At 34.9% G+C, this 72,089-nt stretch overlaps 4 protein-coding genes across 5 annotated transcripts in view; all 4 read left to right on the top strand.

Moving 5' to 3' along the window:
* Positions 1–25,132: 25,132 nt before the first annotated feature.
* Positions 25,133–31,225, top strand: LOC128550161 (putative defense protein 1). 2 transcript variants are annotated; one of them, XM_053528617.1, is made up of 5 exons: positions 25,133–25,334; positions 28,164–28,368; positions 29,134–29,261; positions 29,958–30,049; positions 30,795–31,225. In XM_053528617.1, exons 2-5 carry the CDS (start codon positions 28,179–28,181, stop codon positions 31,096–31,098), a joined length of 714 nt encoding a protein of 237 aa, XP_053384592.1. In that variant the 5' UTR covers positions 25,133–25,334; positions 28,164–28,178; the 3' UTR covers positions 31,099–31,225. The 2 variants fall into 2 exon arrangements, with proteins under 2 accessions (XP_053384592.1, XP_053384593.1); XM_053528618.1 differs by lacking the exon at positions 25,133–25,334 and adding an exon at positions 26,389–26,498.
* A 5,138-nt stretch (positions 31,226–36,363) lies between these two features.
* On the top strand, positions 36,364–38,079 carry LOC123535858 (uncharacterized). The gene has a single exon (XM_045318613.2). The coding sequence runs from the start codon at positions 36,364–36,366 to the stop codon at positions 38,077–38,079; it is 1,716 nt and encodes a 571-aa protein (XP_045174548.2).
* A 15,703-nt stretch (positions 38,080–53,782) lies between these two features.
* Positions 53,783–55,276, top strand: LOC123535871 (uncharacterized). The gene has a single exon (XM_045318625.2). It carries the CDS (start codon positions 53,783–53,785, stop codon positions 55,274–55,276), a length of 1,494 nt encoding a protein of 497 aa, XP_045174560.2.
* A 12,647-nt stretch (positions 55,277–67,923) lies between these two features.
* LOC128549936 (T-cell-specific guanine nucleotide triphosphate-binding protein 2-like) overlaps positions 67,924–72,089 on the top strand; it is a 9,805-nt gene continuing 5,639 nt past the window's right edge. The window contains exon 1 of the mRNA XM_053527726.1: positions 67,924–68,017. Coding sequence (XP_053383701.1) covers positions 67,924–68,017 — 94 coding nt within the window. The remainder of the gene's footprint in view (positions 68,018–72,089) is intronic.

The following is a 72,089-nucleotide window of genomic DNA, read 5'->3' as shown; positions in this document are numbered from 1 at the left end:
CACATAAGGTCTAGACCAAAGGCGATCACAGGTATAATAAATATAACAAACAATTTGATTGGTTGACTAACTCGTGGGAACGAGATAGCTATGTCGTTCCCACTAGTTAGTAAGTCGTTCCCTCGATAAAGCTAGCATGCATTACTCTTTTTTTTTATTGCACTATTCTTTTTTATTAAACTACTTTTTATTGCGCTACTTCTTTTTTTCAAGGCAATACTTTTTTTAAATTGCTCTTCTCTTTTTTATGTCGTTCCCGCGTCTTAGTAACTCGTTACCACGACATACTAAGTCGTTCCCTCGAGATAGTATCTCGTGGGAAAGACATAAAAAAGAGAGGTGCCATTGAAAAAAAAGAGTAGTGCATGTCACCTCGGTGCCACCGTAGAAAGCTGCATTATATAATTCTGATACAAATATCAAAAAGAAATCTAAAATTCCCCTTATGGAAAAGGAGAACAAAAATTCTAGTTTTCAGGGGAGATAACTCATGAAAAACCAAAATTATCAGGGGAAGTAATATAAAGGAAATTTTGGACTTCTGTCACTATATAACTTGTCAATATGCACCTTATTTCTATCGTTTGACATTTATAAAGCTTACATTATCAAGTTGTATGTACGCTTTTGGTGAAATTTAGGCCTATTACACCATTATCTTTAAATACAACTTAGATAAATTATTGGTGCGCTGAAATCCTAATGAAAAATATTGTGCGCAAATGTTGTAACTAAAACTCAAGACAATATCAAGTGTGCATTATTCTGGTGGAACTTAATTTTAAAAACAACTTATTTCAGGAGTATCACAGGGAATGAAATAATAACAGATTAGACATGAGATAGACACAATTAAGATCATTCAAATATGTATTTTGACAAAAAGTCTGTTCAGCTCTTTAAATGTATTTCATGTTTCAAGGAAAACCTTAAAAAAGTAACATATTTTAGAAATACTTCTGTGCACAGTTTTGATACAATTGTACTTTTTTAGCAATATAAACTACCCAAATTAGGAAACCAAGGCCAAGAAAACTATAAAAATGTTTCTTGGAAGGGTCATACGCAAAAATATCAGACACCGCTAAAACCATCAAAATTTCATACAATATCTGACAAAATTCAGCAACGAATGGAAAATTTTCATTTTTATGAAGAGAATTGCAATAATGACTGAGTTAAGTCCTAAGAACAGCAAGTAACTATTAGTAAGTTGTGTGTACCCTATACAAGGGTCTATCTCTGATTCATTCCAAGAATTATAGTAAGGTAAAAACTACAAAATGCCTAAAAGCACTGAAAAGGAACAATGAAAAACAACAAATCTTTGCAAAACAGCAGCTGTATTAATTTTGTTTAAGCTAAGTAACAAAATTTCTAGTAAAACTAGCTTTTAAAGTTACTTTAAAACACAATTTTAACACTATTTTAGAAAAAAGAAACATGTTATGTCAAGTTATTTAAACATAGCACTGATTAGCAACATTTATTATTACATTTCAAAACGTTTTTTCAGCTTGCATCAAATTGACCTAAAACTAAGTTAAAAGTATTTGCTTTTGTTATAAATACAATAACTTATCAGTCAGTAAATCTGGGACTGCAGATCATGTGACTATGTATTCACAAAATAAGATTACCTTTTGGAAGGATGCTCGTGAGGGAGGAACAGATAAAATGATGATGCATGCCTGGAATTGTATTTTTTCACACAAAATTATCAGATCAGCATATTTTGCCCAAGGGACTTGGATGTACTCAGATCGAAGTTGGTGAAGATGCAGAGTGAGGGGGTTTGTTATTTCTCTAAGCCGCAACCTTTGGAACAAGTTAACCTGATACGACACTCCAGCATAGCCTTTCTGATACTCAAACTGATCTGGGAGTGATAGCTTAAGTTTTAACTTCTTGACTGAATTCCAGTACACCATTTCATTATTGGAATAAACTTCAAAATTTTTAATGTGTACAGACATTTCTTTAAAATCATAAAATACCTCTAAGGACATTTGGTTGACAATGATCTAGCCATTCTGATAGAGGCTGCCCATTCTGGAGAGGAGTAAATTGGCTTTCTGCCAGCCGTGTCCCTTTTAATAGATGAATGTATTGAATCTCCCTCATTGAAAGTGTGTCCCTTTTATAGGTATTTATGACGTATGGAATTAATTTGTAAAGTGTTAATTGCAAACCATTGCATGGTAACATAAAATCTGTTTTCATTCTGTGATGTGCAGTTATCATTGAACAGAATAAAAGCCTCCTTTTGGGACATAGTTTTCAGAAAAGAAAACGCACAGGATGCTATTTCGCAGCCACCTCAGCTTGCAATAGATTCATGCCAAACATAGCAATAGCCATCTTTTATGGCTAGATCATATATTGTAAAATTATAAGTGTTGAGTCTTCTTTTATAATGCATGCATTCATCAAAGGCTTTGGGTATGAGCAATATTTCTTGCAAGTCAAAAACAGCAACAGCAAGGCTGTCTTCATTTGCAGCACTTTGCTTATCAATTTCCATTTCTTTTTTAGCAAGCTCTTTATTACTCAAGTGTCTCTCAATTTCCGCCTTTAGTTTGACTTTTACATGCTCAGGTGCATTTTTGTACGTGTTTCAGAGATCACATTGGTCCTTAAGAGGCTTGTGGAAGGCTAGATTGAACTCATTATTAAAAATATATCTGTAATAGGGCTCTTTAACTTGAAAAGTAACAGCATTGAAACATTTTTTTCAAAAGCCTTATGCATTATAGAAACACTTAGTACAGAAGGCAGATACTTTTTCTTGCTGTTTTTTTGCTACAGTAATGACTTTCCACAGTTTCATAAGAGTTAATGTGATCTCGTACTGCCTGTTTGCGTGATTCACTGATCTTATTTGGCCTGTTTAGATGTTTACCTCTACTGTCTTTTGAAATACCTGCAAGTTCAGCTTTTTTATAGGCTGTTCTAACAATCGCATCTGAAACCCTAATGGTATCGAGAATAATTTTTTTTACAAACCTTTTTTGCCACCGTCAAGTTTCGGCAAGAACCGCTCATATGTTGCATTAGGCGTACTTACCTTCTTTGTTTTAATCTTCTTTTCTTTTCTGATTGTGTTTAGTTGTATGAAATACCTTTTACTTTGTATACTGTCTAAATGGTAATAAGCATGAAACAGAGTTTGTCTATCTTCAAATGAGAAGTTGTCATGGCATCTGTAACGGCATTTCAAACCACACCCTTGTCCCATAATTGTAGCAGGCCTTACTTTACCTGTTTTATCAATATAACTTTTACCTTCATTTCTTCTTCACATTCTGACATTTCGTTTCCAACTGCTTGAATCTCTCTTCCGTTTACGAAATGTTAATCGGCCTGTATTACCTTCATCTGAACAAGACAGACCACAGCTAGCTTGTACATGTTCTTGTATTGTTCTCTTGTTCTATATTACATGTAATTTCATTTTCAGTTCTAGGTAGCTGCTGAGTATTTAAATTACTGTTTTCACATTGATTTACAGAACTTACCCTTTGAGATTCTATATATTCATCTACAATTTTGCTAGGCTGAACTGCAGAACGTAATGCAGCTAGTGGTATCTAATCTTCAGTGTCATAATTGGTATTACAGATTGGGGTACTAGCATTATATCTAGATTTTAATCAACTTAATGGAGTATTGTCACCTTACCCTGACTCATCAGTGTCACTGACATTTTTCAAATCAGTAAAGTAATCATAGTTTTCATCAACATTACTATCATTATCATCATTATCATCATCATCATCATTCTTCTGATCACCAGCATTATTAGCTCCTTCATCATCACCCATCATTTTCATTGTCAGACATATTATCAAACTCATTGACGTCAATAGACTGAAAGAACAGTGAGCTTTCATTCAATGTCTCCAGTACTTTATCAACATAATTAGAATCAAATGATTCTGGGTCTGAGTTTTCTGAGATATCTACAGTTACATCAGACATCTCTGAAATGTCTGTGTTTTCTGAAAGCCTATTCTGTGCAAAGAGCAATTTCCTCTTTGCAATATTTTCATCTTCAGAGTCAAACCCAGAAAACTCTGACCCAGAGTTTTGTAATCTAAATTCCATTAAGTTTAAAGATGCAAACTCAAATTGTGCATTTTTACAGTCTAGTGAAGAAGATAAAAGTCTCAGGTAGAAACTAAGTGTTGCTAGATTTTTATGTGTTGTCATACATGCAAAACTATCAGGATGTAACATGCCACTGTCAGAACGACTGTGTGGGTCAAAGAAGTAATACTTTTCTTTTTCTTTTATAATGGCACTCGAGTAATAACGGCTTGACGATCCCATGGTAAGTATGTATCCAGAGGGCTCATTGTCACATGATAACCTACTAAAGCCATCTTCTAGTGTCAGAAATACAGGACCAGACACTTTTTGTGTTAAAGTCCCTTGAACAGGTTCAGAAACCCGAATTGAGATACCATCAATTTCTTTAGGTATATCATCAATACATGAGGATTATCCTTTGATATTTTTGGAAACAGTTTGTCACCACCATCTAGAATTGTATCCATTGTTGATCAGTTCCATTTAGATGGAGCAATTTGCCTTGATTAAAGAAGGCACTGAACTGCATCCGCCATACATTGTTTACCATTTCTAGTGTACCGTGGGTGACCCTGGTGGTATGATGCCAACATTATTGATCTGGAATCAAATTGTTTCCTTAATACGGATTGCAGTAAAGCAACATGAGCCATGTCATGAAAAAAACAACATAGTGCAATTGCGACAACCATGAATCCAGATGCACAGTCTGATCAGGATCTATACTGTTTGCTACAGTTTCTCTAACTTCTGTAGATTTTGAAAGTGTACAGGATGGATCCTGATCAGACTGCACAGGCTGGTTTGGATCCATGCATGCAGGGCACAACTGCAAATGCACTTTGTTGGTTTTCTCATGGTGTGGCTCATATATTTTGATGTATAATTGAAATATAAAAAGGGCTGTTTTTAAAAATGCAGTATATATTTTTGTACTTTGTGTGTTATATCAGTTCTAGATTTTAACAATGTATGCCTTTTCAAAAATGTATTAAAAGTGTACTTTTTTCCAGTTACAGAGTGGTTAAGAAAATCTAGAAGTACAAAATTAAACAAATAAATACATGTGAAAGTAAACAGTACTGATTACATTTGTGGAAATATTATCTGTAGATGATTTGAATTAAATCAGGATACCTGGTGTTTATTTGGCTTTGAATAGACTGTCTCACAGTAGCATTTTAATTCTTCTTGGAGCAAGACAGTCTGTAAAATGATATTTATGATATAATTATATTACATATTACTCAATTAAATCAAAAGCAAAGGAACAGACTTTAACTCAAATCTGAATTCGGATTGGTTTCCAACTATATTTAAGTTATTTATAAGTACTAAATAATTTAATAATATCAAGATTGAGTAATATAAGGCATCTTTAAAAAAAATCTGTTTCAAAATTAACAATATAGATCTAGATCTAACACTAAGTATAGGTATCTACCCTCTTTTAGTTGTTGATCAAACTTTTAAACTTATTAAATAATAAGATTATAAATATAATTATACTGATTAAAAAATTTTTAAAAAATGAATTTAAAGTAAACTTACCACTCTTTTTCTTGCTTGATAAAAAATGTCTTGTCTGGACTTATAAGGATATAAGTAAAATATATCTGGACTTATAAGGTCAAGTTATGACATCATAAATCATACTGTAGCGATGATGTCATAAGTAGTCATGACTGTTTTATCTACACTCATGCCCACTATTTTATTGATTTTTTTTTTTTGCTTTACCTACTTACAACAGTCATGCACAGAACTGTTGGGAAGTACCAGTGTGCACAATTTTTGTAAGTTGAGATACACTATTCATGCACAATGAAAAGAACATAAGCTGAGATACAACTTTGGTGCATTTTCTGAATTTTGCTAGTTACATTGAGAATATATTTATGATATTTTGTCATATACTGAAGTGAACATGTCTAAAATAATACATTTAATTAAAAAATGATTTTCACAAAAAATCATAGCTAGCTCTACAACATTCATGCACCAAGCCCACGAAGTGTAAAATCGAAAAAGGATACACACATTCTGAACATACGTGGGGTGATTGAAAAGTTTTGCTACCCACCTTCTATTTCTTTAATTAGCAGTCAAGTCAACAAATTAAGCATTTCATTCCCTCAAAGTAATCTCCTTTTACCTTCACACAAAGTTTCAAGCGTTTAATCCAATTTTGAAAACATTTTTGGTAGTCCTCATTAGGTATACCCTTAAGGCACTGATAAATTGCTGCCCCTAGGCCGTTTCGAGAGTCATAGCGTCTACCAGCAAGTACAGATTTCAGTCTCTGGAACAAAAAATAATCGCACGGGGTCTGGTCCGGGGAATAAGTAGGATAGTCCAATACTCACACCTTCCTTTCTGCCAGGAAATCCTTCACAAGTTGGGCAATATAAAACCTTGCGCACCGTTGCTATTCTCTTGGCAATAACGGGTCTCTTTGAATGTTTTGTTGCCCATTCACGATTTGAACACTTTCGTCGAGGTTCAAAATAATGTTTTGTCACCCGAAACCAATTCAGAGAATTCGTTACCTTTACATTTTGAGTACAACTTCAGTAGTGACTTGGCCTTTTTAACGCGCTCGCGTTTCTGCTGTAGCGTCAGTAAATGAGGGATCCAACGAGCAGAAATCTTTGTAACTTTCTTTAAAACTGAATAGACTCGTTCCGATGATATTCCCGTAAGACGAGCTAGTTCTCGCAAAGTTAATCTAGCATCTTTCTCTAATAGTTGTTTTATGTTTTTGACGTATTTGTCGGTGGTCACAGACTTTAGCCGCCCACTCGTTGGTAAATCTTGCAACTGCTCCCGACCCGAATTAAAATGGGATATCCACATGGTAACAGTGCTGTAAGACACTTCATGGTGTCCATATATGTCACAAATTTCAGCAAAAAGATCCCGTGCACTTAAACCCAAATGACTCCTTGCTTTAATGTAGGTCCGAATTTCTGGCCATTTACTACTTCTAAATCCAGCCATTTTTAACAGTGTCACCGAGTAGGGATTTTCAATTCGCTCGTTCTCGTAACATGTACAATACATGAGTGAAATTTTACACATCAATAGATAAATGTTTGAATTTCAAATACACGCAAAGTTGGTGCATCTATTGCACGTGGATTTCGAGAATTTACGGCAGTTGCAAAATATTTCAATCACCCCTCTTATAGAGTTTGATCTATATTTGAGCCAGATTCCATACTTTTCCGTCAAACTTCTACATTCCGGTCCTAAGTTGTGGATCGACCTTAAGGACATGTTTTTGCATACTGAAAATTGTCCTGAAATCATATGCTAAATATATACTTTTATCTAGTTGTATGTTTTTTTTTACCTTTTGACCTTTAATCTGCATGATAATTTTAGGCAATTTATGTTAAAACGCTACTCATAAAATCTGACATATAGTAGTCAGAAAAATAATTAAAATTTATATGAAAATATAGGCATGATATTGTGTTTTTAAAAACATTGTAGTCATCATTACTTTTGTGGCGGTCATCTTGGACGCCATCTTGGATTTTTCAGATCGCCACCATTTATACCGGCAGCCTGATAAACTTCTGACCTTTACGAACATTTTGGTATAGATATCTTGCCTTGTTAAAAATTGGGTCCGTTTTCAACTTTTTGAATGGCCTAATTGTCGCCCTACCATGTGCAAAAATCAATCCATAGCATGTCGCAAAAGATGAAGGCATTATAAACTTTATCTTAAAACATGTTTGTACTTAAATTTAAAATAAAAATAGCATTATCATGTACAAACCACGTAAACTGATTAAGATGGCCTATTTTTAACATTTTTAAGCCAATGTTTAAATGTTTTTATTGCTAGCAGGGGGTCGAGCGTATTTGGGTAAGTTGAAGTTTTAAGCGAGAGCTAAAGGTTAGTTGACTCAAAATGGCGGATATAAGCACGTAAACAAGATACAAGGTCAGTATTTTTTTCAGGAATTATATTATTTGAACATTAGTGCGGTTATTTAAACTGTGCTTCGAGTGGACAAATGTTTCAGCTGTGTAAAGCCGTTTCTACGATGATTAACTATGTGGTATATAAAAAGTTATTGAGTGTAAATTTACAACTTTTGCTTTCTCTGCAAGGAAATGTCTATCAAAAACCCATCGATTTTAATCTATTTTCGTCAGGTAATCTTAGCTATTTATATTCTACATCATGTATTACTTAACTAGAAGCGTGTGACCTTAATTTATTAGTCATAGATGCATTATGAAGCCGCATCGCCAAAAAAATGTGGTGTACGAATGCAAAAACGTTTGTTAAACTTAATGTACGCTCAAAATGGTTAGTTTTACATTAATTGTGTACATGTATTTGGCACTACTGAAAGTAGTTTTTGTATTGAGAATATATATTTGTGGAGATTCATGTATAATACCTTGGTGACCTTGACTTCGGGTATAGTGGGCCCAGCCCCTGCACATACCTTGTTTGCATACTAAGCAATGTTAATATTAAGTTACAGTAAGAAATAAGCAATAGGAACAAAGACAAACAAAAGGTTGTCGAGAAACTTTAATCAAGAAAGCTCACGCCGACGCCGGGGCGAGTGGAATAGCACTCCTTTTTCTGAATAGTGGAGCTAAAAAGGGAGAAAATAGCAGTAATGTTACTATAACTAATTTACTGTAGCTCATTTTTTCACGGCGCATAAGTTAATGAGTAAATTTTCAATAATTAAATCATATGTAATAAAAGTATAAGAATGAATACTAGAAACTGCAAAAAGAAAACAACTAAATCTACTCACTAATCATTTATGAAAACGGTGATATAAGTAAAATTAATAAATTTCACCAAACGTTCACCAAATAAATAGCTATCTTCTACTATAAATTCGACAATTAAGATATAAAGTTCACATGTTTAAAATCCCCCATCAAATACATTAAAAAAATAATTAATAGCAGAAAAGTCTTCGAACACTATTTTCACACGATTGTTGCTTATAACCCGGGCGTAATAATTTCACAAGGTCGCAGCCCGATTTAAAATATTTTGAACTGCGTATAACCGCACGAGTGCTAAATATCACGTCGACGTGACATCAACGTAATTATTTGTGATTACTTAAGCATTGCTGGTAATAATGAAACTTTATCACATGTTTGACGCAAGAGTATAAAAAAGCCATTACATAACAAAAGCTTATAGAACATAAAATGCCCTACCCGCCTTGATGCATTCAATTAACTGCACGATGAATAGAAATTATTTGGTCACTGTGTAATGGATATTTGACAAACTGACCTACGCTCATTTATTAGTCATAAGTCACCTCTATAACAAACTTAATCTTAAACCAAATCATTCTCTAGTTTTTTGCAAAATATAATACTGTTTTTGGTCACTGTGTAATGGATATTTGACAAACTGACCTACGCTCATTTATTAGTCATAAGTCACCTCCATATCAAACTTAATCTTAAACCAAATCATTCTCTAGTTATTATTCAAAATATAATACTGTTTTTGGTGAATGTGACCTCGACATGTGACCCACAGACCTATAAATCAGCAGGTGTCATCTGCCGGTAGAGTTCAACCTCTCTTTTAAATTTTGTCATCCTAGGCCCAAGCGTTCTCAAGTTATCGTCCGGAAACGGTTTAATATGAACTAAAAATCAATAGGGTCATTTGCTGGCCATGTTCAACCTCCCTATTAAATGTCCTGACCCTATATCTAAGCGTTTAAAGTTATCATCCGGAAAATGTTTAACTGTTCCGGGTCACTGTGACATTGACCGTTGACCTGTTGTTCTCAAAATTATTTAGTATCATCTGCTGGTCATGTACAGCATACCTATCAACTTTCATGGTCGTAGACCCAAGCGTCCTCGAGTTATCGCCAGGAAACCGTTTTTAACAGTTCTAGGTCACCGTGACATTGACCTTTGACCTACTAACCTCAAAATAAATAGGGATCATTTCTTGGTCATGACCAACCTACCTCTTAACTTTCAAGATCTATGCCCGAGCGTTCTTGAGTTATCATGCAGAAACCGTTTAACTGTTTCGAGCCACTGTGACATTTATCTTTGATCTACTAAAAGAGTCATCTGCTGGCCAAGAGTCATGACCAATCTTTCTATCAACTTTCATGATCCTATGCTCAGGCGTTCTTAAAGAGTCATCCAGAAACCGATTTGTGTACATACGTACCGACATATTGACCGACCGACCGGTAGACATCTGCAAAACAATACACTCCGCCTTTTTCGAGGCTAGGGGTGGGGGGACGAAAATTGATAATACACTTATGCAATAAACTTTTCACTTCGACGTTGTTAAAAGTATATGACACGTAATGGTCAAATTATCTTGTTTTAAATACCAAAGAAAGAAAAAAATCGGCAGGGAAAACTAGCATGTGACGAAAAAAATATTAAACTTGTGACTTTCCGCGTTGCATTTTTAAAATTTGTCGAATAAAACTGAGAAAATGCTCAACAGAATCTCGCATTTTATTCAACTCGGTTTAAAAAAATCAATACGAAAAGACACTCAATATTAAATGTAATGCAGAAATGGTATTTGCTAAAAAATGTCACTTTTTTAGTGTGAGTGCACACTTATCCTTCGTTCAGCATGGATCAGAGGTGGAGGACGAATACGTTCAGACACTATGTCTTTTTATCACATACATATTTTATTTCAGCTTGTTCTTGAGAAGCACGGGAGCTAGATATAAAATTTAGTTTCCATTATATAAATTCTGCTTCAGTTTTTAAAACGTTAATCGATATTTCCAGATATGTGTTGATATGAAACTTATTTGCTAGTTATTCATACAGATTTGCGTACAGTTATGTCAATTAACCAAACAACGTACTTACACTTTGTGAATGCTTTTTCATGATATAATCCACAAGTATGTTTCACTTTTTTGTAATTCATTTACCATATAGCTTGTTGGCAACATTTCTTTACTAAATTACAATCTCTATGTGTCATTTAACGGTAATATTTCATGATTTCAGATGGCGTGTCCACGTGTTGCAAACACAACAACTGATGCATTCAACAACTTTTTTAACACGCTTGATCGCGTGTTGTTATAACTTATAACATACTCTCCAATGTAGTCTTCACACGATGCACGGATGACTTTATTCTTTAAATTTGCAGACTTGACATAAAATAGGTAAAATGTGTACTAACCTACTTTCACTTTCGCCTGTATCTGTCATTTTGAGTCAACTAACCTTTAGCTCTCGCTTAAAACGTCAGCTTACCCAAATACGTTCGACCTCCTGGCTAGGAGCATAAACTTTTACTAAAGATAAACTATTTCATACGTTTTGCATGTTCGTCTTATGTAAATCAACGAGCTTGAGTAAATGATAATTTGTGGTGGGATTAGCGCAATTTTTCAACAGTATTTCAATGCATGGATCCGATCTTTCAATCAAACAAATAATATTGGCCAATACGATAAAGCGTTATCCACCGATCCACAGACTTTGTTGCTTAGGCGCCACTGTGTCTCACAAGCTTACCGTAAATAAGTACCTACAGACTGTAAAGTTCTAAATAACAAGAGATCACAGAGTAATCTTGGCGCCAACCATTGAGCTATTTTTGAATGTTCAAAATTTAAAGACTAGCTCAAGGTCAAAATCAAGGTCAAAGTTCATTTCGGTACACAAAATTGTGCATGTGGTCCATGTTTAGAAGTTGTAGCTTGAGAAATGTGAAAGTAGGTCACTAGATCAATTTCAAGGTCAAAGTGCATTTCGGTAAACAAAACTATGCATGTGCTTCAAATTTGAAGGCTGTAGATTGAGAAATGTGAAAGTAGGTACTTGGTAAAAATCAAGGTCAAATTTCAATTTAGAGCACAAAACTAAAAATTTGAAGACTGTAGCCTGAGAAATCTAAAAGTAGGTCACTAGGTCAATCTCAAGGTCAACGTTCATTTCGGTACACAAAATTATGCATGTGGTCCAAATTTGAAGGCTGTAGCTTGAGAAATGTGAAAGCAGGTCACTAGGTCAATGTCAAGGTCAAAGTTTAATTCGGTACACAAACCTATGGCTGTAGCTACACAAATTTGAATTTGAATGGACAAGAAGATTTTTAAAGTTTTTCCCTATATAAGTCTATATAAACCATGTGATCCCTGGGGATATTTGACCCTAGGGGAATAATTTGAACAAACTTGGTAGAGAACCACTAGATGATGCTAAATTACAAATATCAAAGCCCTAGGCTTTGCGGTATGTAAACCATGTGACCCACAGGGCGGGTCCATATTTGACCCTAGGGAAATAATTTGAACAATCTTAGTAGAAGACCACTAGATGAAGCTACATACCAACTATCAAATCCCTAGGCCCTGTGGTTTTGGAAAAGAAGATTTTCAAAGTTTTTCCCTATATAAATCTATGTAAATTATAAAAAAAAAACAAAGGGCCATAACCCACTCAAAAATTGTTGAACCAGTCTGATTTTTCAGGGGGACACAACTAGGGTACCAATACATCATTCTGACAAAGTTTAATCAAAATCCCCCAGTAGTTTCTGAGGAGATGCGATAACGAGAAATTGTCAACGGACGGAAGGAAGGACAGACGTAAGGACGACGGACAACGGACGCAGAGTGATTTGAGTAGCCAACCATCTGATGATGGTGGGCTAAAAACAGCATTCTCTTACGTTCTCGACACGGCCATGTGTGAAAAAAGAGATGTTTTACATATAAAATGTAAACATGACGTATAAACAGAAGTGACCACATGTAATAAATAATTGCGAAACCCATGTAGCATGTGCATTTATCATATCAAGTGAATCATTTCAAGAAATTACAGTTATTTTTTAATTGGTTCTCAGACAGGTGTCACAGGCTTTTCATTTGATGTTGCACTGGAGAAAACGAAATTCTTTAAGGCAAATAAAACATATACATGTAAACGGCGAACTCTAAATTTCGGCCACATTCTACATATTTTGTATAAGAATTTTAATGCTAAATATTCGTGAACTGAATTTTTGCTTTTCTCCTAAGAATGTCAGAAGTAATGTCGAATGCATTATCATTATTAGTTTCATCCACACTCAACAGATTTTATGTAAGAATTTAAATACTAGATAATCCGTGAATGGATTTTTTGTTTTTCTTCTTAAGAATATCAGAAGTAATTTTGAATGCGTTATTCATGTTTCTAGCCTTATTTAATGTTGCAGATGGTGCGTGAACCAACTGAAACGAAGAAAGATTGTTATGAAAATGATATTGGTTGGGTTACCACAATTAGAAAAAAAAATAGTTTAGCCCGTAACAAGAGGAGCTATATAACAATAACGCCTCATTAACATAAGTTGATGTTCTGGCTCTGATACATAAATTATCAATTTTTATAGATATAAATATGTATTTTTTCATGGGTACAGCATACATTTGGAAGAAAGTGTTTCTACATATTTTTTCCAACTTGTTATGTATATATTTCGGAATAATGTCTGTGAGTGCGTGTGTGCGTGTGCATGAGTGTTTTAATATCGCAATGGGCAGAAAATTCCGTAACGATGTATAGGCATGTATTTCTTAACTTTCTTGTTTTCAAAATATAAATCTCAATGAATATAGAATTAACATGCTTTAAATGATCGTATGGCTTCTTTATTTAATAACGAATACCATTGTGTACTATACAGCTTGTAAGAATTACATCAGTTTGTAGCATTGACTGATCAAATAATGAAATAATTTAATTAATGACATGAATAAATGTGTCGCATATTGAAAAACGTTAATAGTCTATCAATATATTCAAAAAAGAGGCCTAGAAATTGCCTTTGATGGCATTTTTTGTTAATGCCCGACAGCCATGTTCATTTCTAACTTTAAAAAAACTGGAAACTTTTCAGGGGGATGCCGCCTTCTAAGGGTCATAGCAAGGTCACAGCACAAGGTCAAAGGTCAATAAGTGCATATTTTGTTAAACATCTTTAGATTTTCGCCATTTTTGCTACGTTTTAATACAAACTTGTAATTCTTCTGTGATAATCATGAATCTGGGAAGTAAAATAAATTACTTCAGATAGATTTATTGCATTTGAGACTTGCAAAATTCGAAAAGACTAAAGCTATTTCTATAGAATGAGCTTAACTTTTCGTACGCTCTGATATTTTGTTCATTTATGGAAGTTAATGTTTCTAATGTTTCTGAAGTTTCCGTTTTCAGGCTAACAATTTCCAAAAAGGATGTTTGGTTACCTGTATAATTGTCTGTATGAACAGTACAGGTAGAAAGAAAATGCGCGTATTTTATAAAGACTAGTACAGTCAAACTTCCTTTGCTCAAATTCGGATTATCCAATAACTTCTTTTGGCTCGAACTCAGCGTCAGGTCTATATGAGGTATGTATAATGTAAAATTCACGTTGGCTTGTACTACTGATATCTCTTACACATTTTGCTTGTCCCGTCAAGCTATAACGAAGTTTGACTGTATTAAGTGTTGACAGGTATAAAGATTCCTTCGAAGCATAGAACTCAAGGACGTAAAAGTAACAAACTCAATTTGATTAAGTCTGTTTGTGAGATAATATGAAATGTGCAAAGTCTCTCACGCATTATCTAAAATGGTCTATGCTGTCAATCAAAACTCTATTCCAGTGGTTAACGCATGTGCTGTAGCAATGTGTGGGCGTTTAGTAATAATACTTATGTATAAAAATCAAGCGATATCAAAATGTAAATATAACCGCAAATGTTATGTGTGTGTTTGTGTGCGTGTGTGTGTGTGTGTGTGTGTGGGGGGGGGGGGGGGGGGGGGGGTTGTGTTTTTTTCATTTCACTGGTATGAAAATTGTACTTTTGACATTTTCGAATCAGCTAAAAAATACATCTTTACACATTAACATTAGGTTATTATAAGAACTGATAATTGCTCTTCAAGTGTTTTCAATAACTTCAAAAGGGCTTGATAATTGTCAGTGAATTTGATAGTATTTCGAATGTTATTAGCATGATCTTCATGACTGTGAATATAGGGACAAAACATGTTTGTTTTCCTGTTACAACACCTTAAGATTTCCGAGTGATTGGTTGGTGATAGAGCCGAGTAGAGCAAACTTACAAATGTACCATGAAGGAATTGACAGCCTTAAACGGGTAAAAATAGATATATTGTCAATTAAATTCAGCACGAAAAGCTAAAATGAATTACCCTTATATAGAAATAACTCCTTACCCCTATATGAAAAAATGGATAAACCCCAAAACACATAGCAAGCTATAGAAATCCATCGTTTTGAATTTCAAATCTCTTCTTCATGCTCTTCTCATCCTGCAGGAAGTTATTTTACGCATTGTGTATCTCTTGATAACTATTAAACCACCATATTTCATCATTTTGATTAGCTGAACCATCTTCTGTCAGTAATCATGAAAATATCGGAAGTATTGTGCAAGTTAGTATTATGATAAAGACACGTGCAAGGTTTAATAAATTTATATGAAATACTTTTTGAACTAGTCACATCACAAGTTGAAAATGTGCATTTTTGACTATTTCAGGGGCCATAACTCTGAAAATAGGATGCGGACCCAATGAAAAATAGGAGGTGCGCATGTTCATATCATGATTAAGACTCATGCAAGGTTTCATGAATCTATATCAAATACTGTTTGAGCTAGACATGTCACAAGGTGAAAATGTGCATTTTTGACTATTTCAGGGGCCATAACTATAAAAATAGGTGGCGGAGCCAGATGAAAAATAGGAGGTGTGCAAGTTCATATCATGATAAAGACTCATGCAAGGTTTCATCAATTTATATCAAATACTTTTCGAGCTAGGCGCGTCACCAACTTCGGACGGACAGACAAGACCAAATCTATATGCCCCCACCACTCATGGGGTGGCACAAAATGGTATTAGTGATGGGACATCGGTTGGAAAACTCCAACCGATTATCGGTTGGAATCCGTTAGCAAACCGATGCGATGTATCGGAAAAATAATCGGTTGAATGTTATTTATTTTCTTACTTGTTTATTCAGATAGTCATGTCTTTAAAGTAACTGTTTTACTTAAAATTCATATGCTCTTTTGAAAAATAAAGAACTACCATTAATCAGATGTTTTAAAGCTGGTTCATGGTAAACAGAAACTTGTTTAGTAATGACTAATTAGTTGCAGACAGGGAAACAATAATAAATTGCAATCTGGTTTACATACATGTATCATAGACTCATAGCTGTCATTTGAGACAGTTGACTGGTATATCTGTACCTGTAACATATCTAGCATACAGCAAGGAAGTACAGATATTTCAGTCTTTCTCTGGCTGACAAAAATAGTGATTGTAGAAAATCATTAAATGAATTCAGTTATTTTTCGGTAATATTAATATTTTCATACAATGGTTACCATAGCCTGACACTACTGAGTAGCACCATGTTCCAACTACTTGTTGCTATGGCATATAACAATGTCATGAAGCTAGGTAAAAAATGATCAGATAAAAATCAGAGTTTAATCTGTTTCCATATGTACACTGGTCAGCGATACTGGGTAAACGGAATTTTGGCAGAAAAAAGTCATGACAACTCGATGACAACTGCAACTGCATAAAAAACACCAAACTTCTTTCCACTGAAATTACGTCATGGACACGGAAATTTGACGGCATTAGTGTCCAGTTTCAACAGATAAATTCCCTCGGGCAAACCGTTGTAAAATACGAAAATTTATCAAAGTTTCGCTAATTTTTTTGGCCCCACTTTTATTGACGCAATGGACGCCGCCATGTTAACAGCTGATCCTAACTGTAAGATGTTAAATCCATTTTCATTGGATAACTGAAACGAAATACTAACGTTTGATTGTCGGCATACTTCTGTTTTATCCGTAATGCATGCAGGTAGTCCATATTTCGGATATTTCTAAGGTAAACATAAATTCTCAAGCACCGTATTTCCCTTCGGAAACCTTAGTTCATACCCATGTAGATTCGTACCCGCTATCGACTCTGAGAAAACATAATCGATTATCAGAATCGGTTGGACTTTTCTAGCCGTCAATCGATTATATCCGCTAATCGGCCCATCACTAAATGGTATGATAATATTATTATCAGTAATCTGTTGCAGTGTTGTTTTGATATCTAATTAATATCTAAATATTGATTTAACATCTTAAACATCGATGCCAAAATATAGAAACAAAAAAACCATCAAGCGGATAAGGATACTAATCAGCACAACCATCATCAAATATAAGAAAAATAATCGGCACAATTATCTCCATGCCGACAGACAAAAGTTCCCAGAAATATAAAGGACAATAAGTCACACACCCTGCCTATAATACTCGCAAGAGGCGGGAGGCAGTAAACACAGATAGATAGATATTTCACACTGGTCTGTCCAACTCATTTGTCTAGAACTCCTACCCCAATCAATGTATCTCCAAGCTGTAAAACTTGGTGCAGGGCAGGTAGGCTTGGTACACAGGTAATCACTATTGGACTAAAACAAACATAAAGGGCATGCTCAAGAATTTGACTTGAGACAAGCCAACTGGAATTCCAACTATATTATTCATTGTCACACTACACAAACGTAAGTGTTCAAATGATTGCAGATTTTTGTATGATGAATATTTGCTAGAACATCGGACAGAGCTAGCCACGATGATTTATTTTCCTCTATGACAAGAGAACAAAGCGAAAATTATCATTCACCGAGTCACAAAATTATTCGACGTTACTAAGATTTTACGCATAATGCCATAATCTAAAGCATTGAAATAGAGTAATTTTCTCGGCGAATTCCAAATTACCTTGTATAAGACTAAAATTTTCTCAGGAAAGCAACATTTTTCAATGAAATAACTGTTTTGTTTTTATTCTATGAATGAAACATCAATGGGAGATGCAAGTGTGATAAACGTCACAGGTTTATGTGTTCTTTTAATAGGAAGACGAACACTGAACTTTGGTCGTTGTCGTCGCTTATTGTAGATCAAAAATCACTAAATCACGGTTCTCAGTTTAAAGGTCTGAATACACTAATTTCTATATCGTTTCTATTTTTGTGCTCGGTTTAACGTCAAACTAAAACAATTATAGGTCATATGGGGATATTCCAGCTTTTGATAGTGGAGGAAGACCCAATGTGACCCTTTGTGCGTTATTTAATCACGGGCTGGCAACCACCGGCCTTCCGTACAAGCCAACTGTTTGGCTTCCTTACATGACAATAAGCGAGGCTAAAGCGCACATCAGTGAGGAAAAAGAGTTTCAAAGTTAGCGACCTTGACCACCCGGCCACGGAGGCCACTGCCACTCTACAAATATGAAATGTGAATATTCATAGTACCATGACACAGTCAGACGGCAGCATGTCAATACGTGCGATCGTCAGTTTAGACGGAAAAGAAGCTACGACTACCAGATGTCCTATTTTCCATGCACAATATTGTCCAGTAAGCCTATAAAACTATACTTTTATAAAATAAAGAATATTAAAGCTACTTATAGTATTATACTCATGAAATCTTGTCACAACATCATATTATGTATGGAAACATGTCAAAGCGGCTTCATTCGGAGGGAACGATGTTTAAGCATCAAGATAAGAATATTTCTAATGCCTGAGCATTATCATGATAAAAGAACCGTGTCCCAGCTTCATGTGGAGGGAATCGCATCATCGCATCGACGGTCATGCAGAGAGTTTCATATTACAGTTTTGTGATACAATAAGTATCATTATATAAAGGAACCATGTCACAGCATAATTGTCAGAACGCAGGCATGTAATATTATCATAACGAAGGAACGATATTACAAAAGAAACAATGCCACAACATTATCACGAGGAAGGAACGATGTCAGAAAAGGAACGATGTCACAACATTATCATAAGGGAGGAACGATGTCAGAAAAGGAACTATGCTACAACATAATCATAAAGAAGGAACGATATCAGAAAAGGAACGATGTCACAACATTATCATGCCAGAAAAGGAACGATGCCACAACATTATCATAAGGGAGGAACGATGTCAGAAAAAGAATGATGCTGCAACATAATCATAAGGAAGGAACGATGTCAGAAAAGGAGCGATGTCACATAATTTTCAGGAAGGAATGATGTCTGAAAAGGAACGATGTCAGAAAAGAACGATGTCACATAATCATTATGAGGAAGGAACGATGTCACAACATTATCATAAGGAAGGAATGGTGTCAGAAAAGGAAAGATGTCACATGCAATTATTATAAGGAAAGAACGATGTCAGAAAGGAAACGATGCCACAACATTATCATTAGGAAGGGACGATGTCAGAAAAGGAATAATGTCACATAATTATCATAAGGAACAAAAACGATTAATGTCACATAATTATCATAACGAAAGAACGATGTTAGAAAAGGAACGATGCCGCAATATCATCATTAGGAGAGAACGACGTCAGGAAAGGAGCGATGTCACGTAACTATCATGAAGAAGGAACGATTTCAGAAAATGAACGATATCACATAATTACCATGGAAAAGGAACGATGTCAGAAAGGGAACGATGTTATCACACGATGTCAGAAAAGGAACGATGTCACGTAACTATCACGAAGAAGGAACGATGTCAGTAAATGCACGATGTCACATAATTATCATGGGGAAGGAACGATGTCATAAAAAAGAACGATGTCACAAAAGGATTGATATCCCATAAAGAAGGAACGATGCTACAGCATTATCGTATGGATGAAACGATGTCAGAAAAGGAATACTGTAAAATAATTATCATAAGGAAGGATCGGTGTCAGATAATGAACGATGTCATATAACAATAACAAGGAAGGAAAGATGGCAGAAAAAGAACGATGTCACGACACTAATATCATAAGGAAGGAACGATATCAGAAATGGAACGATATGTTTCAGCATTATCAGGAGGAAGGAACACTGCACATTGATTCTAAATAAGAATGTAAATTTGCCCTTATTTTGTGTCTCAGACAAGTATAGGATAATCTGACTGGTATATTTTGGTCTATTGGGTTTTGTTATGCTAAACTACAATACATCTAAGCAGACAAACACTTACTTTGTACTTTTGATGTCAATATTAGGTGAGATATTCCATTTATCAAAACAAAATAATAAAAATGTTCATGTCGCCACTTCAAAGTATTCAATTTGTCTGTGTGTAAATAACAGGGAAAACTTATTTCCGGTGCTATTTAGTGTTTTTTTGTATTTAGCATTGTCAGAGTAGGAATAAAAACATCACCAGAGAAATACTTCATGTATATCTAGTTTAATAAAATCGTAAACACGTTGTCTCCAAAATGGCTGCAAGATACGTTACATGGAAATCTCAGTACAAAAATATAATTAAGAACGATCTATTGTGCTTTAATCTTGCAAGATACGTTACTGCAAGATACGATACAGTCTAGCAAGCACTTAGACACAACAATATGTTTATGATGTAATCGCATCGATTTCTGATAGTACTAAAAACATGATTCAGTGTGTCAATAACTTTGTAATTTTGGAAGCCATTTTACCATTGTTTTGTGTCTGTATACTGCTCTCTGCATCATCTGAAATCGGGGAAAGTCAATTTTATATCTAAATAATGATATTATTTTGCAGATTTTATTACACCAACTGCTGTTTATGTCTTTATGAAACTGTTTTACTACGACAAACAACAATTTCAGAAATCTAAATGAAATGCCTGTGCCATTTGGATGTGCAGTTATGGTAACGTTTCTTACACAGACAGTAACGTATCTTGCTGTTTCGAAATATTGTCCTTACATCATAGTTAAATCGTAAAAATAACATTTCCATGGCAGGAAAACTATTCTTTAACAATGGTTGAGGTATCTTACGCACAACTTATTTTAAACAAAATGGTTTGTCCAAGTATCGCGTCCATTTTAACATAGGCATTTCATGCATCATGTAGATATAGTCAGTTCTTAAATGAACAGCTGATGTTTTGAAGAAATGTCTACCATTTTTCCTCATATAAGAGGAACATGTCGCAGATGTGTATTTGCACTAGCACAATGAGCATGTATTTCTAGTTAATGTGTTTGATTTTTTACCCAATGCTAACAATTGACCTTACGCCAGTGTTGATTGACAGGTTCCAACTGACCAATCAGATAACAGAACTGATAAGCCTTGTTGTTAGCCGCCATTTTGTCCGTCAAACTTAGTGCCGGACTCGCGAGTCAAAGAATATAAATATCACCGAAAAATCGTCCAAAATGGTAAAAGGTGACGTTACGACACCTTTACATCAGACACAGGGAAGAGATTGTAATACTAGAGCGCTTCCCTTTTCCAAATCCACTCTCAGACCTCGAATATTGTCAGCGATGTATCAGGCTCTGTGGACGTCCTCAAGAATAGTTGATCTTAAAATCTTATAAGAGTGTTTAAAAGCAAAGCAATTCGACTTAGCACTCATTGTGTTATAACGTTTTAATTATTTCATTTAAATTGATCAGTGTAAAATTCTATGAAAATTAACTTTCTTATTTAACAAAAGTGCCTAGTATTCTTTATTCAATAGTAAAAATATTCCATCAGTTACCAGAGTAACTGGTATGTACTGATAAAACACAAGTATTTGATGTTCTATATTATTTGAATGGTAACGTGTAAATATTATGCCTTAATGTACCGGAAACATGATTTATGCATTTTTAAGGTTTACATCAATCTCCCACTGGTGTATGTTAAGTCATGCCTGGGTGATAATACAACAAATAATAAACATGATAAAAAACTATGATTAATATAAGATTATTTTTAATGAGTCTAATCAACAATTTTCCAGGCGCTCAAAGTTTTGACTTAGCACTCGGTGTGTGCTTTCGTTCTAAATTTCATTTTAATAGACAGCGTAAACTTTGTCTAAAATTCCAGAAAAATAGCATATTTCGTATAAAGAAGATATGTTCTTAAACAAAAAATTATACATTCATTCTGTATACTTTATAAAGAAATTTGGTAGGCTCAAACATTGTTTTAAGCTGCGATGCGCCGGTATATGTCTTGGAATATGAGTATGGACTATATCATCGCCTTGGACTATATCTTATTTATTTATCATTTACACGTTTTAATTCTAATAAGAGAACTTTCTTTACTTATACTTAAAACACATCATGTCTAAGTATTAGACATTAAATGCTATGTATATCTGAATAATGTTGAACAATGATATGAGCATCTTAAATGAGTTCCTGTATTTCGAAATCCGACGTTTCTTAAATGACACAAGTGACAATTTTTACATGTAAATTACCTTATTTAATTTATCTAATTATTTTGAAATAGGAATTAGAATCCACAGTCTAATTTCAACCTTAATTAATAAAAATCAATGTTCTAGTCTGCTTAATATAGTCATACCCTACATGATTTCCGGGAGATCGAAATTTGACGTTTCTATAACGAAAAAGAAACGGACAATTAAAAAAAAAAACCTCACAAAATCAGCTATAATGGTTTCAGAGATTTCCGTCTTTTTTACGTGTTTTCCGCTCGGCCCCCTGCCTTGTTTAGTTTTCCTCATACTCGGATGCAGTTCCCGGCTTTTAACAACAACGTATCGTTGTTTTTTGTAGAATTTATGTTTCGCTACAGAACATCCACTTATTAATGATTGTGTTTTGTCTTTTCACTTTAGAAATACGTGTGAATTGAGGTAGCGTACGCCGAAATCAACTAGAATGTCCGGCAAAATATTTCTGCCGTCGCCATTTAATTCCTTTGTTTGTCGGGCCTAGCATAAATTGTTCCCCCTGAAAACTGGTAGGCGTGGCTACAGGCTATCTGGCGTAAGGTCAATTGGACTATATGTGTAGTGGTAACGTATCTTGCTGATAGAACGACTGAAATCATACAATCCTATCTTTATATATATTTTACATTTTTGCGCACTGGACAAACAACAACACGATAGCAACAATACAGATACAACATGTATAATGATAATTATAATCATCATCATCATCATCATCATCATCATCATCATTATAATAATACTTACTATATTCGTAATATAGATCTAATAATAATAATAATTGTAATAATAATAATAATTCATAATTAATACTATTATTATGATTTGTATTTTTATAATAATGATTAATACTGATGATAAATATTAAAGATAATGATAATTATTGTTATGCGTGAAAGGTTCACCGGATCTACGGTAACAAACGTGAAGGTGATACTTCCGAGAAAGGTATATCCCTTTTTAGTTGTAAATGACCATAGAAACAATTGCAAACATACTGAAATCAGATTTAGGCACCAAGACTCGAAGTATTTTATATTTGGTAAGAATAACTGTTTTTATTTTTTATGATATACCTCTTCTTACTCAATCAATTCTCTGAAACAAAAAGTGTCAAAAGTCACGAAAGTACTTGTTAAAAACCACAATTATTATGCTGCAAACTGTATAGACCTAAAAAAAGTGGCAGCTGATCCGGATCTGTATTATTTACTGCTCAATAATCATGTCTTCACAAACTGACACACATCAATTTGTCTTTGTCTGTGTTTTCAATAAAATCGCGATGTTGAGTCATTTGGGGCCGCAGCTTACAACGGGAAGTGATACTTGGCCAAAGTGATGGATACCGATAAAGAGGAGGCACACATTAGTTTTATGAAACTAAATCATGAGATGGTGTTTTGTACAAACTTTGTAGACGAATTTTGGGTTTCCTTTGCTGATATTCTAGTCACCGCAAACGAACACAAGCCAGCTGAAAATTTTGAGATTTCATTTCTCCTAGACAAAATTAAAAAAATAATGTTATTGTAAACAAGTTGCTGACCACAACTAGCGTATGCAAGATACGTTACCAATGAGTTTCTCTGTGTTCCAGTATATCTGCGATCTGAGTATATATAAGTAATTAGGGTTCCGGTATATAACATCTGCTTTGTAGTTTATAAGGTGTTGAGATTTAACTGTTTTTGACTTCTCAGTAGAATGTTTGAATACAAGACAAGATACGTTACATTTGGTATCTTTAGTTTAGAATTAATTCTTGTTCCAGTTGAGCTTATTTGTGTTAAAATTATCAATAAACTGTTGCCTACTGGTTTTATTATGACATAATTTTGGTGTTTAAAGTTCAGTTGATGTCAGAAATTTAGCTTATGCTGAACTGTTAAGTCAGTAATAAATTTAATCGTAGATATGTTTACTGTTTGAAATAATATCTACAAGAAACGTCTGTAAAGCTTTTTTCAGTAAAAGCAAAGTTTAAATTAGCACCTATGGGTAAAGAAAATATTATACCATTATGAATGATAAGATATAGTACTCTGTAAATAGGTACCATTCCTTTTATATGTACATAAAACATACCCAAGTAGTTCAGTAACGTATCTTACATGTTAAAAACACTAATTTAATTCAGACTAAATTTTCTTAAACACTATTTCTGATCAGGATCAACGGCAACTAGATTCATATTACTGATAGTTTCAAGAACATATTAAGTGCACATATACGTAAAAGCAAAGAAGTTATTTTTTTGGTGCCAAGCAGTTGTTACTTTGTCATTCTTATGTAGAATTAATGTGCAACGCTTGGAGGGGCCTCTGTAGATTTGTATTACTTGTATCATTTGAAGCGACCTCGGTATTATCATATGGAGTTGCCTTGTTCAGCGCTGCCTTCTGAAAACAGCAATGACACAGAGGATGTATTTTGCACCTTTTGTCATGAGAAAGAGTTGTCGTTACAGGGCGTGTTTCACTTGTACGCTATGCGGATATTAAAACATGCGCAATATTTTTTTTTCAGTTTCATGACTATTAGTCAAAACATTGTTAATTTATATTTGTCAAAACTAACGATTTCATATAGAAATAAGAAAACGGATTTAAAACACCATGAGTATTTTTTCAAGTGACATTTAAAACCGCGAAACCGCATAGGCGAACACTTTTGCATCGGGCTACATGAGCCATAGCAATAACTGTTTTTACATTTGCCGAGAGCGATCCATCAATATTCATGTTGCTACTTTAGTACATCATCTCGAATAATTAGTTATATTACTGTTGTCATTTATAAGAGCATCTTATAACGTTTATATGAATAAACCGCCCACTATACTAGTGAAGTGTTGACCTGGTCATTGAAAGATTGACAATTGGAGTGCATATCTAGAAAGGTAAGAATGAATTTATTTCTATTAAAAATACTTTTATTATGTAACCGTCATTATGACATAAATCATAATTATTAATTGATATCATTAGAATACCATCTTTTTATTTTAATTGTCATGAATGTAATATCTTTTTATTTTAATTGTCACGAATGTAACAGCGTTAACAAGTTGTAAATTATGCATGGTATCATACTTTTCCTAGATAATTAATTGAGATATATCGCAATTAGTGGGAATAGTACCTATTGTGACATCCGTAGCTAAGTGGTCCAATTTCTCTAATATTAGATTTTAAATACGAGTGAAATTTTGCTATTTATTTTCTCAGTGCGCAACTTAAATCACTGCATTTTGAATTACTTGTTGAAGTTCATATTGCAATTAAATAAGTTTCGTAGTTAATACACATAGTATTGTTATGATAAAATACATGGCACTGATTATTGTGACATGCGCAGCGGAGTGGTCAAATCCTTGAAATTAAATTTGGAAAGCATTTAATTTTGATACAAGTGAAATTTTGACATAAGGTTTTCTTAGTGCACTACTAAAATCACTGCTGTTAATACTTCAGTTAAATGTACTACAATCCACATTTACTGGTAGTGGTAGCGAGCAAATATACTTCGAATAAAAGGGCATGTTTCACCGAAAACATAGAAATATTGTAATTTACAGTACTTAGGCGAATTGCACGCCGTTATATAACTGATATAACTGTCATATATTGTTGACGGGGGAGGGGGGGGGGTGCATGGGGGAGTGGTGACGGTGCTAAACCCCAAAACATTGTTTAATGATTTTTTTTTCAGAGAGGGATGCGTGTTATTACATTTTTCTAATATTCTATTAGATGACCCAATTATAATCTTTCACATTTTCACATGTTATCTAGAGAAATATTCGTGCTTTGAGTAATTTTAATTACAGTTGGATTTAGGTATAAACACAGGTAAAAACGTAATAAAATGCGGATGACATATAGTTAGCGTGTTTTCCACTACCAAAACATATGTAATATATGACTCAAACCTCTTTAATTTATTCAGGGGAGCGTTATCCGGATTGTCCGTGACTGGATTTGTCACGTTAATGAGAGATGCTCTTTTAAGTACCTGAACATCTTTGTCGCATTTGTTATTGTACATTTAAAGTTTAAGCAGCGTAAATTTGAATTTATTTAGCATAAGGCTTTTCTTGTGTTTGTTTTTCAAAACTTTGCCAGTGTATATTTTGTTTATGTGCATGGTTTAATACGGACATACGCGAGAATAACACTTACATACATTATGATTATATATTAATAATTGATAGCGTTTATGAAGATCTAATTTTATAACATTTAAAAACTTACATTCCCACACTGGCCATAGCTTTCGCAGAGGCGGTGGTTCCAACGCCGCGGCGGTGGAGGATTCGTCGCAGAAGCGGTGGATAAATATGGCCGGCTGACTACATTACGGAAAGTTTTCTAATGTGTGTTCCCATATTTTTTCACGTTTGAGTGAAAACGACCAGTGAGACAGGAGCCCACATATATATTCTTCCATCCACAAACACTTGTTCCGTGCAATTCTTTGTCATTGATGTAAACACTTCTGTAGAGTTTGACGAGGGACTGCCATTTTTGTAGAATTTCCAGCACAAATTTTAAAATCTTATACAAAACGACCCCTGAGCAAGTTTGCATCAAATCGTAAGTATGACACTGTCAAGCAACAACTATTTCTAAGTAATCGGTGATATTTTATTGCAGGGATACAAGGTAATCGACCAAAAATGATTCCAACGCAGTGGCGGTGAGTAAAATTGCAAGGCATTACGGTGTATCTTGTTTCTTTAATGTTCGTTATGGACTTAAATATATGAGTTATTAATGATTTATATGAGTTAAAAGTCGCATGTGGTCAGAAATTAATCAAACAATCGATATTGTCAGTTGATATTTTGTATATATTTAGAGAGAATGAGTTAAAGAAATCTTTCATGCGTTCATATAAACAATCATAATTGAGGTGTATTTGGTACGAAAGAACATGGTGTTATTTCTTGGAAGTAGATTTAGTAACATTATCATGGTTCAAAACATAAGGCTTACTTTTCGTGTATGTATTCATCAGAACGGAAGTGAAAATCAATAGTATATTATTACTAAACATTTAGTTTCTATTGCTGTCTAATGTCAAAGTGATTTCATGGACCTATTCCAATCAAAATCCCGGGAAAAGTGCTGTTAAGTTATATTAAAACTCCATAACGAACATTAAAGAAACAAGATACACCGTAATGCGTTGCAATTTTACCCACCGCACACTGCGTTGGAATCATTTTTGGTCGATTTTTTATATTCGTGTAATTAAAATTCACCGATTACTAAGAAATAATTGTTGCTTGACAGTGTCATACTTACGATTTGATGCAAACGTGCTCAAGGGTCGTTTTGTACAAGATTTTACCATTTGTGATGGACATTCTACAAAAACGGCAGCCCCTCGTCAAACTGTACAGAAGTGTTCACATTAATGACAAAGAATTGCACTGAAAAAGTGTTTGTGGATGGAAGAGTACACATGTGGGCTCCTGTCTCACTGATCGTTTTCATTCAAACGTGAAAAAATATAGGAACACTCATTAGAAAACTTTCCGTAATGTGTCAGCCGGCCATATTTATCCACCGCTTCTGCGACGAATCCTCCACCGCCGCGGCGTTGGAAACGCCGCTTCTGCGAAAGCTATGGCCAGTGTGATTCCAGGGTTAACTTTAGGTAAGAGTAATTTCCAGACACTGAATTCAAAGCTTAGAACTAGTGTAAACAATTTCTTTTATAGCTTAAAATAACAAAAATGTGGCACTACTTGTTCACTGGACTACTTTCACTGTGTGTGGGTGTACGTGGGTATAGTTCAGGCGCGCCTGGTGGCCAGTGTGATCAGATGGTACCCGGGCACCGTGTGGCAGCGCAAAGTGTCGCCTCTCCATATACCATACTTTTGTCGGCTGAACAGTACACATGCCCAAATGACGAAATAATAGGTATAATTTGAAAAATAACGAAACTTTGTCAGCCTAGTATGTAATGACAATCGGTACTTTCCATTCTCCGTATGTGATTTCGGCAATTTCTGGTTGTTACGGAAAACCTTGCTCGTATGAGCTATATTTGCGGCCGAATAATGCCGAAATAACAGACGAGACTACGAAATTGCACGGAAATTGCCGATCGTCATTACAGGTCCACAACCTTAGCTGATTAAAGGCATTGTAAAGGTATTATAAAAATCAAGTTTGCTTTTCAGTCATACAAAATTATTTAAGTCGCGTCTTTATTGGCCATTATACGTATTTTATTCAAAGAAATCGTGACTATCGCCTATGGGTAGTGGCAGTTATTAAACAAAATATTGAATTTTTCAACGTGTCTTCCGGAATGTAATTAATTTAAAATAATGATTATTTAAGTTTAAACTAATTTATTTTAGTTTGACTGTGATCAAAGCTTCAATCTCTCGAGTCCGCTTTCTGGAAAACAAGTACCGGTGTCATATGAGAAATACGAAGTGTTGTCGTGACGCCAGTAGTGCTCAAACTCACGGCCACCGGGTTGAGCGGTCGACACCCAGATCACTAGACCAGTGCTTCCCTTAAACAAATATTCTAATCCCCCCCCGCTCCCCCCAAACACACACACAACAACAACAACAACAAAAAAAAACCAATAGACAAACCCCGGCAGCAATGAAAGTCACTTTTGTTTTCATTAATTTAACAACTCAGTTTATTGTTGTTGTTTTTTCACAGTGACAGTTAATGGATCAAGTTCATTTAAAGGATTTCTGTGTGAAGCAAGATCGAATCCAAACGCGTACAACACAGTCGGCTCTCTCGTGGCTTCTGGAAGTGTTTCTACAAAGAACAAATGTGGCACAGTAAGTTGAGATTTATTTATCAGTGCTGCTCACGACTTTAGTCTGAAAGTAATGAATTACTCATATTTAAACAGTATTTGCTTGCTAGCAACATATCATTAGATTTGAGGAAGTTTTTCACACAAGAAACTGTGAATTGGAAACGTTCACAAGTAAAATCTATGGTGGCTGATTTCTGCCATTTCGTCTGATGTGTTGGTGCGTTTGAAGGCTGCCAACACATCTACACGAGAGAACGAAATGGCAGAAATAAGCCGATCAGATTTGGAAAATACTTCCTTTCACGTTGCCCTAATACCAATGCCAATACAAAATGGTGATAACAACAGTATAGGATGCATTTTGCCACTAATACCTGATATGTGTTAGGAGCGGACGCGAAAATGTGAACGTTTTGTAAATAATTATTTTTACAGATCATATACTTTAATTGTTGTTATTTAAACTGTGTAGGTTTAATAATTAAGTGATAAAGTGATCACGGTTTAGTTCATTTTTTTTCTGCTGCTTTGTAAGTAGGTACCTCATCAACAATAAAATATGTTCTAAAGATGACAAAGATATTTGCGAAGTTTGTTTATACATGTTAAACAATATTTACAATAATTATGTATCATATGAAAATATATATGAAGACATAAAAAATATAGTCAGTTCACCTGTACACTGTTTATAATTTACAAACTGATATTTCAGAATGCAGCACTAACGCACACGGAGGGCAGCATTAAAGAGACGCTGTCGTTTGTCTGGAAGTCGTCTGCAGCAACAGAAAATGTTTACATTGTGTAAGTTGATTTATCTTTGAGTATCTTGGTTTTTGATATTAATTCTAAATTATGTCTTGATAAATTAACTATTTCATAACAGATAACGTAATGAAATGTACGCACGACCTTTCTAAAACCGCTTCGGTCAAATTCCCAAGAATGAACCAAATACTATATTATATGAGAATTAACCAAATCCTACGAGAATTAACCAAATACTACGAAAATCAACTAAATAGAACGGAAATTGGATCAAATACTTCGAGAATTTACCAAATACCACGCGAATTAATCAAATATTATGGGAATTCACCAAATACTATGAAATCAAATCAAGGTGCGACTTAGACAAAAGAAAACCTCGTAATTAGTAATTGGTTATCGCCGGAGAGCTTCAGCATATATCTAATATCAAATATTCGAGGCATACATTTCTTCAAGTTTCCAACTGCCCATAGAAAAATTGCAAAGAAACTGAAATATTATCATACCATTATAAGAATAAGAAGAAACGTACCTGACTACACATTGCCAAAAAAGGAAATAACACTTCGCCGAAAAGGAAATATATTTTGCCGAAAAAAGAAAATATACGTTATCGAAACGAAAATACTCCTTGTCGATAGGGAAATATATATTGTCGAAAGGAAAATATATCTTGTCGAAAAGGAAATATATCTTGTCGAAAAGGAGATAAAACTCTTCTTGTCAAAACACAGTTGTCAACTTTTCCTGTCGTTTATTTTTATGTTTAACACTTTAGATGTACCATCGTAAAGGACAAGAATACATTCTGGGTCAAAGAAACTTCAAACATGATCGCATACCAGGCCGGAGGTCAATGTGGCGGTTCAGGGTCAGGCAGCGGTACCGGGACGGGATCAGATGGCGACGCTGGGACGGGATCAGGTGGCGACACTGGGACTGGATCAGAAACCGGATCCGGTTCAGATACTGGGTCAGGGACCGATTCGGGTTCAGAATCTGCTTCGTCAAGTTCCAAAAAATGGCTTTATATAGTCTACAGTATATTTCTTGTCTACAAGTTGACAACAAGAGATTCATAAATGATTAAGTGAACTTAAAATTGTTGGTTATTATAGACAACTAGCTGTATCTTCACATGTACTTGCAGCAAAGAATTGTGTTTTGTTCTTATTAATAATATTTAAAGATTTTTACATTTCGACAATACTGTATGTTCATTTTACATTTTTCCCAGGATTTCGGGCCAAAATCGGGGATGCGCATTATACACGGGCGCGCATTATACATGGGTATCTACGGTATCATAATTCTTGTCATTGCTTTTTTTCACATTCTACCACGAAGCTTATTTCTATGGGCGGCCTTTACTACCAAAATTAGTAAACCAAGTCAGTCAGTGCAGTACGTAAACGACAGAACGAAAAAAAATCTGTATTTCAGCACTCTGTTGTTGTGACGGAGCGACAGAACAGCATGCAGCGCAAGAATATACAGTGTTTTTTTTTGCAAGGGGTGACAGAACAATATTTTGCTGTTTTTGTTGTTGTTGTTCTTTTGTTAACTCGTCATATTCGAGTGAGTAACTTTGGCCCGCAAGTTGTCCCACGAGTACCTCATATTAAACCATAATATTACACTGTAGAATCATGTCGGGGTCATCGTAGTGCTACTCTCCTGAAAAAAAGAAAACATCTACCTATTTTATATATTTCATAAAAAATGTTTCCGGGTCACAATACGAAAGTGGCCCCTACCACTTAAAATATCACCCCAGCAGAGAGAGTGTAGTAATTTGTCTGGGTAAAAAAATTAAATCAGAGGTGTTGGAAGTTAGCAGTATCAGTGAGCAGTAGCAAAATTAGAAATGTTAAATTGGCAGTAGCAGTAGTAGCAGTAGCCGTGGCAAAAACGTGACATTGACAGTAACTGTAGTAGCAGCAGCAGTAACAAAAAAAAAACAAAAAAAAAACGTGAAATAGGAAGTAGCAGTAGCAGCAGCAGTAGCAGTAGCAAAAACGTGAAATTTGCAGTAGTTGTATAGTAGCAGCAGCAGTAACAAAAAAGTGAATTAGGCAGAAGGAGTAGCAGTAGCAGTGCCAATAGCAGTAGCAGTAGCAGTGCCAGTAGCAGTAGCAGCAGCAGTAGTAGTAGCAAAAACGTGAAATTGGCAGTAGCAGCAGCAGTAGCCATAGCAAAATCGTGAAATTGACAATATACCTGAAGTAGCAGCAGCAGTAACAAAAACGTGAATTAGGCAGAAGGAGTAGCAGTAGCAGTAGCAGTGCCAGTAGCAGTAGCAATAGCAGTGCCAGTAGCAGTAGCAGTAGCAGTAGCAGTGCCAGTAGCAGTAGCAGTGCCAGTAGCAGTAGCAGTAGCAGTAGCAGCAGTAGCAATAGCAAAAACGTGAAATTGTCAGTAGCTGTAGTAGCAGCTGCAGTAACAGAAAACGTGAAATAGGCAGTAGCAGGAGCAAAAAACGTGAAATTGGCAGTAACACTTGTAACAGTACCAGTCCTTTGTGGCATAGACAGTATGTATTATATTGAAAAGAGTTTAAATGACAGAAGATCAAATTATGTAAAATAGGTTAAAGAATAAATTTTATTTGTATTTCGTGCACTAAACCCCATAACAACTCTTATGTGAGAAAAGTACGGGAAAGCGTTGGATTACAGTTAAAAAGCAATACTATTCATATTACGTCCCAGTGAAATTAAACACATGTTATAACAGAAATATACTAAAGAAAACATAACAACACATCATTTAAAAATTGTGAACACTGCAAGACTATTACACTTTGTGTAATATAAAGGGAGAAACAATAAAAAACAAAACATGAAAAATAAATAAGAAAGAATAAAAGGGGAAAAAAGCAAAGAAAATGAAAAGATATGTTGCGGCAGAATTGTCATATGATTTACACACCACTAAATAGATAAGAACTTAAGAAGAGAATAAACGAAAGGAATTCCACTAAGTACAATTAAGTGAGAAACAATCGAAAGAAAATTTGTAGAAAATAATATACCATTATAAATGTAGATAAGAACTACTTTTCATGGAACTTACAATGTCTGAGAACCCAAGCATGGGAAGAATGAACAGTATACAAAAAATGAATGATTTTGTGGAAGGAGGTGGTCAGAGAATATATGGCAATTACCTTATTCTTGCAACATGTTTTGAAGTATTTTTATATATTTACTTATTACATTATTATTCATCAAATGTGATCCGATATGATGGTTTGTTTTGTGATACTTGAAGCGTGACCGTTGTATTATGTACGCAAATTACAATAAAAATATACTAATCAAAACGCCTGTGGCACCGATAAATGTCCCAACACCGCTAAATGTCGCAACCATCGTTAAAGGTAGCAAGGTTGACGTTAAATGTCGCAACCACCGCTAAATGTCGCAAAATCATCTGCCGCTATATGTCGCACCTTTAACGCTAAATGTTGCAAGAATTCGCTCACCATTATATGTCGCAACACCAACGCTAAATAATGTCGCACAGCAGAAGAAAAAAATAACTAAGGTAAGTCCAACAGTCTTTACAAATTAGGTATTACTTTCATTAATTTTGAACCCGAAATAAGATGAGGTGAGTGCGCGCGTGCGTGCTTGCATGAGTATGCATTGTGTGGATTATGGTAGGGGTTTAGAAATTCTGAACTGCATGTTTGCTTTTCAAAGGTGCCGCGCCAGACATACGTTATTGATTTGATATTGAGGTTTGAGCCTCGGCGCGGTTCTCGCCACAGTTATAAAATTATTTTAGGTCTAAACTACGGAATCCTACGGAGTCCTGTTTAACTCATACGGCATTAATATTGCGCGTCGTGTCACCCGTGGTATCGTGTGTCCTGCGTCGTGTCGCGCGTCGTTTCGTGTTGTCGCGCGTTGTATCGTATGTCGTGCATCGGCCTAGAGGAGTAGACGTCAAAAAAACAAAACGAAGCACAACAATGCGACACGACGCTCGACGCAGGATACGACGGGCAACAATACGACACGACATCGTGACATTGATGTCGCGCATCGTGTCGCATTGTCATGCGTCTGTCGCATTGTTGTTTTGTAAACTATTTTCTGTCGACACACGTGCGATACGACACACGACAATACGATACGACACCACATCACACACGGCATTTCGATGTACGAAAAGCGACGCGCGACATTAATGTCGTATTGTCACACGTCGTATCGTGTGTCGAGCGTCGTGTCGCATTGTCAAGCGTCGTGTCACGTGTCGTTTCGTATTGTCGCATTGTCGCGCGTTGTATCATATGTCGCGCATCGACCTAGGACAGTAGACGGTCGACACACAACATGACGCAATACAATGCAACACGACGTTCGACACATTATACAACCTTCCTGTATTTTGTACCAGTGCAGCTGTAGAAAACGAATGATTTTTATTAACTGTTTCCTAGTAGGAATTTTACAGTTAAGGTCTTACGGCGACTTTCCAGCTTTAACGGCGGTGGAAGATCTTATTTGCCCCTCCGTGCATTATGTCAGACACGAGCAGGCAGCTTGATAATTTTTTTACTTTTTGTTTCTTGAAAAAGTCTCTAAGTATCATATCATAATCATGACTGTCTATATTATCCCCTTTTCACTTGCCCAACACTCACCCGCACCCCCTCTCAACACACACACACATTAACCTCCTTCCCTCCCCCAAAAAACTATCTATTGGTAGTGTGTCCTTTATTCCTGTGTCATCATTCACCTCCTTCCCCAACTCTACCAACCCCCACAATGTTATTACCAATCCATATCTATTCAGTGGTAACTTTAAAGTCTTCATGTCAGATAACACTGGCCCTATTTCAAAATAATTTCAAGATATGGCAGTAACGAGAAATCAAATTGCCTTTGTCATGATTTTTCTTCTTTCGTTTGTTTATTCCAGATATATATGTGAATTCGTGTGACTTTTAAAAGCAAAATGAATGAAGGTAGTTCTGCACTTTCGGATCGAAGTTTTTTCTACAATGTAGATTTTAATTAAACTCTAATTTTTCAAAATTTCAGAGTATACTTTGGAAATTCAGAAAATAAAACAGATAGAGTCGTGTGCTTGATTTTTGCTAGACTGATTAAAAAAATTTGGACCTCACGCATGTTTTCATAATGGGAGTTTATGGGAAAATCATAACTTTCATAACCATTTCGCGAATAGAAATTTTTCTACAACGTAGATTTTAATGAAACTTCTCACAGTTGTAAATAAACATATGGCCTATAATGTGGTGAAATAAAATGTACAGGTCCGTGTGCTTATTTTTGAGATATTTGACCATGATTAAAGTGAACCGCACATTTCACGCTAATTTTAGAATTATTTAACGTGTCAGATGCTAAATAATATCATATCTTAGCTTTATTCTACGTTTTCCGGATGAATGACGTTACGCCATCACTTTCGGTTTATCAAACGTATCAATTGTTCATTTAAAATATTTTGTTGGAATTTTCAGAAATATTTTTATATATTTATTGAAGACATTGCAAAATGGCAATGACCATCTCAAATATCTGTAAGGTAAGCAGTCATTTCCTTTATCACTAGTTTTAAACACAAGTTCTACAAATACCTGACAATGTCCCTGTCGAATGTATGTAAGATATCCAGTCATTTCCTATTCCACTAGTTTGAAACACATCTTCTGTAACTACCTTGCAATGACCCTCTGGAACACAAAGGAACGTAATTCCCTGGTCAGGCAAATTCTTGTAAAGGGGTTGTGGACATATCGTGAAGTTGAGCATACATACATTTTTTAGACTAGTAGCTTGTAAACTAATATTTATGCGTAACTTACGCTGTAGAGAGCTTTTTCTGTGTGTTTTACAGTATACATACTTTTACATATAAACCAATGCTTCCTCAAATACTTATTGAATCGCTTTATCTTCTAATTACAGTTAAGGAATAAAAATACTTAAGATTAAGTTGCTTACGTACTCGTAAATATGGCTGCATGATCCCATTTAACGGAAAATATCGCTAATTCACTGTAGTTGTTTTCTAGTATTCCTCAAAACAGATAGGAGATAAATCATCACTGTTAAATTACGTAGAGACTCGTAGCGTTATTTTCCCTTGACTACAACAAAGTTCAATTTAATTGGAACACGATATAAATACACATTTTTTTCTCATAAAGGAAGTAAAAATCGGACCGATAAGTTTTCTTTTAGATTTAATTTCAATAGGATATTTCTAATATTGTGCAAAACTAAGAAACAAATTACATGAGCTAAACAAACAAAGAAAATCTGGAATTCAATTCAAGCTTCAAAGTTATAACTCTAACTATGGCAGTTTCGGGTCGAAAGGTTTCTGATTTTCAAGGTTCCATATCCAAAGGCTCAGCTGAGGACTTTGACCATAGATGTGAACCATGTTTGGCGATTGGTCAACAAATAGAAGCTCATGGATTTTGTGTGGACTGTCAAGAATACTTGTGTAAGAACTGCTTTGCTTATCATCAAAGGATAAAGGCGACCAAACATCATCACCTGGTCAACAAAGATAATATGGATAAACATGCTGTTATCAAGAAGGAATCAGACGAATGCACTGAAAAGTGTCAGGTGCACAAAAAGGAAGTGATTAAATTCTTCTGTCCAACACATGAAGCTCTCGGCTGCAACGATTGTATCGTCCTGGATCACAGAGCATGTGACATTGACTATATACCTGATAAATGTGCTGGTATTGGGGACAGTGCAGAGTTCAGAGAAGTACTGAGGAAGCTGGACCAGAAGGTGAATGAGGCCGAGGATGTTACAAAGCTGGCCTCATGTAGAGAAAATGAATTAGATTCATGCCATGACAGACTACTCAAAGAAATTACAATGTTTCGCAAAGAGATAAATGATCGCTTAGACCAACTACAGAAGCAAATGCAGACAGATGCTGACAAAAAGAAGTCCACAGATAAACAAACAGTAAAGAAGGTGCTTGAAACATGTACAAAATTTTCTTCAGATATCAAACAACTACAGTCAAGACTACAAGATTACAAAGCCTCACAGCAGAATGGACAACTTTACATTACAATGAAACAAGCTAAATACAAGCTAAAGTCAGACGAAATAAAGGAGGCAGACAGAATTTTAGAAAAGACGAACATGCAATACACATTTGAGCAAAACCAAGATCTTGAAGACATACTTTCAAGGCAAAATGCCCTTGGAAATCTCGCACTCTCTTCTTCAGTAACAACAAAGGGGAGGAAACGAATTGAAAAATTAACCAAAAAACAAAACATAAAAATAAAGACGAACTCAGATCGGAGGGAATGCTGGATCACAGGATGTGTTGTTCTGTCCTCTAACAAACTTGTGGCGGCTGATTTTTTCAATGCGAAACTAAAAGTTGTTGACATAACAAATAAAGCTATAATAGAAGAGACAACACTTTCTTCAAATCCATGGGACATTGCTGTAATGCCTCAGGACCATATTGCTGTGACAATGCCAGACAAGAAAGAAATACTTATAATGACAACAGCAGGTAAATTGTCAATTGTCCGCAAGTTTCCAGTTACAGGAGACTGTAGAGGTATAGCTTATCATCAAGGTCTTCTCTATGTGGTTTCCAGTGATCCAAACTGTGTATTTATTACAGATACACAAGGTAACGTCCAGAACACAATTAAACTGGATGATAAGAGATTTTACAGACCATGGTACTTACTGCTGAGTAAGGATCTGAGACATATCTTCATCAGTGACGATAGTAGCCACAATGTCGTCAGTATAACATTACAAGGTAATATATCTGCTGAATTCAAAAACGAAGACTTAAGATTTCCACGGGGAATGATGATGCTAGACGATGGATCATTGCTGCTATGCCGCGGTGGGGGAACCGGCATGATATATCGTCTCTCGGATGATTTGAAGCAAAGTCAGACAATGATAGATGATCTGTTGTTTCCACAGCTCATGTGCTATAATCGTGGTAAACAGGAGATCTATGTCGGGTGTCATAGTGACCAGATGATTGTGTTAAGTGCAAAATAACCTGCGTGTTTTATGACATTGCAAACATTTTGCATCATGACAAGTACAATTTTGTGGCATGATTTTCACTTGTTACTGAAATTCATTTTATCATTTATCTATGTACATAAACATATGTAAGTAGATGTTGTCATAAAATTTAAACTTTTAATCTCTATCAGTCAGTGTGAACAGAAAACTGATAAGTGACATTGTAAACAGATTAACCCTGACTCAGATAATATTATCAGATTACAACCAGGATTAATATTTTGTAAAGTAATCTTATGAGGTCTCTACAATGGCTACTTGTTAACAGTTAACCGTAATAAATGTATTTCAAATAAGTAGAAAAAATTTGCTGACATTATCAAATATGAATATTCACGTTCGAAAATCTTCACTAAAATCTTCAAGTTATATGAACATTGCTATCAGCGTCAGTTTTACATTTGTTTTGAACATACATGAAAATATCTCCTAATTAGCAGTAACATCTATCAATTTTGTTTCTCAAACTAACTTCGGACCTGGCGCAATAGATTTTAATATTGACCGGCAAACCACCAAAATATGTTTATTTTGATGACACCAGAAATAGATTTTACCTAGATGTTTTTTGAAACATTTAACTGCTTAAGCTTATTAAAATATGGTGTTGAATTTAAGACTGGTTATATAGCACAGACTATGGGTCGGCTCTTTATAGAAGGAGTCATATAATGGTTTTTATATTGTACAAAACACAGCTGCACTTAAATCTACTGTCGTTTTCAATAAACATGACTAAATAGGCCTACATGAATATTCAAAATTGTAGACTGAAGTCTATCAACATTATTTCTAAAAGTCACTATCATTATAATTATAAAGCCTTTATGTTCGGAACACTGTACAAAGCCACCAGCAGTTGATGACCTGTCAACAGGATATAATGACTTGCCACCATTTAACAATGCTGTATATAACAAGAAGACGATGACATGTCGCCAGCAAACGATGGCCTATCGCCAGCAAACGATTACATATCACCAGAAGACGTTGGCTTGAAAAAATACTGGCATTCCCTGTTTGATATTTGTCTTTGTTTTTTTTTTCAACTATAAACTATCTAAATTAAAAAATAATTATTCTTTGAATGTCTATTACACTACCATGATAACAGTTATTTATTGATTTTGTAAAAAACTTCTCAACAATTATCTACTTTTTGCATGTGGTCTAGGTTAATTAGTTACATTGTAATTGATGAATGAATAATAATTATATTGATTAAAGGTTTATTGATCTGATACAAATAATTATATTGTACTTATTAAGACATGATTTCAAACCATAATTATAATCTTCAACATTAAAATTTGTATATTTCAAACTACTGTAGCATCTAGTTCAAAAATCAAATCGATCTAGATAGATCTAAATAACTTATGTAAAGTCGCTGGATTACCTTCTTAGAAAAGCAAACATAGTGTCCCCGTTTGCTGTTGTCGTCGTTTTGTTCATATTAGAAACCGTTTCCATTAACAAATACATCTTGATAAGGAAGTTCATATTCTATAATGGACAATGTCATTTTGAAATTTGTTCCTGCTGTGTAAACAAAGGTGCATAACACATTGTTAAGGGATCCGTGTGTACACCGCCTATGGATTATCTCCCTTTTACACAAGCACTGGTGAAGATATTTTTAGTGATAGACGGTTCCGGTAATAATGGATAATACTGTTTAGATTTCATATCACGCTTAACCTCCTTTAGATCTAATTTTTATTGCATTTATGAAGAAAAAACTTTTTTTTTCACTTCTGAAAATAATACGACAGCATGTGCGTCTGCGCGTATGACCAGCTACGCGCCTGCCTGTCATCAGCGGACGATGAACTATCACAAGCGGATGATGATATGTCACCAGCACTCGATGACTTGTCACCAGCAGTTGATGACCTGTCACCAGCAGACGATAACTTGTCACCAGTCGATGATGAAATCCCGCCAGCAGATGATGACATACCACCAGGCGACAATGATATAATAACAAGCAGACGATGGCCTATCGTCAGCAAACGATGCCATATCGCCAGCAGACGACGATATACACAGACAGACGATGACCTTTCATCAGCAGAAGATGACCTATCAAGAGCAGACGATGACTTATTACCAGCAGACGAAATATATCACCAGAGACGATGGTATATAACCAGCAGACGACAACATATTACCAGCAGATGACTGCATATTACCAGCAGACGATGACCTATCAACAGCAGACGATAATATGTCACCAGAAGATGATAGCATATCACCAGCAAATGTAACCAAGTGCCTGAAGACGACGGCATATTACCAGCAGAAGATGACCTTTCAACAGCAGATGATGATTTATTACCAGCAGACGAAAATATATCACCAACGGATGATGGTATATAACCAGAAGACGACAGCATATCACCAGCAGAAAACTGAATATCACCTGCAGACGATGACCTATCAATAGCAGACGATAATATATCACCAGAAGATGATAGCATATCACCAGCAGATGATAACCAAGTGCAAGAAGACGACGGCATATTACCAGAAGACGATGACCTATCAACAACAGACGATGACTTATCAACAGCAGACGATGACTTATCATCAGTAGACGACGGTATATCACCAGCAGACAATGGTATATCACCAAAGACGATGACCTATTAACAACAGACGATGACTTATAACCAGTAGACGTTGGTACATCACTAGAAGACGATGGTATATCACCATCGAAAGCAGACGACTGCATATCACCAGCAGACTATAACGTATCTGCGGCAGACGATCACCTATTGTAAATAGCAGACGATAACCTATCGCCAGCAGACGATGGCATAACACCAGTAGACGATGGCATATCACCAGCTGAAGATAACCAAGTGCCAGAAGACGACGGCATTTGATCAGCAAATGGTGACATTTCAGCAGCAGATGGTGGCGTATCACCAGCTGAAGATGGCATATCACCAGCAGACAATAACGTATTACAAGCAGACGATGACGTATCACCAGCAGACGATGGCATACTAGCAGACGACTGCAAATTACCAGCAGACGATGACCTTTAATTAGCAGACGATGACATATCACCAGCATACTACATTTCTTTTCTTCACTTTCAACAGTTCTTCTGCATTTCCTGTTCGGGAGAAATATATTTGCTTTTCTAAATAGCGCTGGAGGTAAATTTGCTACGTTTTGCATTCTCTCTGGAATATTTGAGATGTCCAATTAACGAATGAGAAAGACAACGCTACAAAGTCATTCATGACATTTAGGTAAACAGTATAGAAAAAGCAATACTCAACAACAACAGCATACTGTTAAGGCTGTGTATCACAAGTTTAAACTAACTGCACTGTCAAGTAAAATTGAAATATCTCACTAGCGTTGTGGTTCTAAACACAAGTTATATACAAAATGTGTAAGGAAGGTGACTAAATAACAAAAGCAGGGATAGCTAATTTATTGAAGTATGTAGAATTAAATGCACTGTATATGTAAATACTTAAGAACAAAAACATCCGCAATGTGTAAGCTTAATCAAACTTTGAAAGAGTCCATCCTTTTTTACCCCAGCCCCCCATCTTTTTTTTATTTCTTTCATATCATTAAAGCCCGCTAGCTTAGCTAGGGAGGGTATACGGATCACAGGGTTGAAAATTCGATCCTCGGGCAAGTCGCATATTGTGACGATTGTGTCTGAAGTCATTTCGGTATCCGACTCTAATTCATGTGGAGAAGTTGGCACTTACATGCGGAGAACAGATTAGTACTGTATGAATCTACAATGTAGCATCACTGGTTAGGTTATATAGCAAGCGTTATATAACATAATCACTGTTGAAAAACGGCGCTAACATCCCGCAACCCCACCCCAAAAATCCTGTAGTTAAAATGTACTTGTTGAGTAGTATTTATAGCAATCCGTCCGTTTTATTTTTGCTATTGCGGGTAATATAAGACCAGTTCGACCAGAGCTATGTTAATTGTCTTATCAAAACAATCACATTGTGAACACTCAGCCTTTTCATCTCTTTGTTAGCCTTAACTAGATTAGGAGAGAATATTACAATGTAATACGTACATTATATCGGTCAAGTTTGATTATTTGCCAGGTCTGATCAGTATTTCCAGAGTTGCATCCCTTGATCGCAAAATTTTGAACAATTAGTCTAGTCCCTTTATTTTTGATCAATAATGTTTGGCTAACCCGTCTGCTGTGCTCAAGATCGAGGGAAAGCGCAGCTCTATGGATGGTGGGGTTGTGAGTTCAATACCCGGACAAGGCGTATGTCTTCTGTGACGGTTTGTTAGAAGACACTCTGTCTGAAATAAGTTTTTCTCTACCACTATTTAAAGTCGAGAAGCTGGCAGTTTCTTGCAGAGGAGAACAATCAAGTACTTGTACAGAATCAAGGGACATTATACTAAAATATATTTTTGAAGAGCTATAACTAATGATATTGCATTTATTGTCATATATATGGCCGTGAAGTGGAGATAACATCTCCAAAATAAGAGACAACAAACTTAACGTACATATGGGCCGGAGGCTAAGACAAGGACCCTTATGGGCGGCACGCTTTTTCTATTATTCTATACTTAAAGTAGCTCTGCACGTCAGGATCAAATAATATATTTTAAAAAAAAACTTCAAATAAAATTATGTGGTTTCTGCCAGACTGATTTTTAAAAAAAAGTGAATCTGAAGTAAGTTTAGTTTTCATAATGGAAGTCTATGGGGAAATCAGTTTTGATGAACTGTCCGCAGAAATAAATTTTCTGCAATGTAGATTATACTGAAACTTCCAACAGTTGCAAATTAGCATATGCGATATATAATTGAGATCTATATTGTCGTTTAGATGTCTTTACTCACAGATAGCTATTAAATCACGAAATTGTTTTCCTGTCCGTATACCGAGTCCATGCTTTATTTAAGAAATAATATATCCCAAACAGTGATTTGTCATTGAATAAAATCATTGTTTGGAGTTTAGATGCGAAGAAATTTGATATTCAAGACATTACGCCATTACGTTTTATCAAACGTGTAGAACTAACTTAATTAACGTTTTCTATCTTTTTTGTCTGGAATAGATATTATAATTATTCTAGAGAACTTCATTTAAAAATACAAGGGTATGTAATTTATTTGTTCGAAGTAAACGATGGAAACTTAAGAATTATTCGCCTGTTAAAGGGAAATGCAACAATGTCAGGTCTAACTGACAGAAGGTATTATTTTACTTAAGGTAGCATGAAAGGCTTTATAAACTTATAGTCGCTAAATTATTCGAAGGCTTCTTTTTCTTTTACTACATTTTAAAAGCGTTTCTTTTTCTTTTACTATATTTTAAAAGGATATATTAAATCTAATCGTTTTTTAAAAAAGACTGTTTTAATCTATCTCTAAACAGATTACACAAAAATGACTTAGGTCACTACAGAGAATAAAATTGCTTCCCATCAAGTTTTGACCTAGACTTACCCCTAAAATAATTGACTTTTATACACTATTTCATGCTATTGGGAACCATGTCAAATGCTTCAATATATGTCTTCAATTATTTGATAAAATGCATCACTTTGTACTGATCGATTTTCAAAGACATAAACAAGATTTGCATGGACATTCGGCTTACAACACTGAGTCAAAACCATTCAATGACAAACACTATGATGCTAAAAGCAGCTTTCACTGGACGCACTATTTAATGATCAGTTAAGTTAAAATGAAACGCAACAACGGTAACAAGTGGGCGTAATTTCATTGAATTGTGACAGCTGTGATCAGGTAAGCCAAATAGGAAAAGTCACAAAAATGAGTAAAACTTGGTGCTGGTCGCTATGCGGCAAGTAGCGACATCTATGGGATTGAACAAGTTTGCGAACAAGGTGCTATGCGGCAAGTAGTGCCATCTGTGGGAAAGACAATTTTGCGGGCAAGGTGCTGGTCGGTATGCGGCAAGTTCCCATTTATGGAATTGAACCATTTTGCTGGGCAGTCTTACACTCCATAACGGATAGAATGTGCTCTTATCCTGACATTGGATATTATTCATGTTTTGTTTTGGGTTTAACGCCATTTTTCAACGGTTTTTCAGTTATGTAACATCGGACAGTTAACATAACCAGTGTTCCTGGATTCTGTACCAGTACAAACCTGTTCTCCGCAAGTAACTGTCAACTTCCTCATATTATGCAGAGGTAGGGGAGGAATAATACAAGACAAAATGACTTTTAACGTACGTCTTGCCCGGGAATCCAACTCACGATCTCGCGTTCTGTAGATCTGCACTCAGCGGGCGGGCTGGGTGTTATTCTTCATGTGTAAGTTACAACACTGTCAAGTAAACTAAGTTGAAAAATCAATATATATATAAACTTGAATTTCATCAGTTCAGCACGTACATATGGGATTCTCTGATTATACGACTTCTGATTTGATTAAGGCTTTCCTTATTGTAACGTTACGGCTAAATGTGTTTACTTCCGATCAATAAAAGGTTGTTATGTTCATATTTATTCAGTAAACATTAATTGTGCCTAGTTACTGTATCATTCAAATCTGCCTAAATTTGGGAATTGTTTTGTATATTTAAAAGAGATTATATATTTTTTGTAGTTGTTAAGTCCAAGATGGAGAACAGGAAGAAGAGGGCATTTAGGTCAGCCGTGTCAGTCGCGTTGGACATTGAGAAAGATGTATTTCGGCAAATGAAAGGTAGGTTGGAAAATATGGACATTCTTTTTTTTTAAGTTAAAGCTTTCTTATTTGAAACCTAGCCCGAATTGATACAATAACTTACTAGAAATTCCTGTCAAGCCAATGGTATTCATCTTGATATAAACCAATGAAAGAATTGTTTTATAAGACCCCAAAACCAACTTTTTAACCGTGGGACCAGACACAGACAAAACCAACTTTTTGACCGTGAGTCCAGACACAGAGGTTTAAAACTTGGGGTTTGAGACAAGTCTCAGAATTTTGCTGTATCATTGTCAAATTTACGTTCAGTCTCTGCAACAGTTAATAAGATCAGTTTAATAACACATATTTGACATCTCTTCCAATCTGCTATAGCATTTATGATAGGCAAATGTTTACTATAATATTTAAACAAGACGCTTCTCATTACAAAAAATGTTCAGTTTAACCAGCTCATAAAAAGAATGTGGCAACATGATATTATCTGGACATAATAAATATTTCTTCAGGAAGAAGACTGGATGAGTTGAGCTCTGGAGAGTATAAGTGTACAAAGAACAGTAATTAACCTGTGGTAGTTGAAGGTCATTGGGAGGAACCGTCTGCCGAGGAATAACAAAAACATGACACTGTACATAAAATACAGGTGAGTGTAACACAGTCATTTATTAGTGTACCTGAAACAAAGGTTCAGGGGGAGCTGTGAGTATAGAGGGATGAGCAGACGTCAGTTGTCCGTTGCCAATAATTTTACTATGAACATTCTAGAAGTCATGGTTAGGCATTATTTTTCATACAGTCTTTACCCGTATTACTTATTCATAATCAACAAGCTATAGATACTTATCTCTTCTAATTTTCGATCTCCAGGCTAATTTGCACAACGCATGCTCACTTGGAAAGAGAAATTGATGGCGTAAGGCCACAGTTTTTGTCGTTGAAGCGGCGCATATTTGTGTATTTACGGGTAATTTAGAAGATTCTTTCGATGCTTAAATCATTTATCTACATTTTGCCATTCATCAGTTCTGTAATTTTTATGTATTTGCTCTTGAAATGGGAAACTGATGGCGAAGGCCGCAGTTCTTTTCGTTAACAATAAAGATATATAGTCGTCTGCTGGTGTTATGTCATCCTCTGTTAGTGATAGGTCATCGTCTGCTGTTGTTAGGTCATCTTCTGCCGGAGATATGCAGTCGTCATTGTCTGTTAGTGATACTTAGAGATTATCATACCGGGCTGGTGTGCTTTAAGGCGATATTGGCATACTAGAAGAGATATTGGCCCGAGGGCTTTAGCCTTAAGGCACACTAGTCCTGTTTTATAACCTTTTTATTGCATATGTTCCACTATACTATTAAAGGGAAAACGACATTAAAATAATTTCATGTTGCACAGCGTCTTTGAACGTTTATTTAAGGTTAGAGACCACCAATTGTTTACCCATAGACTAACATTGTAACATTATGGTGTGTACGGCCTTCCATACATCGAAACAGGTATACCTAATTACAAGTTTTTCAAGAACAATCTTAGTTCTACCAAAATATCGGACGAAAAACATATGAATAGTGATACTTTATTTAAGTAATTTTCGTGTGAATGAGATGACCCCCTGTTTACATCATTGACATGGCGGGAGAAATTCGTTTGATAAAACTTTTTTTCAATACACATAAAATGTAGCAAATTTTGTCAAAATGTATAATAAAATACTGTAAATGCAGTGAAAAAATATCAATTTTGAAAAAATAATCACTTCCTGGGTTTGTTTACATGACTGACCAATCAGAACGCACAGACGTTACCTTATTCCCAGGTATACACTTACCTCATTCCCAGTAAGTTCCCTGTACTTTTTTGAATTGGTGGTCTCTGACCTTTAATGTGCGGGAACGTCAACGTTTTCTGACGACGCTGACGTCATTTCCATTTGTTTTAAATTCGTGCATTTTAGTGCTGTAGTTTCGATAGAAGAAGAAGCTAGCAAAATTATGTATTCTTACCATGTATTCTTTTGTGAAATAAATGTTAGTTTGTATATACTTGACATTCTGCCAGTGGAAGTATAAAATCTTGATGTTTTGAACAGCCGGAAGTGTGCCTGATATGGATTTTTGGAACACCCGACCCGGAAGTGTGCCTGATATCGATATCAGGCACACCAGCTCACACGAACGCGAATATCGGTCTTACGCTGTTCATATACGTTTAAATTCAGTGTAATTTTGTTACTATATTTAGTAACATATGCAATAAATGTAGGTCATCGTCAGCTTGTGAACCACCAACTTTTTGCTATATAAAATAGCTGGTCGTATCCATTAAAATGAATATCGCAGTCCAAAATAACACCTGGCTAGAAGATTATGTCTGCTCATATGAGTTCAGGACTCTGGACCATTGATAACGGGATCTGTAAATACACAAATAATTATGCACCGCTATGAATATCTAGCAGAGGATGACCTGACAACATCAGAGGATGACCTGTCACTAACAGACGATGACATATCACCAGCAGACGACTACTATATCTCTCAAATCTCTACAGTAGCAGATGACCTAACAACATGAGACGATGACATATTCGATGCATTCGTGGGCTCAGTATTAAATTATGCATGCCCGATATGGGGTTTCACAAAGTCGAAACAAATAGAGAGTATACAGCTTGAATTCTGCAAGTCCATTTTAGGGGTCAAACTTAACACTAGTAACGTAGCAGTTTACGGGGAATTAGGTCGTTATCCGCTTTACATAACGAGGTATCTACATATAATTAAGTATTGGTTTAAGTTAATCAATACAGAAAACATTATTTTGAAAAATATTTACCTTAGTGCTTGTGAAAAATGCGAAAATGGCATAAATAATTTGGCAGGTAAAGTTAAAAGCTTGCTTACTGTATTGCGTTTTGCTGAAATATGGCACTTTCCAGATAGCTTAAGTTTGAAGCAATTCTTGCCAATTTTTAAGCAAAGACTTATTGACTGCTATTTACAAGACTGGCAAATGCATTTGCGAAATTCAAGTGTTTTGTCACAACTGTATATTCATGTAAAAGATAAGTTTGAATATGAGACCTATTTGGACAAACTACCGTGTAAATCTCTTAGAAGCGCATTGTCACGGCTTCGTATGTCCGCGCACAGGCTTCGCATCGAGTCCGGAAGGTACGGGAGAGATCGCTTAGAGTCTGTTTGCTCTGTGATTCAAACGAGATAGAAGACGAGTATAATTTTGTGATTGTGTGCAAAGCGTTAGAATATTTGCGAGTACAATTCATCAAGCGTTACTATTATATCCGCCCGAGTGTGTTTAAATTTACGCAACTACTTCAATCTAAGAATAAAAAAACTTTAAAGTATCTTTGTCAATTCTTAGTTAAGGCAAATATTGCAAGAAACGAGCTTACTTATTTAATGCGGTAATCATTTTCTCGTATTGATCAACCAACTATTCATACGACGTGCGTTGCGTTTACAGGACGCTTTAAAAGTTTAAAGGTTTGCCCTTTGAAACCATGTTGAAAAGGTTAAATACTTTTTTGTTACTTTAATAAAGGAAATAGTATAAGATTCATGCATGGGTTGCCTCCCCTAGTAACGACTACCTAAATGTAGTAATCCATACTTTTATTATTAATAATTTAAATGTTTCATTCTTCACTTAAAGTTAATATTTAATCCATAGTATCTATGTATTTTCAATTAAAAACTGCTTCATTCTCCACTTAAAGTTAATAATGTTTTCTATCGAGTGGATAAAATTCACAGAAATGTATACACACATATTTCATTCAATTTATCTGGTCTTAACTTGACGATTCCATAATATTTACAAAATAATACCATATCTGTATATATTTTCTTACTTCATGTGTTTAGTTCACTGACTTATACGAATTTCATTTACAATTTTGTTTGTATATAACGATGTACCAATATGTGTACAAGTTATCATAATACAATTTTGTCTTGTCTTGTCATATCACCAATAGAAGGCTGCATATTACCAACGGACTATGACCTAACAACAGCAGACGATGACCTATTAATGATGCATTAATGATCCCACTTAATTTGCTCTAATTAGTGTTAATTTGATTGGCATTCATCGAGTTTTTGATATTATTATCTTGTCAATTTGCAGGTAGAAAAAAGGTTAGAAATTGTCAGACTGGATTCCCAGGCTACTCAAGAGCAGAGTTGATTATTATCTTGGCAATCTGTTCCGAACCCTAGATTGCTGCTTTTTTTCATGGATGAAAAAGATGTTTGAACTACAAGTGTTTTTCTAGTAGGAGTTTCGTCAGTAATGCCAAAAGTGTAAACGAATACGTGCATGTTGGTGCACATGTTCTGCACGTGCAAAATATGCAATATTGGTCAAAACGCCTAATTCGGTTACTTTGGCCGTGAATCTCCAAAAATAGATTGAATGGGTACCAAACTATATCAGTTTGGAGATATTAACCTTTGCTGTAAAGATGCGTGAATGGACAGTTTAATATTTTACTTATTTATAAATACTTTGTGATTGTATGGCAAGTTGCTTTTTTATCCCCCCACCAAAGGTGAAGGGGATATTAGAAATGCTCTCCGTCCGTCCGTCCGTCCGTCCGTCCGTGCGTCCGCAACGATATTTGTCCGGAGCATAACTCCAAAAGTACTTGAGGGATTTTCTTCAAACTTCATACACTGATAGAACACATTGGGAGGAAGTGCAGTGTGCAAGAACAATAACTCTACCTTGCCTATTTTTTGAGTTATTCCCCTTTATCATATTTTCTTAAAGAAATTTGTCCGGAGCATATCTTCTTCATGCATGGAGGGATTTTGATATATCTTGGCACAAATGTTTACCACCACGATGCGGAGTGTCATACGCAAGAACTAGGTCCCTAGGTCTAAGGTCAAGGTCACACTTAGAGGTCAAAGGATACAAGAATAAAAACCTTGTCCGGAGCATTTCTTCTTCATGCATTGAGGGATTTTGATATAACTTGGCACAAATGTTTACCACCACGAGACGGAGTGTCATGCGCAAGATCCAGGTCACTAGGCCTAAGGTCAAGGTCACACTTAGAGGCCAAAGGTCAGATACAAGAATGACTTTGTCCGAAGCATTTCTTCTTCATGCATGGAGGGATTTTGATGTAACTTCGCACAATTATACACCATCATGAGACGAAGTGTCATGCGCAGTTCCCTTCTTTAGAATTACTTCCCTTTGTTGTTACTTTAAATAGCTTTTATTGTAACTTTTTCATTACTAGTCATAGGGAAAAATCGAGACCACTTTTCTGTAGTACAACAAACATGCTAAATCCAATTTTGAGGTGTATTTTGACCAGTCTCTTCCTGATAAAGATTTTTGTGTGGACTTGCAATTTTTTTTTTTTTTTTTTTTTTTTAAAGATTAACTTCCCTTAGTTGTTACTATAAATAACTTATATTGTAACATTTTTATAATTGACCCTAGCGAAAAAACAAGACCACTTTTCTGTGGTACAGCATAGATGTTACTCTCCAGTTTTAGGTGTATTTTATTAATTTTATTATATATAAGGTATCTCTACCTAGTAAGGAGTTTTTTTGTGGACTTTAAAAAACAAAAGACTTACAATGATTACTAAACAACCACAAAATTAACATTCCATTTGCAAATACAGCTGCTAGAGTAAAGAAATTTGCTTTGACGGGCATATATTGTGACATTCTGGCACTCTTGTTCCCTGTTAGCTTTCCATTCCTTCTTTTTACAGTAGCCATATAGAAAAACGTCATAGTTATACTCTTCATGAAAATTAATAAAATTTAGCAGTAAACCACCTCACTACTGACTTATTCTTTCTTCCACATCTTAAAACCCCTGATGCGGACCACATCCTTCAATTATGATATGCCCGGTGGGGGGATTAGCCATGTCTGACATGGCTCTTGTCTTATAATGATACGTATCAGCTTTTACATAAAACTGCTTTTGTCTGATTTTACTCCTTTGAAAATGATACTGTAGTTTATGGAAGACTGCGTTCTTTCAAGGTATTCACATTTGATCGCTGTCCTTGTTTTATTGTTCATGTTGAAGTGTTTATACTAGATAACTGAGCATTACTGACGTAAATAGTTTTGTAGTGAAGTGTATGTAGTTACATATCTATTCCTATAATTAAGAAATAAGTTATAGCAAGAGTGTTTTAACACTATCTATGCACGATGGATGGTTATACGTCGGGCGTAATAATGTCACGGGGCGCAGCCCTCGTGAAATTATTTGTAAGACGTATTGCCGCTCCAAGAGTATAGATAGTGTTAAAACACTCTTTTGCTATAAATTATTTCGATTCTAATATGCCCTTAATCTAAAACGGTAGATAAAATATAGTATCGCAACAAAAACACTGACGCAGATCTATTCTGATAATTTCATGTAAGTAACAAATCTATTCTTATCATTGTATGTAAGTTGCAGATCTATTCCTATAATTGTTAGTCAAAGTTTAAAAACCAAAATGGATGGACTCTTACTGCGTTAGAAAAGTTGAAAAGAAGTATCATGCATGGAAACGTTTCGAGTACAGCCATAGTTATAGGCGTTAAGTTGGTATGCAGTTTGCAGTACGAATTGCAAACCGCAAACTATTTTGCATTTTGCAGTTCGAATTGCATACTGCAAACTGTTTAGCAGATTGCGATTCGAATTGGAAACTACCAGCTGTTTGCAGTTTGTGAATCGAATTGCAAAATGAATTTTTATTTTGCAATTCAAGGTTTGTATGAACCACGATTGCTTTCTGAGAAAGCTGTTATTGTTTCTGGCTTTTTAGGACTGAAACTTTAATAATTCAATCTTTTTTGTTCATTGTTATATGAATTGCAAACTGCAAAACAGTTCGAATTGCAAAATGAAATTTCATTTTGCGATTCACGATATGAAGCGCAATTGCTTTTTCAGGCTTTGAAATTTAACATTTCAATCTTATTTGCAATTTGTAATCTGAATTGCAAACTGCAAAACATTTTGCAGTTTGAATTGCAAAATGAATTATATTTTTCTATTCAAGACTTATATAAACCACGATCGCTTTGTAAGAAAGATTTTATTGTTTTAGGCTTTTAAGGATTAAAAGTTAAACATTTCAATCTTTTTTTTTTGCACATTGTTATATGAATTGGAAACTGCAAAACATTTCACATTTTGCAGTTCGAATTGCAAAATGAATTAAAATGTATATAAACAGCGATTCGGTTTCCGAGAAAGATGCTATTGTAATTTGCTTTTCAGGCTTGGAAATTTAACATTTCAATGTAATTTTCACTTTGAAATTTGAAATGCAAACTGCAAAACATTTTGCATTTTAAGTTCAAATTGCAAAATGAATTCTCATTTTGCTGTTCAAGATATATATGAAGGCGATTCTCTTTCTAAGAAAGATTCTATTGTTGTTTTTTTCCTTTTCAGGCCTTTTTAAGATTTCAATCAAATTTGCACTTCGTAATTTGAATTGCAAACTGCAAAATATTTTGCATTTTGCACTTTGCAGTTCAAACTGCAAAATTAACTTTTATTTTGCAGTTCGGGAGATATATATAATCCGCGATTCGCTTTCCATGAAAAAATGTTAATATTTTGAGCAAATCGGGCTTTAACATTGAATATTTCAGTCGAGTCCGCGCTTTGTATTTTTAATTGCAAACTGTTTTTCTTTTCTGCGATTTGCGATTCGAATGGCAAAATGAAGTTTTACTTATTATTCATGATATATATGAATTGTGAAGTATTGAGCTTTTCAGTATTTAAAAATGAATATATTTCAGGCTTTAAAATCGAACATTTCAGTCACTTTTGCGCTTTGTAGTTTTAATTGCTAACTGCAAAATCTTTGCTATAAATTGAAAAATGATTTTTCGCCGTTTAAGATATAAAATAATCGAGATTTGCTTTCCGAGAAAGATGTTAATGTTTTGAGCTTTTCAGAATTTTGAATTAAACATGGTTCATTCTCATTCGCGCTACATATTTTGCAGTTTGAATTTCAAAATGAATGTATGGATAACACATGTTTTTCCTTGTTATACCATCTGCACAATCCCGAGGGATCGGTTGGTGCCCAATCTCGTTAGGGCGAGAGTACCAACGTCATCTGAAGATGTTATAACACGAAATGAACATGCGTTAACGCAATTCTAGCATAAAACGCGCATGTATAAAAACTGTTTTGATAGCACGTGAACACGTGAACACGTTTATTCTCCTATTAAAAACATCTTCGAAACGTGTCAAGAACAGCAGTTTTATGCTAGATTTTAATTTTGCGGTTCAAGAAATATATTCCGCGATTTGCTTTCTGAGAAAATGATTTTCAGGCTTCAAAATTTAATATTTCACTCACTTCTGTGCTTGTAATTTGAATTGCAAAATGCGAAATATTTTGCTGTTTGCAATTTAAATTATAAAACCAACTGAGATTGAAATGTTAAATTTTCAAGTCTGAAAACCCCAATCAATGTCGTCTTTCTGAGCAACTTTATCGCATTCAATACATATATTGATCGAAAATAAAAAATCATTTTGCAATTCGAACTGCAAAGTGCAATATATTTTGCAGTTTGCTATTCAAATTACAAAGCTCAATTGATATTGAAATCTTGAATTCTGAAACGCAAAGAACAAATTCATTTTGCAATCCGAACTGCAAAATGCAAAATATTTTGAAGTTTGCAATTCGAATTAGGAAACGCAAATTAAATTGAAACTTTAAAATTTTAAGCCTGAAATGCCCCCGCCCACGTACGCCCACCGCCCCCTTCCCCCCACACACACACACACAAAAAAAAAAAAATAGAAAATAAAACATGTTTCTGAGCAACTTCATCATAGTTCGATAGTCGATACATATATGCTTATCATCAAAGGATAAAGGCGACCAAACAACATCACTTGGTCAACAAAGATAATATGGATAAACAAGCTGTTATCAAGGAGTCAGACGAATGCACTGAGAAGTGTCAAGTGCACAAAAAGGAAGTGATTAAATTTTTCTGTCCAGAACATGAAGCTCTCGGCTGCAACGATTGTATCGTCCTGAATCACAGAGCATGTGACATTGACTATATACCTGATAAATGTGCTGGTATTGGGGACAGTGCAGAATTCAGAGAGGTACTGAGTGAGCTTAACCAGAAGGTGAATGAAGTCGAGGATGTTATAAAGTTGGCCTCATGTAGAGAAAAAGAATTTAATTACTGTCATGATAAGCTACTCGAAGAAATTACAACGTTTCGCAAAGAGATAAATGATCGTTTAGACCAACTACAAAAGCAAATTCAGAAAGATGCTGAAAGAAAGAAATCCAGAGATAAACAAACAGTAAAGGAAGTGCTTAATACTTGTACCGACATTTCTTTAGATATCAAACAACTACAGTCGAAACTACAAGATTACAAAGCCTCACAACAGAATGGACATCTTTACATTACAATGAAACAAGCTAAATCCAAACTAAAGTCAGAAGAAATAAAGGAGGTAGACAGAAGTTTAGAAAAGACAAACATGCAATACACATTTGAGCAAAACCAGGATCTGGAAAACATACTTTCAAGACAAAATGCCCTTGGAAAGCTAGCACTCTCTTCTTCTCTTGTAACAACAAAGGGGAGAAAACCGATAGAAAAATTAACCAAAAATGGAAACATAAATATAAAGACGAAATCAGATCAGACTGAATGCTGCCTCACAGCATGTGTTGTTCTGTCCTCTAACACACTTGTGGCGGCTGACTATAACAATGAGAAACTGAAAGTTGTTGACATAAAAAATGAAGCTGTAATAGAAGAGACAACACTTTCTTTACAACTATGGGACATTGAAGTAATGCCGCAGGATCAGATTGCTGTGACAATGCCATGGAAGAAAGAGATTCTTATAATGACAACAGCAGGTAAACTGTCAATTGTCCGCAAATTTCCTGTTAAAGGAAAATGTAAAGGTATAGCTTATCATCAAGATCATTTCTACATAGTTAGCAGTGACCCGAAGTGTGTATTTATTACAGATACACAAGGTAACGTCCAGAACACAATTTTACTGGATGATAAGAGATTTGACAAACCATGCTTCTTACTGCTAAGTAAGGATCTGAGACATATCTTCATCGTTGATAAGGGTAGCGGCAGTGTCTTCAGTATAACATTGCAAGGTGATATATCTGCTGAATACAAAAATAAAGACTTAAAAGATCCGCGGGGAATGATGATGCTAGACGATGGATCCTTGCTAGTGTGCTGCTGTAGGGGAAATGGGAGCATACATCGTATCTCGGGTGATTTGAAGCAATGTCAGACTATGATAGATGGTCTGTCGTATCCACGGTCTATGTGCTATAATCGTGATCAACATGAGGTCTATGTCGGGTGTTTTACTGATCAGATGATTGTGTTAAGTGCAAAATAACGTGTGTATTGACACAGCAAACATTTTTGATCATGCAACTGTGTGACATGATTTTCACTTGTTTCTGTATTTCATTTTATCATTTATATACGTAGATAAAAATATGTAAGTAACTTATGTCATAAAATTTAAACTTTTAATCCCTATCATTTCAATGTAAACAGATAGCTAAACTGATATTATAAACAGTTAAATTATGTCTTATATAATCTTATCAGATTGAAAACGTTTCATTACAACTAAAATTTACGTTTTGTTAGCATATATTTTACTAATCTTTTTATTAAAGTATGGGGTTTTACAGTTGCTAATTTTTGTTAAAGAGGGTTTTTTTTTCAAATAAATATATATATTTGTCTTTATATAAAGTTGGAGACATCCAATAGGTTTAGTCACGTTCGAAACTTTTAACTTATTTCAAATTATTTGAATTTTTATCAAATTAATATCACCGTCGATTTAAACAGTTGTTTTGAACATATATGAAATATGTAAGTTTAAGTAATAAAAATTTGTCGACGTTTTTTCTCACTAACTTCGGACCTCGGGTCAAATGTTTTCACTATTGAGCGGCAAAGTCATTCAACAAATGTTTATTGCATTTCATCAGAAAAAGTTTTGACTTAGTTTAATTTTGCCCAGAAAATGCGGTATTGAGCACCTGTCATATAGCAAAGTATAAATCGGTGATTTATAGAAGGAGTCATATAATAAGTTTTGTGTTGTATGAGGCACAACTGTACATAATTATAGTACTCCGGTTCAATGGATAACACGGAGGGACAATAAAGCCCAGTTACAATGATAACATGCAGGGACTATAAAGACTTGTCTGTGAAGATCGGAACCATTGACAACACCGAGGAAAGATAAAGCGCTGTCGGACTACAAGTAGGGAAAATAAAGTCCTGTCTGTGAAGATCGGAACCATTGACAACACCGAGGAAAGATAAAGCGCTGTCGGACTACAAGTAGGGAAAATAAAGTCCTGTCTGTGAAGATCGGAACCATTGACAACACCGAGGAAAGATAAAGCGCTGCCGGGCTACAAGTAGGGAAAATAAAGCCCCCTGTCTGTGAGGATTGGAACCACTGACAACACCGAGGAAAGATAAAGCGCTGTCGGACTACAAGCAGGGAAAATAAAGTCCTGTCTGTGAAGATCGGAACCACTGACAACACGGGAGAGGGGGGATAAAGTCATGCATGTAAACATTTGTTTCATAGACAACAAGGTGTATGGACAGTAAAGTCCTGTCCGATGAACAGTGATTACATGGACAACGTGGAGGGACAATTAACGTCTGTCTGTAATCAACAGTTCCAGGGCTGAAATTGAGGAACAATACGCTGCTGGTAAAGCATCGCAAGTCGTCAGTGGTTATTCTATTCTATGGAATAGTAGCATGCCCCGTTTTTCTTTTCATGTCATATATTTAGTTTTCATATGATGTAATTAGAATAACGGTTTGATTTGTGTCTGAAAATGATAGTGGTGTTATTTGTGCTGTCGCATTAATTCGTCGTCTTCGTCTTTCTAACATGTATAAATGTAGGGAATGTGTGAGCTTTGGAAATAACATCATGATAAAATAAAAATGGTGTAATCATTTTGTGATATATTGTTGATACCTCTGTGATTATTTGAAGCTACTGATTAATAAAGAAAAGAGATTTGCAGATCTATATGCACGTTTTCAGGAACCGTGCCATGACCTTTTAAAAATGTCGACTTACATGCATCATTTAGGTGCTGGGGCATTCAACCATTGAGGTTTCAAAATATCTATTATAATTTATATCATGTTTTCCAGTAGCTTATTAAAATGTTACGGTAGCTTATATCTGAAACTTTCACTGTTTCAAAAAGTGTGATTATAAACTCTCAACGTTTTCATTTAAATTTTCACTGTTATGGAACTACACTTGAATGGAATATATAAATAATCAGAAAATCATAATATATATAGTACATACAGTACATTTCTAACAGTTCTAACTATAAACTTGAAAGAAATCAGTAAGTGTTTTGTTACATGACATCAGAATTATAATCCATTTTCAGCCTAGGCTTAGCGATTTATATACGGAGTCATGTAATGTTGGTTTTTATCAATATTCTACGGTGGCATCTTCTTAAAACATCCAATAAGCATACCTGCAAATTAAGCTATTTGGTCCGAATATCAATAAAACACACTATACTGTAAACAGGGGTAGCGGACAGAACAAACAAATTTTTAAACAAATATGTCAAGCAAGGTCAGCAATGTAAGTCTTATCCAAATCAGTCAAAGGCAAACCAATTATCAAAGGTCAAAGGTCAAATTTGTCTGAAAATTCGCAAAAAGAGCATTTTGCAACGATTTTTCTTTATTGTTTTTGGGTATTTTTGTCGAAACTAGTAAAACCGATCATCATTCCTTTCAAAGTTTATATAATAGACAATATCACTATTGAAATTATAATGAAAAATTAGTCAAGGTCAAACCTGTTATTAAAGGTCAAAGGTCATCTTAATGTGAAAATTTAAAAATAAAGCACATTTTTTTTTCTTCAATAAAAATTATCTTGTCATTTTTTTTTCATTGAAAAAAGTTTTTCTTATGTATATTTGTGAGGCAATGTCAACGATGCAGATCCAATTTCAAAAACAGTTATTGGTAAAGCTTATATCAAAGGTAAAAGTTATTAGTAATTTACAGTTGTTCCATGAAGCTTCATATATATGGGGCAATGTCAATGACGAAGATATCAAAAGACATGAGTCTAGAACAGACCTAATGTTTAAGGTCAAAGTTCATTAAAAAGATAGCACTATTATTTTATTTTTTTTTTGTTAAAAATTATCTTGTCGTTATAAGCCATCTATAATGTCAATTCGAAGGTTGTGTACCAAAACAGTCAAAGGAAAATATGATAACAAAAGTAAAGATCAAAATTGTTGAAGAAAATCGCAAGAAAAAAAAAACGTTCAAAACTATTTTATGTCATTTTTAACCGATCAGTATTCGCTTTAATGTATATATGTCCCACAATGTCATCGAAGAAAATATTATCAGAAATGAGTCAAGGTCAAACCTTGTGTTAAAAGTCAAATGTCATTTTCTTGATAAAAATCTAAAACAAAATGTCATTTTTATTTTCCTTATCTGTCTGAAAATATGTTATCGCTTTAAAACACATGTCTGTAGAGATTTTTATATATTTATATCATGTTAGCAATGAGGGGTTCAAAGATCTAACATGCAATTTAAGTTAAAGGTAATCTTCATGCAAGTTAATTCACGAAAATCGACATTTCTTGTAATTTATTTGTATTGTTCGAAATCAGATTGTCAAGGTAAAACCTAGTATTTAAAGGTCAAAATCTGAAAATGTGGCTTTCAGATAAAATCAGTGTCAAAGCATTGTAGAAGAATAAAGATCTTTGACAAAGGTTGGAAATATGTTTTCCTTTTGTTGGTTTTAATGACACACCGACGCTATTATAAGTCATATGGCGACTTTACAGCTTTTCGTGGTGGAAGAAGATCGCATGGCTCTATATCTCATTTACATCGAAATAAAAACATGAGGTATGGAATCAAAGTTTGCATACCTGCTGGAATCACAGAGTTACTGCAAAACCAAGTGTTAAGACCCTATTAGTCGCCTCTTACGATCTTGCAAGGGTAAGGCAGTGGTTCCAATTCTTTTCATACACAGATCGTCCCAGAACTATATGGGACCATTTTAAACAAAGTTGATAAGGTTAGATTTATGAAAATTTATTGCCAACAGTGTTACGACATAGGTATTTTGAAATAGATACTGATGAGTGACTAATAATGATGAAATAATTTAGAATTATAGAGAAATCAATAAAAATGGCTTTTAACGATTTTAAAGTTTTGGCCTCTTCTTCTCTAACATATATATGTATTTATGTATCAAAATGAGTAATGATCAGACTCTGATGACAGCAAAAATATAATATTGAACAATACACTTTTAAACAAGACAATTCTTTTCTTTCGATTTTCTAACACAAGGTAATATTATCGCAATATTTTACACACTTTTATGTCCCTTGACCCTTGATATTATGGATGCCCTTGAATTGTTTGAGATTAGATGTGTATACCAGACATTGTCTAACGTTTAAACATTAAAATGACTTTATTGACTTATATCGAAACGATATTATTAACAAAGAGAAAAGTCAAAGAGCTATTTTTTCATCCTTTTATTTGGAAATGACTTTTGACCAATATTCTTGCATAAAAACTACTTTTTTTCACTGGATCCGCCCATGTATTAACGAGGGAAAATCGTGTGCAAAAAAAGGTAATTCACGTGCTGTTAATACCCAATTTTTATTTTTGAAATGCTTTCCCAGGGACGTGTATGTATTTCTGCGCAGACTGACATCTGGTATCTGTGTCTTGTTTCTTTCATAAAAAACCTCTTCTTGTAGCATGAAAGATGCAACCTAAACCATAGAATGTTTTGCACACCAAATGCGCTACCCCCAACAATGTTCGTACTCGCTTCTTCCCTTGTTTACTCACGTTTTAAACTCGGCGTCGTTTCAGTTTTTGTAGATAACCGTGTAGATAACCGCGAATATTTCAGAATCGCGTGTAACTTGAACAATTGTTTGTTTTTAAGAATCATATATATGATTTTGGTAAGTATCAGTCGGTATGTTTTTATCTAAGTTCTGGAAGAATTTATATAAACAGCTTGAAAGTCTGACATTACGTTCGAACTCATCCGTACTCCAAATGTGTCCGTACTCAAAATAACTCGAATGTAAAGTTATTATTCTTGAAATTGGGCTCTTGTTTACCAAATGTTGAAGTTATATGAATATTTTTGGTAATTTCATGTTTGTAATAACGAGAGATGAAAAAATTCGTGTAAAAATCTTCAGTTTGTGTTTTAAGAAATGTTGTTGATTTTTGTGCCCTGGTTATGGATATTTAAAACATGTTTACCGTTTCCAAGAACAACAGAATGGTAATTAAAAATGTACCGGAATCGTAAAGTCATCACATATGAAAACAATACATTTAGTCGTCGCGTAATGTTTTTTACGCAAGAATAGCGACAATACACGTTTGTTTTGTGTATTAACGTCTCAGAAGCCCTTCGGATATTTTTGTGACCTCGGCCTTCGGTCTCGGTCACAAACTATCCCACGGGCTTCTGCAGACGTTAATACACAAAAAAACTTGTATTATCCCTACGATATCACATTTTAACGTGACTCATTTCAGACAAAATCTTTATTACTGACATTGTTGGGCATATGTCAATGTACAGACTGGGTCATGTTAGGGAAGAGGATGTGGTGTCAGGCAGCCGGTTAGCTCAGTCGGTAGAGCACTCGCCCTGTAAGTGAGGGGTCCCGGGTTAGAGCCCCGAACTGACTGCACATTTTTCTCACCCTGTGACATTTGGCGCCCAACATGGGACCGTGACGGCATTACACTGGTTAGTCTCCGACGTCTGTTATTGCCTATACATAAAGTACCCGCTGAAATTCGAGGGCGAATTTCAAAATGGGACGGGAAATATGTCACGGTATAGAACTTGAATATTAAAACAGGGAGAAAGTGTGTAGACGGCAGGGGAGCTCAGTCGGTAGAGCAATGGAACGGTATTCCGGGGCCCCGGGTTCGAGTCCCGGTCTGGCTGTGCATTTTTGTCACCCTGTGACACATATATACCTTAAAATAAATCACGAGCAATTACTTATAATGATAAAAATTCTCTTATACTTAAAACAGAAAGTTATTCCTGCGATTTTTCACACATACATTTGATCTTAAAGTTTGACCTTTGATATTAGCTTTACCCTTGGCAGTTTTGAGGTAACATCTGCACTGCTGACTTTGCCTGATATAAAAATAAAGCGAATTCACTTCAGCGACTAATAACGTTAGGACATACTAAAGACATTAGAAAAAGAAAAGGTAACATTTTTCATATTTTTTGCACGAAAATGAAATCAGAGGCAGATGACGAACCATTTAAGGATGTAGGATCATTTTTTTACAGTTAAGTACTTTTCCATACTCTGTGACCTGTCTAAGACATCCAAGAGCAGAAAAAGCAAAGGTCACCGCACTAGAGTTTATTTAATGGGACATTTTCTTCTTTCACAACTTAAACATAATATATTTCTATGAATACATAGTGATATCAGTATTTTGTAAGATTGCATGTAACAAACATAATTACCCCCACTAAATTTTTCAACCTGTTTAAATCTTTAAAAATAATATAGAATTATAAATGTATTTTGCTGCTTCAATGACACACAAGAATGCTTAAAAATATAAAAAAAAAAACGTTGGGGCCACTGTGCATCTAACAAACATATTTGGAAGAAAAACAAGCTTTAAAACCTGGTGAATTTTGATATTTTAGCCCTTTTTGTTTTTAATTTTACTTACTAGATGATATCTAATGATACGATGGAAATTTCATTTCAGTTGTAGCTGATCTTTAAATATATCAGTCAGAAAAATTTCAGAACCAATTTCGATCCACTTAAATAGACATTGAAATATTATCGACCCTATCCCAATTTTGCATTTTAGATCAGATTAATGCAGATGCCGGCCAAAAGTAAGTGCTTTTCCCCCGCAGCAGGATGAATGTGTTTGGTTAAATGGTACATCATTGGCCATATTTTGATGATCTGGCACTTATTGTCGGCATAAATTTTGTTAAGAAAAATATTCAAATAAATTCAAATAAGCTTTTTTTTCAAAATGACGGATATCTTGAACAAAAAAAAAAAAAACAAAACAGTTTTATTTCCTTAAGAGTTAGGAAGAGAAGAGAAGACAAGCGAAGATATGAGAGCAGAGGAGCGGGAACGGGAGAGGGGGGCGGGGACGGAGTGGAAAGGAGAGAAGTAGTAGAGGAGAGGAGAACGGAACAAAACAGAACAGAGAAGATAAGGAGGAGCGGGGGGGGGGGGAGAGAGAGAGAGAGGAGAGGAGATGAGAGAAAGAGGAGAGAAGAGAAGTAGTAGAGGAGAGGAGAGGAGAACAGAGCAGAAAGAACACATACAGTAAACTTCGTCTTAAATGAACACGGTTTTAACAAACTTGCTAATAATAATAATATGGAACATTTTAAAATTCGGTCTTCTATGTTGTCTGTAAAATAAAACGGTTTTAGCGATGACAAGGGATTCAGTAGTGTAGTGGCTAGCTGGTTGGTTAGACTACAACACCAGCGATTGGGTACGATTTTCAGTCGCGGCTGAGGTCCGACTAGTATTCAGTGTTGGTTTAAATTGGCACTGTTTCCAGCAGTATCAAACTAGACTGGATAAAGTAAATATAACACCTTCTTTGTGCTCGGCTAGAAATAAGTTGTGTCACCGATTCCAAATGGGAACTTTCGACGAATACCTAAGCTTAACTTCATATTTATGGCAAATTTTGAAACATAAGGAAAAGATTTACATGTCCTAATGTTAAAATACATGTAAATCGAAAGGTCATTTTCAGACTTATTTTACAATTTACATAATATTACATTATTAGTATAAGGTAGATTTTCTACTGACAATTTTGAATCATAAAACAACTTGTAAAAACATAGCGTGATTGTTGATATATCTCAGTGGCATTTAACACCAAATATATCGTTGAAATCTTGATCATCTTTACGAATGTTGTTTAAGGTCTTCTCGTCTGAAATACAATACATGCATCTTACTTACATATTATGTCATTAAGTACATGATCACCAGCTATAAAGAAAACGTCTCTCACTGCGATTTTATTTTTATTTTACTTTGTACCGGTGTCATACTTGGGCATTACTTTTAAGATTTAAGATTTAATATGGTGTAATTATTTGATTTCTATTGGATTTTATTTTCTACAACCTTGCGATATATATATATATATATATATATATATATATATATATATATATATATATATATATATATATATATATATATATATATAATATCTGAAAAATAACTTAAAGGTCCATTACTAAGGGAAAGTGAGTTGGCAATTTTTTTCATAGCCAGTGCATAGACTTCTGCAAGACACTAAATAATGAAGATTGGCAGGTCAAAATTTACAGAAGGTCTTCGGAACTCGAAGAAATGTATGTGTATTATGTTCAAATTTCAATGAATCGACAGAATGACCCCCCAGGTCTTTTTAACTTTCTTCATACTTCATAGAAAAATAATTGTACATATACTGCGATTTATTTCGAATTTCTACATACCAACTTTCATTTTCCAATAAAATGAAATAGTTTCTGTGCTTTTTAAAAGAAATTAAAATGTTCACTTTCCTTAGTATTGGACCTTTAATAATCATTGTGCGAGACAAATTATGTCTGCAGTGTTATATATATCGACAAAATGTCCTAGTCATAATAAATGTAAACTTTACCGATTTTCCAACCAACTTTGAATATTTATTATAACTGTATAATAGAATTTTGCCCTTTTAAACCGTTAGTATAGACGGTTTATGATTTCAATATTTTACATGTTCAAGATTATCAATAAGCAATCAAATAGTTTTATATAAGGTACATTTTGCAAACGATTTCTCTATTATCTATAACAGTGAAATCGTTTGCAAAATGTACCTTTTATAAAACTTTTTTCAAACAAATTATTATTGAGGCCACATGCGGGCAACACCGTTTATTTTTCTTATATTTTCTCGGATTTTTCGTTGTTTTTTTTTTTTTTGTTTCTTCTATGGCAAGGCATTTTTTTTTTTTCAAATGTAAAGACTTTATCATGGTTTTAATTAATCTTAATTCGGAATAGGAAATATACTTTTGTATAAAAGAAAAAGAAGAAGATACATATATAACGTGTTGATGTTATTTATCATTTGCGCCTTTTCTAAACAAGGAAGCAAAAATCGGTTACAGTATAGTCATTGCAGGCAGTGTATATAACAGGGCTTTTATATAAGAGAAAAAAGTTTCTTTCAGTTTTACAAAAGTTTAACTATTTCCTATAGGCATTACTTTATCATAATTCCTTGCCCTAAAGAAAGAAGAAGATAAAACTAAAGGGACAAGTTACATGCATGAGAAATATTTACAATATGTGCCAGTACTTTTGAGAGAGGGGAGCAACTCTTTCAAACATGTTTTATATACTGACGTAGTTACATTTCTTAATGCATATATGTACTTCTCTTTTAAATATCTCGATTCTAGGACAAAAAAGAGAAGATAACTACATAAAATAAAGGCTAGTAAAAGATAGCAGTCAGTCAGCCAAAACACAAACCTGCATTGACATTCGTATTGTAAGATTCATCTCCTCTTTTGAAAATTAAGAAGTGAATAAAACTATGCGACTCTTGGACCCGAACTCACTGACACTCTCAATAATCATTTGCAAGTAATGACATAAACTTATCCCATTTTTATTCCAAAACTGTTCATGTTGTGGTGCTTGCAATATCTCTCTGTCTCTCTCTGTCTCTCTGTCTCTCTCTCTCTCTCTCTCTCTTCAAACAATGCACAATGTTATTGGTAAATGATTGCAAAGAAGGAACAGAGTTTTTCATTTTATATAATATAATAATTTGCGACAGAATGAACATTAAATATCTATCTATCTATCTGCCGTTGACGTCAACCCTTTGCGGGAACGTAGACGTTTTCAAAATCAAAAAGAGGAAGAATATAGTGATACAAATTTAGAGTGGAAGAAACTAACAGTGACTGGTGATATAAAAAGGTTAAAACTTGAGTTTGCAGGATAACTAGGGCGAGCATGTAGCAAACTGCAGCACTGAACTGCTCTAGGGTAGTGAGATGGGCGACACTTGGGGGAAGTTGGTTCCAATGGTGCACTGTTCTTGGAAAATTAGAAAACTTGTAATAGTCAGTGGTTGCAGTAATTAACCTATAACTTAGGGAATGGCCATAGCGGACACAACGGGACATTGGGGTCAGGTAATCTACGATTGGGATAGCAGCCAGATCATGATGAATCTTATAGAAGAGTGATAACCTAGAATATATACGCCTTAAATCCAGTCGACGAATGTTTAGGGAGTGTAGCATATCTGTTACACTTGAAGTACACTGACGAGATATGAAAACGCAACAAACATGTGCCTAAATATATTTTTTTACTACGAAAAGCATCACCTTGAGATGTTCAACATATAAACATCTCGATACTCTAAACCCATTGTGTTCAAATTTAATCAGCACAACAGACCGTAAAATTAACACAATGGGTATAGAGTATCGAGATGTGTATGTGTTGAACATTTCAAGGTGATGCTTTTTGTAGTACAAAATATATTCAGGCATATGTTTGTTGCGTTTTCATATCTCGTCAGTGTACGGTCGTAGTCGGTCTTGATCTAACGGGCGGCTCTCACTTTGGTCAATTTGAGATTGGGTGTGGGGCGACCATACCTCGGAGGCATATTCGAGCTGGGGTCGGACTAGAGTCTGGTAAGCAATGGTCATAATGGGCTGGGATTTGACCTTAATGTTTCTTCGTAAGAATCCTAGGATTTGGTTACCTTTCTTGGTTGACCTGTTTATGTGATTGATAGATATTATTTCTTTACCATCTTTTGTAATTGATAAATGTGCCAATAACTCAATAATTAACTCTAAACTGGAACTAGTGTAATTTAGGGTCCTTTGTTACAACAAAAGGGATTTTAATATGTTTTTCTACATAAAATTATAAATAAACCCACTGTCTTCCTTCCAACCATTTATATTTTTAGCTCACCTGAGCCAAAAGCTCAGGGTGAGCTATTCTGATCACTCACCGTCCGGCGTCCGTCGTCCGTAAACTTTTACTTTAAACGACATCTCCTCATAAACCGCTAGGCCAATTTCATCCAAACTTCACAGGAATGTTCCTTGGGTGAAGCTCTACAAAAGTTGTTCAAAGAATTGAATTCCATGCAGAACTCTGGTTGCCATGGCAACCGAAAGGAAAAACTTTAAAAATCTTCTTCTCAAAAACCAGAAGTTCTAGGGCTAAGATATTTGGTGTGAAGCATTGCCTAGTAGACCTCTATCAAGTTTGTTCAAATCATGATCCCGGGGTCGAAACTGACCCCGCCCCAGGGGTAGTATGATTTTACATAGGAAAATCTTAAAAAATCTTCTTCTCAAAAACCAGAAGCCCTAGAGTTTAGATATTTGACATGTAGCATTGCCTAGTAGACCTCTACTAAACTTATTCAAATCATGACCTCGGGGTCAAAATTGACCCCGCCCCAGGGGTCACTTGATTTTACATAGGAAAATCTTCAAAATTTTTCTAAAAATAAACCAGAAGGCCTAGATCTTAGATATTTGACTTTTTGCATTGCCTAGTAGACTTCTACAAAATTTGTTCAAATCATGATCCCCAGGATCAAATTGACTCCGCCCCATGGGGTCACTTGATTGTACATAGAAAAATCTTCAAAATTTTCTAAAAATAAACCAGAAGGCCTAGAGCTTAGATATTTGACATGTAGCATTGCCTAGTAGACCTCTACAAAATTTGTTCAAATCTTGACCCCCAGGGTCAAATTGACCCAGCCCCAGGGGTTACTTGATTGTACATAGGGAAATCTTCATAAATTTGCTAAAAATAAACCAGAAGGCCTAGATCTTAGATATTTGATATGTAACATTGCCTAGTAGACTTCTACAAACATTGTTCAAATCATGATCCCCGGGGTAAAATTGGCTCCGCCCCAGGGGTTACTTGATTGTACATCGGAAAATCTTCAAAAAAAAATCTAAAAATCAACAGTTTGACATTTGAAACATGTAGCTCATATTACTCAGGTGAGCGATCCAGGGTCATCATGACCCTCTTGTTTATTGTTAATGGCTGTAGAGGCTTATTTTCCTTTATTGCATAATGTTGAAATCTTAAATTTTGATTTACAGACTTTTATATTGTAAAAAAATAGTTCTGATATTATCTATATTTATTAAGTTATTATAAGAAAGAAAATTTCCATCCCTATCCAAAGAGTCATTTACAAGTGCTGGCCATTAGATGAAAGGTTTAGTACATATTTTACCTTAGCTTAAAAAAAGGGCTAGATAAAGAAAGCGCCCACAAGCGACGATAGCAAGTATGTTAGTAAATACAATGTAAATTGATGCATAGAAAGTGGTTTTCGTGAATTTTTTAAAGAAGGATTTAATTGCGCTTATTTCCTTAGGAACATTTTTATCATTAACTCATAGGATGTTTACCCTGCTAAGTTCAATAAAATGTCGTTTTTACACCCAAGATTCCGTTTGCTTTCTTATAAACAACTACGGAATACTCAATTTGAATGGAGTTTTAGAACTTACTAACTTTAAAGGCACATTTTCAATAGATTAGAACTGTCACCAGAAGTTGATAACATTTTACCAAAAGACGATGACCTATCAACGAAAGATAATAAACTGACACCAACAGCAAACAAAGACATTTCGCCAGCAGACGATCAAATATTGCCGACAGACGATGACATATCGCAAGTAGACCTATAACCAACAGACGATGACATGCCACCCAAAGGCGATGACTTATCACCAAAGACGATGACGTATCACAAGCAGACGATGACCTTTAACCAGCAGACGATGACCTATCACCAACAGACTTAATGTCGCCGGCAGACGATTTCACTCTGCCAGCAGACGATGACTTATCCCCGGCAGACGATGACATATTGCCAGGAGACATATATGTCACTGATTGTAGCTCTATAAATACAATTTATATATTTAGTTAAGTTAAATTCATTTCGTGAGGAGTTTTTATATTTTAAGTCATTATAGAAAAAAAAACTTTTTTATTGAAAGATTCGCTTTGGATAATCAAACTTTCTAACCAGGATACTCGTAAAATGGTTGTGTACATATCGTGAGGGTTGAGTATACATACGATCACGCCCCAATATTTATTTTTTAACATGTGAAGTTTAGAACCTCTCACCCGTACACCGCCGACCCCTCTCCCCCAAGACTTTTTTCATCTCTATTCTAAATGGAATTATTTTCTTCGTTGTAACATCCTCATCTTTTTATTGGATATATTGCTTTGCCATTACTCACCACAAACCCATTCAGCTGTTTTATTTATTGTTAATGGACTCATTTTCAGTTTATGAAGAATTCATTTATCCGGAAGTACTTCGTTAATAATCGATGCAATCTTCTACAATTATAGTAAAGACAATGAATAAAGAGGAATGCATATCCTGTCTTAAAATTGCTATCAAGCTATATACCATTATATAGCATTTAAAGGTCGGAATCTAGGACAGTGAAGTTGGCGCAGCTGATTTGTGTTTAAATCTGATTTCTTTTCATTACTGTGCAAGATAAAAAATCAGAGTTAAAAATAAAACTGTAGATTTAGTACCGGTAATTCATTTTAAAAGACATTTTCATAAAATGTACCACTGCTGGAAGAAAAGTTTACGATTTATTTACAAATATATACAAATGCAAATCTAATACATAGTATGTTTACAGTCCATTCAGTTACAACAATAACAATACACATTAATTGGTTTGTTTAAGTTTTCATAAATCTATAGTACGGGGGCCAATGAGGTCTACCATGCACCCCCACACTCATAGGTACCAAATTGTTCGGCAGGACCAACTCTTTCAAATTAAAAAATGTTCCCATGAAAAATCTATTTTCAATTATATAGGATTTCACTGTTTTCATGGCAACCGTTCAGTTTTGGAAAATACGATCATATAGAGGATAATCAGTCATATCTTGGTCAGTTTTTGTGATAAAACAATAAAGATGGTGTCAAAATGGAGCTAAGACATTGGTATTTAAAAAGCAGCATTTTTTGTTTGTTAATTAACTATTTTGCGTATTTATGAACATTAATGAGAATGTTAAAAAATAACAAAAATTTGTTTAAAAAAACAACATTTTTTAAACGAATCAATTTAAATGCACTAATCAGCTTTGTTCTGGTCTTAAAGTCTCTCAGTGTTTTGTAATATATTATTTTGTTACTTTTATGTCACATTTGTTCACTCAAAACCGGATGTGCTCAATTTATTTGCATAAAATGAACCAGTGTCACAAATAAAATTATGTAACCCTTAAAACAGAATAGAATTATATAATTAATTGTTATCTATAAAACAAAACTTTTATGTGGTCTATAATGTTTTTAGACATAGAATTAACACTTAATTAAAGGAAGAATAAAAATGTAACATACATTACACATGTTGCATTACCGTTTCAACAACCTTGTTATATTGCCTTAATTATTGAGAAAAATATTCCATAAACATGGTTAATATTAATTATTTTGTACTAGAATAATACAATATACTTATTTACTTGTCAAGGAGTTTGATATTTTTCCGTAACACACTTTAAAATACGCTACCACTACCATTCTTTTTTAAAAAGATATTTTATAAGAAGTTGGAGCCCAAATTGTCGCAAACTTATTTATTTAAACTGTTAGCTGTTAGTTTTAAGTAGTTTATCTGTTGTTTCAGAAATAGCCTAAAATATATATTGCACCATCCATGTAACTCTAATTTTTGATGGAATTTCAATAAACCACGCAATAATATCCACCTGTGCATCCATAATATTATGATCATACAGCTGATATTTTAGTCTTTCTGTTAGTAAGTCAAGTGTTATAAAAATACTTTTTGAATTTTAGAAAAAGTACCTTTAAAAGAAGATATACAAAACCAACCCTAGCTTTATATGATGAATCATAGGGTCCTGAGTCAGATATCTGGATGTGGCCTTTGCTCTCCGTGGCGATTAAATAAAGACATCGTGTCTAAAGTCAGCTTAGTAGAAGTAGACTTATACCCACCTGTACATAACGGATAACTTAGCACTTGCCTGCAGGGGACTGAGTAGTTCCAGTACAGAATCCATGGACACTTGTTAGGTTAACTGTTCAACATTACATGACTGAATTTCTTTTGCATAGTTGTGCTAAACCAAAACTAATAAACAAAAGAAAATATGCTGGTTTTTAAAGTAAAAACTTTAGATTTAAAACTAATAAAACCAGCTGGACAAAATCGTTTAACTGATACCAAATCAAGATATAAGAAATATATAAAACTAAATATAAAATAAAATAAAATAAAATATACATACGAAATAAAGAAGACTATTGTAGTCATTTTGAAACATTTGCTTTTCACACTTCATTACCTCTAATAAACAGCCATGATCCAACTGAGTTTGCTATTTATTTGCTTGGTTGCGATCTTTGCTTCACAAGGATCTTCTTAAAGTCTATTGCAAAATGTTTTCAGCATAGTGTTGATCATACAGTACTCAGTATCTGTCTGTCAGTTTTAAATAGTATTATGTGATTGTTTTCCTAAAAATTTGGTTTTCATAGACTTAATATTCACATTCTTGACTGATTTTTTCCAATTTTATGAGTTTAAATCTAAAGATTACTTGAAGTACCTGAAATTTCGTTTTGTTTTTTAGTTTTTGTTCAGTGCAGCTTTTCAACAGTGAATATTTCTTCAATAAGCCCATGAATATCTCAATACAATTCATATGTATCTGACTATGGTGGCTGATTTCTGCCATCTCGTTCTGGCGTGTTGGCGCGTTTGCTGGGCGCCAGAATGCCAGGACGACAATTATACGCGCCAAGACGACAAACAAGGCATTTGTCGTTCTGGCGGGGGCGCCAACACGCTAAATTGGGAAGTTGTCGTCATGGCGTTCTGGCGTCTTGGCGCGTTTGCAGGGCGCCAAGACGCCAACACGCCAGGACGACAATTATACGCGCCAAGACGCCAGAACGCCATAACGACAACTTCCCAATTTAGCGTGTTGGTGCCCCCGCCAGAACGACAAATACCTTGTTTGTCGTCTTGGCGCGTATAATTGTCGTCCTGGCGTCCTGGCGTTCTGGCGCCCTGCAAACGCGTCAACACGCCAGAACGAGATGGCAGAAATCAGCCACCATATCTGACACTAAAAACAAAATGCTTTATTTCTCACGTAAATAACTGCATTGATGCACTTCATAATAACACAAAACGAGATAAATATTCCATTAAAACGATTTCCATGAAAGGAAACCCCAAATTGTAACCCTATTATCAGCGTATAAATGTTAGCAGGGATCTATACATGATTAATATATACAAAATATATACATAAAATATATAATCAATGTAAAATGTAAGTATTGATGAACAATATTGAAACCATCAAATAAAAGAACAACATACATGTATTTAAAGGGAATTCCTATAGATTTTTATGCGCATCTTCCTTCGCAGCCGACACTTTCTATGGAAAACTGAAGTGAAGTCAACATTTGTTGAAACAGGTGACAGACAGTCTTAAATATGAGGAATCTTGAATGAAATAACATTCTGGATAAGTTTCATCAGTATTCAAATGTCGATACTGGTTTATATTGTATTGACAAGTATCACGCCTGAGGGGTAACTTGCCATATTTGTTGTTGTGTTTCCACGTCGCATTTTAGTACAAAGACAGTGTTGTTCGTATAATGTAAGACAATTGACTTAGTACTGATAAGACAATATCACCTTTCAGATTATTTAGTATCCAATAATAGAAAGAATTAAAAAAATTTAAAACTTTTTTTTTAACTTCTAGCAGATATATACATGTAATCAATTTGGTCAGGTTCGCGCCATTTTTCGTCTGAACAGGTGTTGTATTCAAGCGGTCTTAACATAAAATTTAGCCTGGTGACCCATACGTTTTTAGCCATTTTTATGCTCACAATACAATTATTTATACACAAGAAAA

Source organism: Mercenaria mercenaria, chromosome 17 (assembly GCF_021730395.1).
Source record: "Mercenaria mercenaria strain notata chromosome 17, MADL_Memer_1, whole genome shotgun sequence".
NCBI lineage: Eukaryota > Metazoa > Mollusca > Bivalvia > Venerida > Veneridae > Mercenaria > Mercenaria mercenaria.
This window is presented reverse-complemented; position numbering and strand designations above follow the sequence as displayed.

Excerpts from the sequence above, each read along its gene's own strand:
- LOC128550161 (XM_053528617.1), top strand. The coding sequence starts at position 28,179 with ATGTGGCACTACTTGTTCACTGGACTACTTTCACTGTGTGTGGGTGTA. Across the intron at positions 28,369-29,133 it reads CCCAAATGACGAAATAATAG|TGACAGTTAATGGATCAAGT; the intron begins GTATAATTTGAA and ends GTTTTTTCACAG. Across the intron at positions 30,050-30,794 it reads ACAGAAAATGTTTACATTGT|ATGTACCATCGTAAAGGACA; the intron begins GTAAGTTGATTT and ends TTAACACTTTAG.
- LOC123535858 (XM_045318613.2), top strand. The coding sequence starts at position 36,364 with ATGGCAGTTTCGGGTCGAAAGGTTTCTGATTTTCAAGGTTCCATATCC.
- LOC123535871 (XM_045318625.2), top strand. The coding sequence starts at position 53,783 with ATGGATAAACAAGCTGTTATCAAGGAGTCAGACGAATGCACTGAGAAG.